The 66,378-nt window shown below is 41.9% G+C and overlaps 1 protein-coding gene across 7 annotated transcripts; it reads right to left on the minus strand.

Moving 5' to 3' along the window:
• Positions 1 to 21,921: 21,921 nt before the first annotated feature.
• MAPK9 (mitogen-activated protein kinase 9) lies at positions 21,922 to 60,378 on the minus strand (the record flags this gene model as incomplete). 7 transcript variants are annotated; one of them, XM_084243631.1, is made up of 11 exons in its annotated part: positions 21,922 to 22,064; positions 23,438 to 23,509; positions 25,370 to 25,433; positions 26,425 to 26,549; positions 27,848 to 28,030; positions 32,198 to 32,269; positions 33,678 to 33,843; positions 42,278 to 42,416; positions 45,727 to 45,785; positions 48,342 to 48,471; positions 60,257 to 60,378. In XM_084243631.1, 11 exons carry the CDS (start codon positions 60,376 to 60,378, stop codon positions 21,922 to 21,924), a joined length of 1,275 nt encoding a protein of 424 aa, XP_084099757.1. The 7 variants fall into 7 exon arrangements, with proteins under 7 accessions (XP_084099757.1, XP_084099755.1, XP_084099758.1 ...); XM_084243629.1 differs by having other exon boundaries at positions 21,922 to 22,069; positions 23,434 to 23,509; XM_084243632.1 differs by lacking the exon at positions 32,198 to 32,269 and adding an exon at positions 32,612 to 32,683.
• Positions 60,379 to 66,378: the final 6,000 nt, after the last annotated feature.

Consider the following 66,378-nt stretch of genomic DNA (forward strand, 5'->3'; position numbering starts at 1 on the left):
TTGGGCAATATATATGACAGGCAATTCATAGAAAAAAGATAATTAAACAACTTATAAACAGTTGAAAAGGTACTTGGTTTCACTCATATAACAGTAATATAAACTGAAATACTATTTCTCCACTCTCAGATTGGTGAGGCTGTGGGGGCAACAGTATTTTACATCACTGGTGGCAGTGCAAAATTTGGGGAAGGGAGAATTTGGGAATGGTCCTGAAATAAATACAGGCACATGCAATGTACACCTTGCGGCCATTACCCTACATGCCACAGTGGGCTCGCCCTAGGCTGGGTGTGTAGTGGGCTATACCACTCAGAGCTATGTGACTACACCTGTCACATTTTGTGCAATCACAAAATCACCCAAGGGTATATTTCTCAGAATGTACCCCCATTGCTAAGTGATTCATGACTACTTTTGCAAATGAATGAAAGACCTCCACAAATACACAGAAATAGAGGGTCCATTACTCCATTATTTTTAATTAAAGAAAGGCTTGCGAAAAAAATCAGTGTCCATTTATAGGACAAATGGTGACACGAGCATGGCCACACGCTGGAGGGCCAGGTGGCTACACGAAAGAGCAAGTGTGGGATCTCCAGGCCCCTTGTTCTAGGGATATGGTCTTGGTGGCCAGAGCTCCTACTTGTCAGCTATGGGCAGGGTCATGCAGGGGGCCTCTCACCAAGGGGAAAAGTCCTGGTATGAGGCTCATACTGGGAAATGAGTATCTGCTTAAAAGAGCAGGGAGGTAGTCAAAGGAGATAATATACTTTGACCAGCCGGAACCCTAACCTTAACCACTACCACCCCCCAGACCCCCGCCCCAGGCAGTAGCCCCTGGCCACTTCACCCTAGCTCATATCCTCAATAACTGCTTCCCCCACAGGTGGACACTCCCCACTTACTTGCCCCACCGTTGTACTTGATGCTAACAAAAATGCAACTGCCTTTGGATGAGGGCTGCACGTTACTTCCCCTGTAGCCCCTCTAGGCTTCTCACTGCTCCGCAAGGACTTTTCTAAACTCTCTTGTCACGCCACTCCCAAAGCTGCTGCCCCGTGAGTCAACAAACAAGGAAGGTCCTATGAATTGCTAAGGGAATATTTTTAATTTAAAAATGCAAGGTGCAAAGGACATGCTTATGCTAATTTTTATGAAAATGCATAAATAACTTGTTCCACAGAATGCATAAATGACTTGTTCTACAAAAAAGAAACCCAGGAAAGATAAACCAGAAGTGATTTCTAAAGATTACTTACAGTGTGGGGAAAAGGAGGGAAAGACACTGATGGGATTATGAATTTTAAGAAGAGCTTCTTAATAATTTAGATCTTTGAACCATATAACCAGTTTCCAAAAAGACAAAAAGAAAAATACCAAAAGTGCATGCAAGCAGGAACAGATGAAGCTAATGGAACATAAACTTGGTAATATACCCAAAACTGAGTCTATCCGCCAAGAAATCCAGAACCTCACCTAGAAGGTTTTGGCCAGCAGTGGTTTGGATGCAGTGGCTGAAAAATTATTTTGGATTATTATAGGATTAAGCAAATGATTACATATACAGAACCTGTTGACTCCTCCTGGAAAATTTCTCCTTTTCCTCATTGCCACCTGGTCCAAGACTACAGCTCTACCTGGGCACTCCAGCGTGCTCTTCCCTACTCCCTTCCCTGACCCCTGAGACCTTCTCCACCTGCCTCAGGGCTATCCTTTTAACACTCAAACCCTATACCCTCCAGGGACTGTCCACTGCACCCAGAGGAACATCTGATCCCATAGCCCCCCTCTTGGCTCTATTCCAAATACTCTCACCTGCCACATGTGTCTGCCTCAGGGACCTTGCATCTGTTGTTCCTGGCCTGGGTTCCTCCCTTCCAGTTACATCACAGCCAGCGGTCACTGCTCAGGGACACTATCCCTGACTAGGCAAAGGTTCTGCCCCTACCCCCTTTTCTCTCTACCTCAGTGACTCTGTTTTACTTTCTTCTTCACACTGATCCTCTGCCCTGACCTGGGTTTTTTCCTTACTTGTTCAGCATCCTACTTTTCACATCTGCTGGTAAGCACACACTGGGGCAGGAAGCAGAAAGCACATAGTAGCTGCTCAGTGAATGCTTCGAGTCACTGGGTGGACAACCCCTAGACATCCCCTGGTCACTTGGTACAGCAGCTGGAGCCTGGCTTTGGAGGCAGTCCTACCACAGCTGGAGGCCCAGTTTTGCCACTTCATGGTCCTGAGACCTGGAGCAAGTCCTGTCCCTTCTCTAAGCTGCAGTTACTTCTACTCTAAGATGGGGACACAGCCCCTGACAGGCAGGTGACTCTTCCCAGAAGCTTCTCTGGTCCCTGAGCCTCAGCTGGACATCTGCCTAGCTGCCCCAGGAGGCAGGAGAGAGGGCCTGGGTGAGTCCCTCATCACCCCTAGCTGCTCCCCATGATGAGCAGGGGACAGGGTCAGACATACCCTTCCAGTCTTTCCTCAGGCTTTCCTCTCCCCATCTGAACACAGAAAGGAGGAAAGTAGGGGTCCCCTGGCCGTCCCTGCTGTCAGAGTGAGGGACACACCCAGAATCTCACGCACACCCCACCAGTCCCTGCGGGCTCTCTCATAGTGGCGCCAATGCTTCCCCCAATCCCATCCCAGCCTCGCCGACACCACCGCCTCTTCCCTGTGACGACGCGGGTTCTCTTCCCGAGGCCCTCTCACCCTCCCGCCCGCAGGCCAGCCCGGCTGTTCCCATTTCATAGACCGGGAAACTGAGACTCAGCACGAGGTGGAGGCTTCAGGTCCAGGCTGCGTTTCCAGTCGCCCGAGCGGCTGAAAGGCTTGCTCCTCGCGCAACCGGAGTGGCGGGGTGCGCACTGCAGAACTGATCTTCCGCAACGGTGGCCCTGGGTGTGCCCTTCACCGGTGCCCCCACCCGCACCGCCGGGGCGCACGCACCGGTCGGCCACAGTCGCCGGTGCCCAGCTCCCGCCGCGCCGCCAGGCCGGCCGCGCGCAGCCCCAGGCGCGCACCTGTGCGCGGTCGGGCCCGCGAGTCCCCGCACAACGACCCGGACGCCCGTGCTTCGCGCCGGGTCTCCAGGCGGTAACTACGCGTCCCCACCTCGCTGCCCCTGCACCCCGTCACCCCCGCCCCTCCCCAACGCCCCATCCCCGCGCCTGCGCCCGCTGGGCGGGTGTCCTGCCCGGCCGCACCCCCACTCACCGGCTCCCGGCTTGCCTGCACTCTCGGCCGTGCCCATGGGCAGCGCCCGCCACGCCCGCAGTGCTCCCGGGGCGCTGCCGGCAGCTGGCGCGGGTCGCCCGCAGCTCGCGCGGTGCGCGGGTGCAGCCCCCCTCGCGCTCGCGGCCAGCCCCGGAGCAGCGCGGCGCTGCGCCCCCTCGCGGCCGCGCGGAGGAGCGCGGGTGGAGGCGCGGGCGCCTGCCGGGAGGTCCTCTTCCCGCCCGCCCGCGCCGCCGCCGCCCCGCGCCCCGCGCCCCGCGCCCCGGGCGGCCTTGTCCGCCCGCCCCCCTCCGCTCACAGCCTCAGGGTCAAGGACGAATGCCCAGCCCTGCGTTCGGGGCGCTCTGCTGCGACTCACCTCCCGCCCCAGAGGCGGGGTCTTACTCCAAGCATCACGTGATGCCCTCCTAGAGCCTGTCTCCTGCCCCCAGCTGCCCCTCTCCTGCCACCAACTCCGTCATCTGGCAACTCCCTGACACCCTAAGATCAGCTTTCCCCTCACCACACCCCTTTCCTCAAGCCTGGGCCCGGGCCGCTTCTCTGGACTCTCCTGTGTCATGGCTACTGAACTGGGGTTTGTCTCTTTCCCTGAGTCCTGTTGGGTACAGGGTGGGCAATGGGTGGGGAGACTGCACATAAGTCCCCCCGCTTAGCCCTCTGTGGGGAGGGAGAGAGAGCGGGCCCAGTGTAGCGGTGGATGGTCACAGGGCTGGTTCTTTATGATTCGGGCAGGCGGGTAAAGGAGAGTGCTGGAGCCCTCGGTGGCTTTCTCAGGCTTTTATTGCGCTGGTACACGTAGTGCAGCAACCAGGTACACGGCAGACGGGGGTGGCCGGGAGGCCGCCTACCGCCCAGCAAGTCTTCACCCTGGGCTTCTCTGGCGGTCTTTCTCCCCTTCTCTCTCCTGTCTCTGCTTTCCTTTGGCGAACATCTCAATACTGCTGCCATGGCCCATAGACGTAAACAACATAACATAACAATGTAACAAAATGCAGGTGCCTCATCAGGCAGGGCAATCCTAATGGCAGGAGGGCAGAAAAGCCTGAAAATCACTTACCCTACAGCCAGGAACTGGCCAACAGGGAGGGTCTGTCACCACTCTGCAGATCCTGTGGTGCTTCAAGAATGACAGTGTCCTATTTCACTTGTAGAATAGGAAGGGGGCCTGAGTAGGGTCCAGTGATCTTCCTCAGCTGACTCTACTTGGATCTTAAAAGATTCCTGGTGAGGGCCTCCCTGGTGGTGCAAGGGGTTAAGCACCACATTATGAAGCAATCTGCAGCCTCTGCAACACAAGTTCGATCCCCAGCCGGCCAGAGAGAAACCCACATGGCGCAGCAGACCTCTCCTGTCGCGCCTGTTGCTCCCTTCAGCAGTGTATTTCATCAGTCTGCCTGTTCTGTTCCCTGCTCTGTCTCTGGTGAATGAATCCTCTCATCCTCTGCATCTCTAGTCTGTATCCCAGCTCTTGTATGCATAAATAAACAAATCTTAAAAAAAAAAAATAAAGGTTCCTGGTGCGTCCCAGCACAGAGGTCAGGACGTTTGTCCTCTGCTTCAGTCAGAGCCTGACTGGTGAGATGTGGCAGGAAACCCAACCTAACCAGCTTATGTAAAAATGGTATTTTGGCCTATGAAGTATTAAAAGTCAAGATAGCTGCTTTCAGGAATAATTTGATCCAGGTCCTTAAACCATATAAGCAGGAACCCATCACGTAGCTCCCAGTCAGTGTGTGGCAAAAGGGCACAGAGCAAACCTGGGTTGCTGACACCCTCAGAAACAGCTGCTGGCTAGTTCCAAGAGAGCCCAGGGCTGCGGTGCTCAGGTTGTCTCCTTGGGCCAGGAGACTGAGGATGGCTCTGGCCTGAGGATTGTGTAGGGTAAATGGTTTTTCAGGCTTTTCTGCCCTCCCACCATTAGAATTGCCCTGCCTGATGGGGGCACCTACAGGTGTTGCATTGTTGCAAGCTATCTTACTTCTGTGGGCCACCGGGGGATTATTGAGATAGTCACCAGGAGAAGCAGCAGCAGGAGAGAGAAGGGGAGAAAAGAAGCCAGAAAGCCAGACAAACTCAGAGTAAAGAAATGCGGGGGGGGGGGGTTCCTGGTGGCCTCCTTGCCACCCCCCCCAACCCCTGCTTGCCGGGTACCTGGTTGCTGCTCTATATGTAACAGCTCAATGAAAACCTGAGAAACCCACCGAGGTCTCCAGGACTCTCCTTTACCCATCTGCTGGATCAGAAAACCTGCTCAGAGGCCATCCTGCCACCACAATGGCCTCCCTGGAGCGGAGGTCAAACTGGCCCATGCTAGCCCTGAGGCTGTAATAGGATGCTGCTCCAAGCATACCCCTGAAGTCTGTTTCCAGAAAGCCAGACAAATTATAAACAGAATCCAGCAAATGTTCTGCACAGTTGGGGAAACTGAGGCCTGTGGAGAGTAGGCACCTGCCTGGGGCACACAGATGATGCTTAGGACCAATGCCACGGGCCAGGTGGTAGTGAAGGGGAGGGGAAACAGAGGCAGGCAGAGGGGACATCACAGCACATGGATGAGCATTAGAGTGTGCTGGGACAGTCCTGAGGTTGACGCGTGTTCTCAGTTCTTGCCCCTGGCCCTCCGGTCAAGCCTGGGCCCCTCTTGGAGGAGCAGCACTGTGGGGCCTCCTGACCTAGTGTAGCTTGATGGAGCAGGGGCAGTCTCACCCCACTGATCCCTCTCTGTAAGCAAAGCCTAGGAGGCAACTAATGCATAGTTGCCTGCTGGGTGCAGGGTGTGATGTGGGCAGTGCTGGCAGGACACCTGAAACCTAAGGGTAGACTTACCCTTGACCACAGCTCCTGTGGGTGAGGTAGGGCTATGCCCCACGATGAAGGGAGAAGGCCCTGCCCCCTGAAGGCACTGTGTCCCCTTCTGTCACGCAGGCTCTCATCAGGGCTCTGATGAGGGTGCCCGTCAGGGAAACCATGACCGGCAACTCCTCAGTCGAGCATGGAGTTCCGCTCCCAGCCACGACAGAACTCTTTGGGGGACACTGCCTGTGGGTGCTACAGTTGGGCCCTGGCACTTCCCTGACCCCCTTCTCAAATCACCTGGGAGCATGCTGTCCGGCAAGTTCCCACCCCAGGCCTCCCTTTTGTTCCAGAACATGGCCAGGAGCTAATTCCTGGAGTGCCGTGGGCTGGGACAGAGGGGGTGCTGACCCTCATGCAACCCCATCCTGAGCCACCTGTCTGCTGGGTATATCCCAAGAGCCTCCGCTTACTGGCCGTAAGCAGCAGGCCACACACAGGGTTCTGCCCTTTGCAGCCCTTTGCAGCCCTTTGCAGCCCTTTGCAGCCTGTGTTTAGAGAGGGGAAACTGAAAACTAAGCATGCAAACAAAAGAATAATAAAAAACAACCATTTTAGAGCGTGCTAAATGCCATAAAGTAACCAATGCAGAGGTGACTGAATGTGGCCAGGGCTGCTTTAGGTGGGAGGGCTTGGGAGAAGTTGAGATCTGAATGCTGAGGAATCAGCCTCGCAGGTCTGTGGGAAGAGCACTCTGGCAGCAATGAGAGCAGAAACAAAGGTCCTGTGGCCAGTATGGCTTCAGACCTTTGTGAGAAAGCAAAGAGGCCAGCATGCCTGGAGAGGAGGAGGGGAAGGGAGGGTGGCAAGGAGACAGGAGCAGGTCTCTGGGGAACTTCTGGGGGATGAGCAACTGCGACTCTTTGCTGGAATATGGCCCAGTGGCAGGCTCAGCCCCAACTCTGTCAGCAGCACCCCAGTAAGACTCTACACTGGTCTTGGCACCCCCAGGCCTTTCCCAGCACCCCGGTCCCTGCCTTGATTGTCCATGGCCCAGATGGGACCTCCCTCATCTATAAGACTCTGGGATGGCCAAGCTTGCTACCCCACAACTCAGCGCTGGGCTGGTGGGGCTGGGGCCTTGTTCTCAGAGAAGGCAGCCCCTGAGCTGTTGCACTGAAGGTGAATTTGAGGGAGGGGTGTCAGGCTGAAGACAGACCTCTGGCAGTGATAGGACTGCTGATGGAAAAGGAGAATGTGTGAGGAAGCAGAGGTGGCTGCAGGCCGGCCCGGGTGGCTGGGGGTGTGCTGAGATACCTGGATGTGGCTGCAGTGTCTAGTGTGGTAAAGAAAAACCTCAACTCTGCCCGACTGGAGCAGGTAGTTCAGGAAGGATCCTGACACCAACAGGGCTGCCGAGTACCATTACCTCACTGTTAGGGACTGTTTGTGTCCCCACAAATTCGCATGTTGAAACCTAACCCCCAAGGTGATGGTATTAGGATGGGGCGAGGGGGACCCCTGATGATGGGAATAGTGTCTGTAGCTTGGAAGAAGGGCCTCACATATCCCGCCATGCCGGAGCCTCCAGGACAGTGAGGGGAAAGTTCTGTCATTTCTAAGCTGGGCCGTCTGTGCCCGAAAGACGAAGACAGTTAGGTTTAATGGTTGTGTATAGACCAAGACTCTACCACACCCAGTCTGGGCAGGGTTAGGGAGGCACAGTGTGTGTGTGTGTGTGTGCGTGCATGTGTTCCACTTAGGTGCATGGCACGTGTGTGGCACCTGTGTGTGTCGTGTGTGACCTGTGTGCTATGTGTGTGGGAGGAGTTGAGCTTGAGTCTGATCCCCATCTGGGGCCCCCATCACAAGGCTCCAAGTGGGGCTAGCCTGAGGACAAAGGAAGAGAGGCTTGACTGGCGGAGTCTCCTGAAAGCACAGCCTGAGGCGGGGGTGCAGATGCGTTATGCCGGAGCCAGGGAGGACCAGGGAGTGAATGGGGAAGAAGGGACAGTTCATAACGGGTGCACTGTTGGGACGGTTACCATGGAGGCCAATAAAGACCCTGGGGAGCTGTGCAGAAAGTGTCTCCACATCCTCTGGCTGGGCAGACAACTTATCCTTGGCCCCCTATACTGCCAGACTGTGTGAAGGGTGAGCAGACTTCACAACTCAGGAAAGACTGCTAGTACCCAGAAGACAGGAGAGACCAGGACAGCAGTTTAAGAAACAACCCTGTGGTCCCCTGGAACCCACTGAGGCAGTGACACAGTCACAGCTGCATCCTGGGACATTCGTTCTGGGGTAGAAAGGAGGGTAGACAAGAGTGGAGGGCAGGAGACCCGTTGGGCACTGTCCCCACATGTGGGGATTGGTTTGCAGACAAGGAGATGATGGAGATGGAGAGAAGGGAGCAGAACTGGGCTATCTTCTGGTGGCAAAGTCAACTGGATTAGTTCCTTCTTCACTCTGGGAACTTCTTTTCCTTAGTTGTCAACTCAGTTGCATTGTGACTGTAGTCATACAGGAAGATCTCCAGAGGCAGGGACCGAGTGTCTTATCAAGCTGCATTTGTCAAAAATGAATGAATGAATGAATGAATGGCTGTTGGGTGAGAGGGTCCTGGAAGTGGGGTGCCTGGGGAAGCATTGCTGCCCAGCTGAGGCATCCCCAGGGTCCTGCTGAAGGATGCCTTCAGGACTGCATAGCGGCCGGACTTTCTGCTGGGCTGCCAGCTGTTCCTATGCCTGGGGGTTGGCAGTCTCCAAAGGGCTCTGCCTTGGTCCCTATGCCCACAGAGTGTGAGGGCCCATGTCTCTCCCCCATGTGTCTCTCTGCCCTCTGGGTGCTGGGCACACTGCTCTTCTTGTGCTTGTTGCCCACCTCGATGGGCTGCCCTTTCTGTGAGTCACATGGTCCAATCCTTCAGTCTCTTTTTTATGCCTCAGCTGACACACTGCACACAGACACACGCGTTTGCGCGCGCACACACACACACACACACACACACACACAGTGGCCTAACCTAATTGGGTCTCTACCTGGAAGTGGCTCCCAAACATATGATATTGGCTGTCTCCTCCTGGTCTTCCACTAGTAAGCCCAGTCCTTCCTCCTCCTTTTTTATTCAGAGTTTTCTGAGCATTAAAATAATAATAATAATAATAATAATAATAATAATAAGGCTATTTATTGAAACGTTGAGTTGCTTCTGGAATAAGCCAAGCAATGTTGGATATAGTTAGAATTTATGAAAAGGATATGTAATCTGTCTTTATCCAATTTTGGAATCAAATTATACTCGCCTCCTAAGCTGAGCTGTGAGCTGGGTGGCTTTGAAAATCTTAGATAAGACAGGGTTTGTCCATTTTTTGAAAGTTCAGTGAAAACTGACTTGTGCTACTGATGTGTGCTGTGTTTGGGGTGGGAGTGGCCTTTGATGATCATTTCACTTTCTCTGATGGTCTCTGGCCCCCTCAAGTTTTGGGAGGCCATAGAGAACACAGAATAGCTAAAGGCATGGGGCCTGGCACCTGTGACCACGGGTTCTAGCATTGCTCACAGGCTGTGGAAACTCATGTTTTCCTCCTGCTTCTGTTTCCCCAGTTTTTAATTTTTTTTTTAGATTTATTTATTTTTATACAAGAGCTGGGGTACAGGCCAGAGGCACAGGAGGGTGAGAGGATTCACCCTCCTGTGGGGAACAGAACAGGCAGACTAAGGAAATACACTGCTGAGGGGAGCAGTGGGTGAGACAGGAGAGGTCTGCTGCACCATGTGGTAGTCTCGCCGGCCAGCCGGGAATTGAACCCTCGCTGCAGAGGCTGCAGACAGCTTCACAGTGTGGCGCCCCAATCTCCTGTTCCCCAGTTTTAACATGGAAATGATAATACTGACCTCATAGGAACTGCTGAGAAGACTAAATAAGTTTCCATGTGTGATGTCCTCATCATTCTTGAGTAGCTCTAGGTCCTTTATATTTTCATAAATTTATATGCTTCTTGTAGATTATCATGTTAGTAGGAATATCAAAATTTTTTTCAACTTGCAAGTTATTTGTGTACTCTTTTTCTTTCTTAATCACCATTACCAGAGGTATATCTTACCATCTTTTGGTTTTGCTAATTTTCTTGCGCATTTTTATTTTCTAGTTTCTTGTCTCTGCCCTTATATAGATTATCTTTCTTTTATTATTTTATTTGGATTTGCCCTGTTGCTGTTTTGTCTGCTGAACTGAGCAATGAACTCATTTAGAAAGCTCTGTCTTGTTATTAATAAATGTATTTGAGCCTCTGCTGGGTCCTACCAAATTTGGCACGTACTGTGTATTTTCTTGAGGTCACACACTTTAAGGAATTTAGTCATTTCCCTTATGATTTCCTCTTCCCCTAGATTGCTTATATTGTTTAACCCTCAGAAGCATGAGATCTTTTCAAATTTATTTTGAATTTTATTGCATTATCATAGAGAAAGATTGAATATTATTAACTTTGGGATTTACTCAGGCATTTACTCTGTGGCCTGGTACATAGTCAATTTCCCTTTAAGTTTTATGTGTGATCAAAAGGAATGTGCCTATTGGGTATTATATTGTCTATGAGCCCAAATTAAGTAACTGTAGTGCTCCAAACATCTCCATCCTTGCTCATTTTTCACTTGCTTGCATGTCAGTTTCTGGGAGGAGTGCATTCAAATTTCTACTGTACTTTTTGTTTCTCCGTATGGTACTATCAATCATACCTTCTCTCTCTCTCTCTCTCTCTCTCTCTCTCTCTCTCTCTCACACACACACACACACACACACACACACCCTCTCACACACAGATTCTTTTTAATTTTTAACATTTACCAATTTTTTTTACTTCTTTTTTAGACAATATTTGCTTCCCTCCACCCCCTCAGATTGAGTCCCCATAGAATTTCCTTCCCCAAGGCACCCGGGCACCATCACCACAGTCCCCTGTGCTCCTCCCTCCCTCCCTCTCACTCCTCTCCTGCCTCCTCCCCTGCGGTCTGTCTCTGGTTTATAATTGTCTGTTTTGCTTTGTTGTGTTTTGTACTGTTGTTATTTTTACACTGATGTCTTATTTGGTTTCCCTATATTCCTGTTATAAGCGAAACCCTCCAATATTTTTCTTTTTCCTTCTGGCTTATTTCAGAGCATAATTCCTTTTAGCTCCATCCATGAGTGGATGCGAATGGCATGAGTTTATCTTTTTTGATTGATGAGTAATATTCCATTGTGTATATGTACCACATCTTTTTGATCCAGTCATCTATTTTTGGGCATTTGGGTTGCTTCCAGGTTTCACCTATTGTAAATAGTGCTGCAATAAACATAGGTGTACAGGTGCTCTTTTTTTTTTCTTCTTTTTTTTTGTGGGACCCTCGCTGGTGGCCGGGGATCGAACTGGCACTGCTGAGGCTGCGGGCAGCCTTGCAACCTAGCGCTCAACCACTGCACCACCAGGGGAGGCCCAGGTGCTCTTTTGAATCACTGTTTTTGTGTCCTTTGGGTAGATCCCTAGTAGTGGAATTGCCAGATCATATGATAGCTCCATTTTTAATAGACTGAGGAACCTCCAGACAGCTTTCCACAGTGGTTGGACCAGTTTGCACTCCCACCAGCAATGTAGGAGAGTTCCTTTTTCACTGCATCCTCGCCAACATTTGTTGTTGCTTGTTTTTTGATATGTGCCATTCTTGCTGGTGTATGGTGGTATCTCAGTGTGGTTTTGATTTGCATTTCCCTGATTATCAGGGATGTTGAACATTTTTTTCATATGCCTGTTGGCCATTTGCATTTCCTCTTTGGAGTAATGTCTTTTGAGTTCTTTTGCCCATTTCTTGACTGGATTGTTTATTTTGCCTTTGTTGAATCCTGTGAGTTCTTTGTATATCTTTTTTTTTTTTTAAGATTTATTTATTTATACAAGCAGTGGGTACAGTAAGAAGTGTGGGGGGGTGAGAGAATTCACCAGAGCCAGAAGCGGGGAACAGAACAGGCAGACCGACGAAATACACTGCTGAGGGGAGCAGCGGGCATGGCAGGAGAGGTCTGTCACGCCATGTGGGACCCTCGCCGGTGGCCAGGGATCAAACCGGTGCTGCAGAGGCTGCAGGCAGCTTCGCAGCCCAGTGCTCAACCACTGCACCATCAGGGGAGGCCCTGTATATCTTTGTGATCAGTCCTTATCAGTTGAATGGAGTGCAAAGATTTTTTTTCCCAATCAGTGGGGTGTTTCTCTGTTTTGGTTAATGTCTCTTTGGCTGTACAGAAGCTTTCCAGTTTTTCAGGTTTTATCTTTGCCTTCACTATCACTGCTTTGGGTGATGAGTCTTTAAAGATGTTTTTGAGATGTATGTCTTGTAGTGTTTTACCTATATTTTCTCCTATATATTTTATGGTTTCAGGACTTACATCCAATTCTTTTATCCATTTTGAGTTGATTTTTGTGCATTGTGAGAGGTAGTGGTCTAGTTTCATTTTTCTTGCATGTGGAGGTCCAGTTTTGCCAACACCACTTATTGAACAAACTGTCCATGTTCCATTGCATATTCTTTGCTCCTTTGTCAAAGACTAGTTGTTCATATAATTTCACACACACAAGATTTTTTTTTTTTTTGTGGCACCCTCGCCGGCAGCCAGGGAACCAACCGGCACTGCAGAGGCTGCGGGCAGCCTGGCAGCCCAGTGCTCAACTGCCGCGCCACCAGGGGAGGCCCACACACACAAGATTCTTTAGTAGGTTTTTCTAAAGCCATGTAACATATTTACCCACATGAATGGTACTTATTATCCTCACTACTAAAATGCCCCCACTTGATAATTTTTATGCGTCTATGCATACTTGCATTTCTGTTTCATGAATGAGTTTACATTGAAAAACTGGTTGCTACTGGTCCAACCACTATGGAGAGCTGTGTGGAGATTTCTGGACCTACTAAACATAGAGCTTCCATATGATCCAGCAATTCCACTCCTAGGTATTTACCCAAAGGACACAGAAACATCAATTCCAAAGAACACCTGCACCCCTATGTTTATAGCAGCACTATTTACAATAGCTAAGCTTTGGAAACAGCCCAAATGCCCAAAAATAGATGACTGGATCAAGAAGATGTGGTACATATATACCATGGAATATTATTCAGCATTCAAAAAAGATAAACACATGCAATTTGCAGCAACATGGATGGCGCTGGAAGGGATCATGCTCAGCGAAATAAGCCAAAAAGAAAAATACCGGATGGTCTCACTCATAGCAGGAATCTAGAAAACTTAAATAAGGGATCAGGAAAATGAATAACTATAAGAAAGTGAAAATCAAAATCAACAAAAAACTATGAACCAGAGACACTTTTTGGGGGGTGGGGGGCGGGAGGGGAGGGATTGGGGTCAGAATGGGGCATGTGCAGTTGTATGGGGGAATATAAAAATAAAATTTATTATTTAAAAAAAAAAAAACCTTAAAAAAAAAAGAGAAAAACTGGTTGCTTATTAAAAAAACTGGGAATCCACATACACATATGCACCTACTTATACACCTGATAAAATTTAAAACAGGGAGCACATGGGAGGAGGTGGAGAAAGCGAATATAGACTGCTCTTGATGTCTGTTGTGAAGGGATTGCACACGTATGTGTGTGGGCGCCACATGTGTGTGCAGAGATAAAGGAGGCAAAGCACAGGTGGTAAAATATTAACATTTGGGGAATCAGGAAGAAAGGCATATAAGAATTTTTGTAACTTTCCTGACAGCCTGTAATTTTTCCAAAATATGTTAAAAAACTTAATGAAATCAGTAAAAAGGACTGGTAGGAATTAGCTTGAAGGTGGTTCCCTGGTCACAGTTACGGCAACTTAAGTCTCAAAGAGAATGATTTGAAATACTCAAAGGAAGTGAAAGCCCAGAAAGTAAACTTTCTGTGCTACCCTTTGAGGCAAGTATTAAGCCAGCACCCGAGCTGACCTTGAGTACTGGTTGCTGAAGGCGAAGGAGGACAGAGCCTGCCTTTCAGCTGGAGCTTGCCGGGGCCGCCTGGCTGATGCCCGAATGATAGCAATGATGACTATTAAGAACACCAGTCTTCCCTAAGCCCTTGTGAAATTCTTGCTCATGCCAAGGGTGATCACTTGGGGTTAGCAGTTGGAAGGGGCAAGCCCATGTAGATAACTTTCTAGTCACATGGAGAGAAACAGGACTGACAGAACATTGGGCCTGCACCACCTGAAGCCACAGTCAGTTTTCGCATCACCGACAGTGGTCAAAATGATGTCTCCTGGATGTAAAGGACATGGTACGCTTAAATGTGTTGTAACCACGTTACAACCTATCCAGAAAACTGGATGCAGAGTCCAGTGGGTGCAACCCTGGGGAAGCAGCCCCAGAGCAAGGAGCGCAGACTCAGAACCTCCTGCCTGCCTCACACAGTGGTGTCACAGTGGGCTGGAAGGGACCCAGTGGCAGGAATCAGACACTAGGAATGCAGTTCCAACCTGGTCCTGGCTGGATATAGTAGGAAAGGACTTTGAGACATGGAGATCCCAAGAACCTGGGTAATAAATCAGATGAAAACTTACAGGCAGGGACGTTAGAGTAAGAAAAAAAAATGTTAAAAAAATATAAAGTATGGCCTCACTCGGACAAAAAAATTAAAGAGCGGTATGTGTATATATGTCCATTGAAAACGATGTGAAAGACAGACAATAATGGAGTAACAGTGACCATCTCTGGGTGGGGATGTGGCATGTTTAGCTTATTATTCCTGGTGTGTGTGTGTAGAGAGCAGCATTTTCTTTTTAACCTGGATGACATAAATGTATAGAGTGATGGGGCTGAAGAGGTGGGAGAGGTGGATGACATGGGATAGAGATGCAATTGTTCCCAGAGGGGCCGGAGGATGGCCGCTGAGCCTGAGCGGGGCAGGTGGCTTCCCTTATCACCAGGGTAGCAGGCAGTGGGGGGTTCTGAGAGCTGGGTGGTGGCTGAAGAGGGAGACGGAGCAGCTTTGATTCCTCGAGCACTGTTCCTCTATCAAGTGCATCTTTAAGATTACTTGAGTATGCACATGCAATTGAATGTTGCTGCTCAAGTATTTATTTTAATAGCATCTTTAGCATAATTTGCTGCTTAAAAATACTTAAGAAATCCACTTTGAAATGAAGAACGGTCCAAACTTATTACCAACATTTTGTGTGGTGCTATAGCTAGATTAAAATAAAATAAAATAAAATAAAAACAAAGTAGCGGGACTATTATTTGTTGAAGCAAAAAAAAAAATGTAGGGTATGCTCACAGTGATAAACTTCTGAAGTTACAGACTACAGTTCTGTAGTCAGGTCACAGGACAGCTGTTTGGTGTTAGGTGGTCTGGACCTTTATAGAATCACAGCCACATGGACTTCAAAACACACCACTTCTTTATTCACACAAACAACATTAAGGCCAATGTACTTCCACCTGTGACACCCCTTCCACTCACCAGCCTATGGACGCTTGGACAAGCACTGCTAAGGACAATCCTCCTTAGCAGCCACAGCATATCCTAAGTGTTGACAGGGAAGGAAGCTCTGCTCGCTGTCTGCTCCTCCCAAGAGAAAGTAAAGAAATGAAATCTGAGAACCAGAACACAGCGCCAAACCTTTCTTCCCAAAAATGTGACTAGACAGTAGGTAAGGGGATGCTGCTGAAGTACGTTCCTAATTTGTGGTGTCTGTCCTGTCCGTCAAGACCCTTCTTCCTCCCAGCAATTCTACTCCTAGGGATCTACCCAAAGGACACAAAAACAGTGATTCAAAAGAGCACCTGTACACCTATGTTTATTGCAGCACTATTTACAATGGGTAAAACGTGGAAACAACCCAAATGCCCAAAAATAGATGACTGGATCAAGAAGATGTGGTACATATACACAATGGAATATTATTCAGCAATCAAAAAAGACAAACTCTTGCCATGCACAACAACGTGGATGGAGCTAGAAGGAATCATGATCAGTGAAATAAGCCAGAAGGAAAAAGAAAAATATCGGATGGGTTCACTTATAGCAGGAATATAGAGGAAACAAGTAAGACATCAGTGTAAAAAAAATAACAGTACAAAACACAGCAAAGCAAAAACAGAAAATTATAAGTCAGAGACATCCTGCAGGGGAGGAGGAGGGAAAGGGATAACTAGGAGGGAGCGAGGAGCACAGGGGACCGAGGTGATGGTGCATGGGTGAATTGGTGCATTGATGAAGGACACTCTATGGGGACTACACCTGAGGGGTGGGGGGAAGCAAATATTGTTTAAAAATGAACAATAATGTAAAAAAATAAAAAATAATTAATTAAAAAATTTTGTTAGTTAAAAAAAAAAGATCCTTCTTCCTGATCTTGTGGAGAGGTAACATTCTGTTGGAACTGAATGCTGCTGCTGTCGAGCTGAGAGGCCCTACTGATGTGGGGACAAAGTGCTGGTCACCTGGACTCTGTCACTAAGACTGCTGGGGTCTGCCTGAGGGTTCTGTCCTGCAGGTCAAGGTTGTTGCTCACCACCTGGATGGATTTTCAAAAAGCACATTCGTGCTCATAAAATGACAGATGTCACAATTTTACAGAGAAAATGCTCATGAAAGATGATAGGATTAATTACAACATCACAAAACCCAGTAATATTGATGGACTCCAGGCTCTGAGTACAATGCGGCTGTTAAGGCCACCTGAGTATACACTGATTACTGCGGGGCTTGTTTGGAGGTGTGCTGTTCAGGCTGTATATGGAACATCCTGTTCACTTCTGCACCAAGGTGGTGAGGCTCTTGGATGGGAGAGGGGGTTCATGTGAGAGAAGATGGGAAGAATTTGAGTTTAACCTGAAGAACACTCCATGCTTACCTCTCCAACTAATGCTGTAAAGCCTGTTACATATGAATGGGTCATGTTTGCTCCATTTCACCTAAAGGAAAAGCCTGGGACCCATGGGTGGAAGCTGTGGGAGGCAGGTTTAATTCATTTTGAGAAAGTACTCGCTAATGTCAAAGTTGAGAAAGTACACAAAAGCCCGTGCGACGGGCACTCCCTTTATTACAACTATCTGAGCAGGAGCTGGGTGTGCTCTTCAAATGACTCCTGCCCTGGGTGAGGTGGGGATGAACTAGAAACTTCTCCCTCCATTCCCATTCCCATGAAATTTAAATGTGTGAATGAATGAATTTTAAAGCATGCCAAGAAAAATTCTAAGAAAGTCATAGGGAAGTTTTCAGAGAAAATATTAAAGAGTCAATAATTTAAAATAGAGATTTGAGTAAAAGATGAGCGTTCACTTTAAATTTCAGCATGGAACTACTACTTTGAAATGAAGAGAGGCATTTAATTATGCCTGTTTCCATGATGTCTGTATCAGGAGCTGGTAGCTCCTATTTTTCAAACTTGCACCAATTTCCACATGGAAAGGATGAAGAAAATGATCCATTTCATTGGAACTAAGCCTCTATATTCTTTTTTTTTTTTGATAGCAAATAATAATGCTGACCAATGCGGGGGTTCAAAGTGAGGATGACCTACTTTAAACTCAAGATCTGTGTGCAAAAGTGTCAGAGCTGGTAAGAGTAGAAAAGACCAGCAAAACCTCCTATATGCTCTGTTTCCTTTCAAGAACGGGAACCATCTAGAAGCTGCTTTTAGAAAGGGGCTCTTACCATGGTATCCACCAGGGGCTAGGGTTCCTTAGAAAGTTTGGCAGAATCTTATGCTCATGGTATTTTTCTAGGGAGAGGGTCACTGTTTTCATCAGATTCTCAAAGGAGTGTAAGACTACAAGATGAATGAGATCATCATGAATGTACCCCAGCAGGCAGAGGACAAACCTGTTCTCCCTTCCTGGAACAGCCTCCTCAGGAGTTACAGAACCTATTCTGAATTTCCCATCCAATTCTAGAAAGCCAGTCAGCACAGGACTGTAGCAAAGACACCTGCTCGCAAGGACCCGTGGACCCCAAAGCCTTGTTCTTTCAAATTGTGAAACATCATGTGGCCCGAGGCTTTGAGGCCAGAGTAAATGACAAGTTCCTAGTGGGTGAGATCAGGAATTGGCGAAGGTTGGGGTCCCTCTTAAATCATGGTCACATATAGCCTCAAAGAAATGTGGCTGGCCACTCTGTCATCATTATTACTGATTTTGTTACCAACTCTCCATCAAATAGCTGTCTTATTGTCAAAGGCAACCCTAGGCTTAAATTCACATGTGTGGCCGCACTATCTTCAGGACAACATTCCATTATTTTAAAGTATTACCCTTTCTCCCACCAGTAACCTTACCTACTTACAGGTACCACTTCAGTCAATAAATAAAAAAGTATTTCAGTACTGTCTAAATTGACAGTGGGCCAGGAGTGAGACAGAGAAATGGAACCTAAACCAGTATCAAAAGAAATGTTCTCTTTCTTCAGAGATCTTGAAAAATAACTGGATACTCCTCTACCTGGGATGATTCTAGCCCTTTTTTAACAGAGAAATAAGTTAAATAAATAAATAAACAAGCAGAGAAAAAGAAAGCAAGTCATTGAGGGCCCTTTGACTCCTGTGATTTTAAGTAGCAAACATCCTAAAATAACCCCAAATTAGAAGCAAAATGAAAATGGTTCATCTTGTGCACAAAACTGTTTAAGAGCACAAGTCCCAGTGAGGTTTTAATTAGGAATGGTGGACTGGTGGATTCTCCTGACCACACCTTATGAAAAAATAACTATACCAACACTCTGAATTTTCAATACTGTACGCTTTTGAAAATTAGATTTGGGAACTTGCAGAATATTTTTCAGTGGGAAAAGTAACAGAACATTTTGCCTTTCAATTTAAAAACATTTGCTCAGATTGACTGAAATGATGACACACCGACATCTACCCACGTGAATGTTAAATTTGTAATCAGAGATGGTGATGTAGAAATATACAGTCAATTGTCACTTAGGGACACAAAAATTGGACATGCTATACATTTCTCTTTTAAAATGTATCTGTATTATTTTCACCAATCAAAACACACATAATATATTTTATTATAAAACATTAGGCAATGTTACTTTTGAGATATGCAATCTAAAATGTCACACCTGTATTTACTACCAGTATGAAATACCGAGAAATTACATTAGATATTGACCAGATGAACTCATACATCATCACCAGAACTTACATGGTGTCAAGTCTGGATTAAACCAGTATCCCAGTCAATGTTTCAAATATGGACTCTAGGAGTTAGCGAGGGGCCCTGCCAAGGGTTTTCTCCTTTCAGTACTGTGGCTTTTAGTTTCAGGTCCCAAAGAAAAGAACAGAGCCCTTCTTCCACCTCCGTGACTACAGCTGAGAAGCCCTGAGCAGCCCGTGCTCCCAGATTGCTATCCTACTCTGATAGACTCTGTTTGCTCTCTGGAACCTGCACTTGAAATCAAGACTTGACATAGGGAGAGGCAGTCATTTCCTTTTAGACTGGAAACTAAGCCAATAAATAAAACAAACCTAGTCAACTTCCAGGCTACTAATAAATTACCTGGCTTATAAAAATATGTGTCCAAAATAGTTACTTCCAGGGTTGTGTACAATATAAATTACAAAAATAAAATAGAAAAGATGAAAAAGTTGTGTACATTTTTCAGATCTTTATGCGACATCAGCATTTACCATCAAGTGCAGTTTGAAACCATCTGCATTGCACCAGGATCCTGGCATGTCTCGGCTCAGGAAGGAGGACCCTGAAGTGGGGTGAGGTATTTCTATGGAGATTTGCTGTCTGCAGCCCTGAGGCCAGTCTAAGGTGTACCTGATGGGAGGTGGTCTGGGCAGAAAACATGACCACACCATCACGGCAGGGGTCCTCCATAAAAGCACAGAGGAATGAGTAAGCACAAAGCTTATCTGTGGGGCATCAAGCTCCACTAACAAATGCTGTCTGGGGAGGTGGGACTACATGCACCCTCAGCATCCCTGGGCCGCATTCATATAAGCCTAGGACAGATCATGCATTTTTAAAAGTCTCCCCATTCTTCTATTTTCTTTCTAAAGATAGATTTAGTAAAGCCTTTTTAAATTATGTATATTAGAGGGAAGGCCATTTTAAGATGTTTGTCTAGCTATAGTGATAACTTTCTTCACTATACCACCAAGTCTCCAAAACCCAAATAACCCCAAACCGTATAATAGGTGTTTCTGCCTCTATCTAAGTTGGTATTCCCACCTTGTACTTGAATGTGTCTAAACCTCACAATATAAAACTATCATTTCAATATTAATTTTGTTCATCAAGGGTTCCTATTTCCAGTGATAAGACCAACCAGTAAGATACAACTGGTGCAGAGAGAATCAGATATTTTAGATAATATTTATAATAAATTTCCTCAGAAAGTTCCTCCTCAGAATACATTCCATAGAATATTGACCCAGTAACTTCCAAAATAATTAAACACAAGATATGAATCTATAACAGAATAAGCTCAAGGAAAAAGCATTATGAACACAGGTAGCCAAAACATGATCATCACACTCCATTTCTGCAGTGACACTTCAATACTCAGTATCTTAGTGAATTTTGAATAATTTCCATATGCATTAGTCTGAAAGTATCAATTTCAGGTGAGCAGTTTTAAATCAGAAAATATTCAATAGTTAATTATTACTCTTCAGGGCATTTCCCCCATATCTCTCAAGACATTTTCCAAGAATATTTGTGGATTTCCCTTAGGAAAAGAAAAGTCCTCCACAAAGTGGAAAACAAACTTGCTTCCTGAAATAGAACTAAGGGGGATTTATGTGGTTTCTTTTAGTAAAGAACGAAAGTCAATAAAGAAGGTAGTGTTGGAAAAGAGAAAGGTGCCTTGTTGTTAATCATGTAGCTGACCTCAAAAGACTTACTTAAGGTGAGAAAGGACTGACCCAGTCTAGTCTCAGGCAAAGTGCGCACTTAATAAGTGACCGGAGTCATCTTTGGTGATCATTTTGTAGGATTCTGCTCTAATGGTAGATAATGGATTCAAGAACCTATCTGCCATCATATTATTGACACACAGTGTCATGTGGCTAACAAAGAAGGTAAAGTTCAAGGTAGCATTTTAAATAAGTCTAGAAGACCAAGAAAAGAGAGGGAAGATAGGATTTTAAAGTATATATGTCTTCAGCAGCATAAAAACAAAGCTTAAAATTTCACCATGCAGTAACGTTGAAAGGACAGTCATCTCAGACTGAGACAGTTTAGAGAAAACAAAGTGTCTTGATTTTAGCAGTGAAAATTCTCAGCCCAAAACATGACAAATTTAAGAAAGTTATTTATTTATTTATTAAATAGATTTAATTATATTCTTTCTGAAATACAAAAGATAGAATAAATCATTCCATAAAAGAAGGTATGATAATATGGTATTGGCCAATTAATACACACGAATCTATTTTTCTGGACAGACACCAAATTACTAAAGAGGATTAAGAGATAATTCTAGAAGCAGCAGTAGCTGGAAGATTATTTGGCAATTAAATACTGATTTCCAAGTACTAGATGGCATGAGCAAGTACTGTGGTTACATGCATATAAGTTCCAACAGTTACCTAGGATGAGAAATTGTTACACTATTACTGTAACACTTAAAAATAATAATTCCTCTACCTAATTGCTCACCTGAAATGATCTTGAACAAAATCTCTAAAAGTGTGGCTTGCACTTTTTTTCATCAGACATAATCTGCTTCATTTTATAATCTAAGCAGGCAATCCTATTAGAACTGAGTAGGGGGCAAGGCATCGTGTTTCTTACATGCAGAACATGGAGTTTTCTATTTGGTTCCTTCAAAATTCCCAAGCATTTCAGGCCCATGGAAGCAAGAGTTCCTTCACTGATGACAAACTTGTTATTTTTAACTTATCATCGACAACCTTCAAGGGGTCCTGTCGAGGCATCCAGACTGCTGTCTGTGTCTGAGGCCAGTGTCTGCTCAGTGGACATGGATGAAATGTCATTGATAGATGACGACTGGGAAGGAGTGGCGTTGCTACTTACTGCTGCATCTGTGCTAAGAAAACCAAATATAATAAAATCTGAGGCATGACATAGCTGCAAATCCAGGCAGTGACACTTTAAACCATTTCTCCACTCTGTCCTTTTGTAGTTTCCTGTCCTAGCTAGTAGTAGAAATGAGAAGTTAGCTGACCATACATTTCAAACTTTTCCTGGAGTCATTTTTTAGGCTCTAAATCCCACACAGTTTTGGATCTTTCCCTGCAACATTCTCCTTTGCTTCGCAGTGGCTAACCATCACATATATGCTCATGTGTAATCATGTCAGCTACTTAAAAAATACCTGCTGCTTCTAAAAAGATATGATAAGAAAATTGCTAAATTTATCCTAAAACTACCAGTAGCACAAAAAAGGGCTATGCTCAAATAGGAATCAGCTGCATCAGATATTTCGATTATAATCCTAAACACTTAGTCCAAGAAAAACAGCATTAACCTTTGAGGGATTCTTTTCCAATAAAAAACACCTTCTGAAATGAGGACTGTATACAAATAAAAAAAGACAAAAGGAAAAAAAAAAGTAGTGCTTTCTTGTTTATTTATTTTTATAAATCCTGAAAAGTTCATTTTGTCCTTTTAAGGAAAATGAAACTGTCCTATTTTCTACTATGCATATTTACGTCTGGTCTAAGCAGAGATAAAACACTTGCACACTCAGAGGTCAGTGTCTGCAGTCTTAGATTGGCACTTAGCTAACAAACATCTAAAAATTCATGTGGAAGTTATATAAGCTCTAGGCACGTGACACATATGTCATGATGAAAATAAAATTCAAGAAAAAAGTTAGTAGTGCAACCCACATTTGTGGTATGTGAGCAAATGTGTGAGCACCAATAAAGGTGAGTGGGAAAATATACACCAAATATTTCATTTAGTAAACAGGTTGAACCCTACAACATAAGTTAATACCATATGTTATGCCTCAAATAATCAAAAAATTACCAAATTGTTAGTCAGGCTTCTAGATGAAGCAGAAAAATGGGAGAATTATACAATTTTCTCAAAAGAAAATCAAATCCCATTTCACCTAGATACACAATAATTTAAACTAGGTGGGAGGAGTACAAAGGGGCATGCACATTGAAAGGGGTCTCAATTTAATTTCCTCATCTATAAATGAAGCTGACAGCAATTGTTGCAAGGATGAAACAAGAATGGTTATGATGTGGTTAACTTGGTGCTGGCACATCAGTAGAATGTTTCCTGCCACCACCAGAACAAACCAAAAAAGGGACATTTTCCACATGGGCTTTTCAAATTCCTACACTGGTCAAGTTGGGACTGAACATACTACAGCTACTTATGAAAGTTGAAGATAGGAAGAAAAACATTACGCAATTAAGATATTAAAGCAATCACTAACCTGAAGGTTGATCTTTTCCAACACCATTCTTGTTTCTTTCTTCCCAATCCATTACTTCTTTGTAAATTAGCTCTTTAAATAGAAATTCAGGTTAAGATGCTATATCAGTTTCTTTGCATCTCTAAACCCTGCTTCCAAATCAATTGGAACAGTCCAAGAGCAGCAGGATGTGCTAATTTTAGTTGTGAGATAAAGTTAATTCACTAAAAGTCTGCCCACACCCAAATACCCATGTTTTCACTCATTCTCTCTTCAGCTATTTTTAAAAAAGATTTATTTATTATTTATGCATACAAGAACTAGGGTACAGGCCAGAGGTGTGGGGGGTGAGAGGATTCACCATAGACAGAGAGGGGAAGAGAACAGGCAGGCAGACTGAAATACACTGCTGAGGGGAGCAGCGGAGAGATAGGAGAGGTCTGCTTCGCTATGTGGTTTCTCCCTGGCCGGCCTGGGATGGAACTCATGCTGCAGAGGCTGCGGATCGCTTCATAGTACTGGCGCTTAAATCCTTGCACTATCAGGGAGGCCCTCAATTCTACTATTAAGGCAGCCAAAAATGTAGGATAGTTTTGAATCTATAAGGGGGAGGAAAAAAGGGGAGAGAGGGAGAGAACCAACAAGCAGAATGGTTCTCACAGACCATTTTAAAGCAGTAGATGTTCTCACACCCACTGGCATGTTTGTCCCCATCAGGTTCTACAAATGAATCAGCATCCACATGTGTACTAGACACCCCTGCAGACTGGCCAGTAATTAATCCAAGTACCTCAATCTTTGCTTGGCTTCAATCTCAATTTTCATTTGTAAGAAAAACTACCTACTAAGTAAGCTAATTAGGAGTTCCTAAAATTTTGTATTCATGGACAAAAATTAGCACATTGCAAATATTTACTGAAGCCTATGAGAGTGGGAGTGTGGCTGGGTGCAACTGCTTGCTAAGTGTGTGCACACTCAGGCACTGGCCCCCTGAATCCTGAGGGCAGAGCCCTTGGGCAGGACAGATCACTGATTTGACTGCATTGAACATAGTTCTTAATTACTAAAGATTCTACTTTTTAATGAAAAATTATTAGTTCAGCATTGGTTTAGTTTATTGTGGGCTGTTTGGCTAATCTTACAGTAATAATAATAATTACTTGCATATTTTTGATCTGCCATTTTCGCCAAAGTTTATTTAAAAATATACATACAACTGTACAGATTATGAATGCAGCAGAAGCTCAATGACCCCAGATGAGTCCCCCATATCTGCTTTACAGGTGTCTCTGAGTTGGGGTTACTCAACAATTTGCAAGATGTTATGAAGGTAAGTGTGCTATGATTACTGAATTCAATTTATTTATTTTCCAAAAAGATTTATTTATTTATTTACACAAGCACTGGCTACAGTCAGAAGCACGGGAGGGTGAGAGAATTCACCAGAGCCAGAGCAGAGAGCAGAACAGGCAGACTGATGAAGTACACTGCTGAGGGGAACAGCGGGCCGCAGGAGATGTCTGCGCGCCATGTGGGACCCTCGCCTGGTGGCTGGCGATTGAACCGGCGCTGCAGAGGCTACAGGCAGCCTCGCAACCCAGAGCTCAACTGCTGCGCCACTGGGGAGGCCCTGAATTCAATTTATAAACTAAGATTTGATAATGTAAGATCATGTGGAAAAGTTCTTATTTTTTCTTTCAAAGCAAATGCTATGCAATTCACACATGTTTCTCTCTAATTTTGTTCTTCAAGTTCCTTCTGTACTTTCACTGTGAGGTGGGCGGAGTAGGATAAATAGGCTGCAGGGTCTCTTATCTCTCCCTTAGAAAGAATACAGAAGATGTTGATTTGTAATGATGCAAAGCTAATACTTATATAATACTGTTAGAATGCAGTGTGACTTCAATTTAAAAAAATGTCATAAGTAAGGATCAAAATAAATTTTGTCTTTACCTTTCCATTCTTCAATTGCATGTTCTCTTTCTTCCAACTGGGCATCATAAATCTGAGGTGGTGGCTAAAAATTAAATTACATATAAAGTAAATAATTAAAAAAATAATGAGACATGAAGAAAAAGTAACTTGGGTGGCTTCTATTTATGCTATAGATGTAGGTTCATTCAATACATGGCTTACTAAAGGTATTTTCATAAGTGTGACATATCAGCTTCAGAATCTAATAATTAAGAAAAAAATTAAAAACATGGCTATTATGGTCTTCTTAATTAACACATGACATCAAAACACCCTAAAAACATCTGTTCACAAGTAATTATAAAATTAGCCAGACCTACCTTGGCAACTGAGATACTGAGCTAGGAAATACAGATGGGGCACAAGAGAGTTATGTTGACAGTACTTCCCTTAGGACTCACAAATCAATCCTGATATAAATGGGCTAGTCTAAAGATTTGCTGAAAAATAATATCTTTATGTGACAAATGCTTAAAATCCATATGCCAAGACATAAACGTGTTCTACTGCTGGCATAGGCATAGGCATGCCACTGTGTGGTCACCTTACAGCTAAAGGGCAGCCACACCAATGCTGCTGTGGCAAAATGCACGGGAGACCCAGGCTGATAAGCGTAACTCCCCTAGCAGGTGCCTCTAGAGAAGAAGAAATAAACTTAGGCTTTTCAGCAAGTTTTTCAGCCTCTTGGATTGCGGGGGAGGAGGGAAGGGACTGCATAAATAAGATAATGTAACCAAAGCCCAAGACAGTGTCAGGTACACAATGGATGATTAGAAAAATCATATTATGATTTAATATAAATGTAGACAATTACATCACCACAGCATAAGCATATGACCTCCTAAGGCACTCTGAGCTATAGCCCTAGCTGCAAGTGTCCCCAAAGGAGTTGTGACCCCTGTCACACAGTCTTTTTTAATCTGGAGTCATTTTAAATCTAGTTCTTGCTATCTTTCTGTAGCCATTCCACTGACAGAAGATCCAAGTACATGTAAGCCCTTCCTTGACAGTAAGTCTTTCGAACAGATGCTTACCGCTTCTGCTTCAGCAGGGTCATACCAAACAGTAATATAGGGGTGACGCAAAGCTTCATCTACGGAGATTCGCTTGTCAGGATCTATCACTAACATTTTTGATAACAGATCTCTGGCTTGACTTGCTAGAGTGAAAACAAATATTAGATTAAATAAACTAATGCTGTTCATCTGAAAATCAAACAATAAAGAAATGTGGCAATGCAGATAGATTAACTTTGAGATGTATTAACTTTGAGAAAGTTTTGGTAGGTTCCAGATCAAAAGAACCATTTTCTTTTTTAAAAATTTATTTATTTATTTATTTATTTATTTATTTATTTGTTTGTTTGTTTGTTTATTTATACAAGCACTGGGTACAGTCAGAAGCACAGGAGGGTGAGAGAATTCACCAGAGCCAGAGCGGGGAACAGAGCAGGCAGACTGATGAAGCACACTGCTGAGGGGAGCAGTGGGCGGCAGGAGAGGTCTGCGCGCCATGTGGGATCCTTGCCCGGTGACCGGGGATCGAACCGGCGCTGCAGAGGCTGCGGGCAGCTTCGCAACCCAGCGCTCAACCGCTGCGCCACCGGGGAGGTCCACAAAAGAACCATTTTCTAAGAATAAGTCAAGTAGACACTTTCACTAAAAACGAGGCTTTCAATCAATTTTTCTGGCTCTGGATCTGGGCAGAGAGGAGGAGAAACAGGCCTTGCGCGGAGGGTGGAGAGGGCACTGAGCAGCCTTTGACCTCAGACAGGAGCCTCGAGAGGCCCAGGGCTGCTGTAGCAAAGGGTAGGAGCTGAGGTAAGGGTGGCAGTGCCAAAAGTGAGAGTATACGACACTTCACAGATGCCTCTGCTTGGCCTACCTGTATACAATGTTGGTAATACACACTTAAAATCCGCAGATTAGTTAGAAAATACCCAACAGATACAAGGCTCACCTAGGTTTGGTCAGTTAAAGTTCACATACATAGGTCAAGAAGAGACAGGGTTTTGCTGACTGACACAGTTTACCTTGGTAAGGAGAGAAACAAATTTATTCTTTCCCTTAAACAATTTAGTGCTGGGCATAGAGAAGGGGAGTGTCTTTTTAGTCAACTAAAGTGTGGTTTCTGACTCCTCACTTGGGCTAGGTTCTTCAAGTGTTGTTTTTTTTGTTATTTTTTTATACCACCAAAACTGTTTAGAGCTCCATTGCTGAAATTAACATGAAAGTCTTTAAGAATGATGTGAATATTTTTATTTTGGCCCAAGACTTCAGTTAAACCAAATTATTGAGGACAACACTTCTAGGTCCTTAAGCTTTCTCTTTATGTTATCTTTATTCCAGCTTAGACCTGACTCAAGGCTCCTCAGCGTTCATGGGTTTTACAATGTAAACAAAAAAATGAAAGCTTCACTCAGATTATGAAAACAAATAAGGAAAAACAACATCTTACTTTTTATTTTGTCTCGTTCAGATTCTGATGGGAATATCCAATCTGGAAAGAGTTCTTCAAATTTGATTCCAGGATACTTTGGTCTGTTTTCTACATAATTCCTCACAGTTGGCTGAAGTTTCTTCATGAAATCTGCAGACGGTGTTCCTAGCTGCTCAATAACTTTATTCCACTGATCAATATCTAACGAGTTTCTTGAGGAAAATACAACTGGAATGCCTTGTATTTATACAAACTAACACCATTCAAAGAAAATCTTAAATTATATTTATACTAATTGACACATAACTACCTATGTCACCTCGCTTGGTTAGCAGAAGCATTTTGAAATAATATTGGAAAATACTCGGATTTCTACGTTTAGAGTAATTTAAACAACTCTTACACTGCATCTTTAAAAACTATGATCACAGTTAAATGAACACAATGAGGTCTGTATGCCTTCCTATTCTAGATCAAAATAAGATTATCTTATAACTGAAGAATGAGAGGAATGTATAAACATGAAATTAGAGAAACATTACATAGGGAAATTGAACTATGGTGGTGGACTATGGATGCTTTGGTGGTGGGTGCACTATGGTAACTACACCTGAAGCGGGGGCTCCTACACGTCTAATATAACATCGAGAATGTAACAACTTTACAATTAAAACAAATCACTTTTCATATTAAACCTATATTAGATTCAAAGCTCTTTATTTTTATTTGTTTTTCTAAAAGATTTTATTTATTTATTTTTGTGTAGAAGAGCTGGGGTACAGGCCAGAGGTGTGGGGGGTGAGAGGATTCACCAGGGACAGAGTGGGGAGCAGAACAGGCAGATCTATTGAAATACACTGCTGAGGGGAGCAGCTGGTGAAACATGAGAGGTCTGTTGTGCCGTGTGTGTAGCTCCCTGGCCGGGGATTGGTGGCACTGAGGCCACCTTGGGGGGCCTTCATGGTGGCAGCCAGCGCTGAAACTTAATCCCCAGGCAACCTAGGAGGCCTTCAAAGCTCTTTAAATTACAGCAACTACTCAACTCTTTTAAGTACACAGGTGGGGAGCCAGTGCCCCAGTGATGCAAGGACAGGCGGGTGATGCCGAAAGCAGGAAACAGGGCTCTGGGCTCCCTGAGTTCTCCGCTCGGCCTTTGGCGCAGGATCACACACCTTCCCATAACTGGGCTTAGAACGAGTAGTGACAACTTTGAAGGGCCATTCTGTTTTACTTGGCTTTGACCCCATCACTGCAACACTTAGGATTGTGTTTTATTTTCTTTCAAGGTGCAGGACCTGGGTTTCACACTCCTTTGTGCATTAGACATTCATTGGGTGTTGGGCAATCTCCCTTGGGTCTCAAATCCTTATTTGCAAAATGAAGAAAATACCAGCTTTGTCTCTTTCATGGGGTGCTGGGGGTAACAGGTATGATGAGAACAGAAAGTCACCCTGAAACTGTAACCAAGGATACAAGAGAATGCAGTGCACCTACAATTTCTTTCTCCTTGTTGGTACCATTCTGCCCTCTACTAGAGCTATCATCATTCAAACCTGATTTTTTTCCTCCTTTGCAAAAACCATGCTACTTTCTTTTGGTCCCACATCTGCTGCTCTCACTCAGTTTCTTCACTCCCATTTGTTAACTAACTTAAACAGCTCCCTATATTTGTACAATTCCCAGCCCCTCATTATCTCTTTAACATCTTCTCATCAGGCTTCCCCCATACTTCATGAAAACTGCTATCAAGGTTGCCAGTGACCATACCTTACTCCAGTGGTCAATCCTTGGTTCTCATATTTCTTTTCTTTTTTTTTTTAAATAGAGGCATGTTTTTATTTATTTATTTATTTGTTTTGTTTACACAAGCACTGGGTACAGTCAGAAGCCGGGAGGGTGAGAGAATTCACCAGAGCCAGAGCAGGGAGCAGAGCAGGCAGAAGGACCGAAGGACACTGCTGAGGGGAGCAGCGGGCGGCAGGAGAGGTCTGCGCGCCATGTGGGACCCTCCTCCGGTGGCCGGGGAGCACCCGGGGATCGAACTGGAGCCGCAAAGGCTGCGGGCAGCTTCGCAACCCAGTGCTCTACCGCTGCGCCACTGTGGAGGCCCGGTTCTCACATTTCTAACAGATCTTGGGAACCTCCCTTGGTGCTCTACTTCTTGGCCTGTATGGTGCCTCTTTCTCTAGGAGCAACACTCTGCTTCCTTTTGCTGTTTCTCATTTTCCTACCACCTCAGGCAGCTTCATCTCCTGTCCTTTGCTCTTTTCTCTCTCAGTACTCACCAGTTTCAAGAGGTCTTCTCTATCCCAGACTTCTTTCTTGACACGTGTTCTTGATATTTCCACTAACAGACATCTCAAAATTCTAACAAAGCTCTGTTAAGCAGCAAGCTTCAAAGCAGTTACAGAGTTCAAGCCCTCTCTACCTTCACATCCACCTTCCTGGCACAAGCCGGCATCATCTCCTAGTCAAGACTGCAACAGCCCATGGTCCCTCTGATTCTCCCCTTGTTCTGGGCTGTTTACCTGCAGTTCAGCAGCTCGAGCAATCCTTTTCCAAAAACAGGGTAGGTGCTCAGTATATACTGGATTTGTGGTAAAGAGTCATTTTTACAGACTACAGGAAGGTAGGAAAAGGAAGACAATCCCAACGAGCCTGGCTGATCTGAGCATGTGCATGACTCTTGTCACTTAACCACCACAGGTCTCTTGTTTCTCCCTGACTCCTCAAGGATTTATAGCTGCCATTGGGAGTCAGAACTTGGGCACCAGGTGGTTTGGCTAAAGCTCTCTCTAGAATTCCTTCTACCCTAGGCTATATAATATCTCTGAGAACATCAATCAGTTTTTCGGAATCTTGTTCTATCCAAATAATTTTTCATCTAATACTGGAAAAAGTTGTGAAAACTTTTGGAAAATGTTAAACTTAAAGTGTGCTTTGAGAATGACAAAAGGTAACCTTATATGCAAATCTATTAATTACCGACATTCTAAGCTGTCAATATGTAAGGCAGGAATTTTAAATTAGTAAAGTCTGAATTTTAAATTACTTAATGCACTAAAAAGTACTCACACTTTTTATTTTTGCACTTTCTGAAGAAAACATTTCTTAATTAAAAAAAAAGATTACGGTACAAAATGATTAAGAATTGAGACAAACTGAATGTTACATAGATACTTCTAAAGTATTTACCTTCAGAATATGTCAACTCTCCCCTGCTTAATTTAGTTTATTTGCAAAATAAACACCTCATTTTAATTACAGTTTGAAGCAAGAGAATCTACAGTAAGAGTAGTAAAAGTGTTAGAAAATTGATTCAAATAAAATAAAATGTTCCATATTTAATTCACATTAAAATCTGTGATGCAGAAAATGCAAAAGAAGGTAATTAAAATGATAGGAATAAAAATTTTATTCTAAGTTTATGTTGTGAAGAATTTATATTACAAGAAAACTACTCTCATAAAATAAAAACTAAATTATTTTAATAAAACACTTGACTACACAGCTTTATTTCCTTTAAAAATAACCATCAATTAGCCAACAGAGACCACTTAAAGCTTTCAAAAAAAAAAAAAAGCAAGAGCAAAGACTAATGAAAATATTAAGTGGTTAGAACACAAATGAAAAAGTTTAAATCAAGAACCACATTAGAGTAAAAAATATTAAAGATGGGAGACTATGAGGAATATGAGGAAAGAAAGCTATCATAACTATTATATTATCCTCCTTGATGCTACGTATCATTAATATGATTTACTGATCACAATGTAAGCTAATCTCTTGCATTTTAAATTTATTTAGACTTCCTTGGTCTGTCACAAATAACCTTCCAGATGAATCTTTAAAAAAACTTTCTACAAAATGTCAGCAGTGTAATAAAAAAGAAAATTTAACAGATACTATTCCTCACAAACTTCATTTTAATCTTTTTTACTTAGGTCTTATATAGTGTGTTTCAGTTCTTACTTTGGGGGAAAATATTTTAATGCATTCTGATAACTAACAAAATAGCATATTAATTCAATTACACAAGAACTAGCTTATAAAACTTTCCTAGTTAACTGAATGAACTAAATAAAAAGTATGTTTATTTAAATACCTTAATATATTTGTTAAAGAGTAAATAATTTCTTATAAACTATTTTTGATAAAAGAGCTAACTGCTTTAACTTAACTCCAAGCCTTAATAAAATCATTAAAGTGAAGTAAAAAAGAAAATATAAAACTGAACCATTTTGGTTTATGACACTAATTTAACAAACCCCTCAGATCACAGTCTAGGATGACGAAGTTTTCCTTTGAGTTCCTGCTGCCTTTGGTTTTTAATGGAAAGCATGGCCGGGAAGGTCCCGGGAAGGATACGATCAGTGCCTTGGAATATCACACAACCTTTCACCAGCTCTCCCATGATGCAACCCACTGACCAGATATCAACTGAAAATAAAATGAAATGATAAAATTATGAAGTGCCATGAACAAAACAAAGGTGGGAAAAAGGAATTCTAACAGTGTACTAAACACACAAATATGGAAAAATAAACTGCTAGCTAAAGGTGAACTTTTTACATAGTATGAATGACTGCTGACCTCTGTTTTAACCTTCAGTTTGCAGCAATCGGAGTTTTAGTGGCAAAGATTCCAATATTTGACAGCTTAAAATACAAACAAATCCAGAAACAAGAAGTGCCTTTCTACACAAAGCAATTTGCAGGCCACATGCCCTCTCCACCCCAACCTCCATGGCCAGTGCTAGGTCTCTCTCCCTTTGAAGGATACAGTCTCTTCCTGGAAACAGGACTTTATGGAGGACCATTTCTGCCATGATGCACCCGACAGACCAGATGTCCACTACCAAACACCAGGTGATTAAAACCAGCCAAGACTCCACAAGTCTTTTCTCAAACCCCCTCCCCAACAAAGATGAACCCAGCTTGCTGACGTAGGCATTTGTGAAATACAGATCCCATTTTGATTCTTTTCTAAATTGCCATGTCAGCAGAGCCTCACAAGTGCAGGCTTGCTCCATGGGCTCTGGGTGAAGCCTGGCCAAAATTAACCCAACTTCCTAGCATTCATTCTCTCCTGCAAGGCCCCGTAGAACCCCAGGCCTCAGACAGCCAGGCAGAGGGCCAGTTAATGCTGCTGGTGGTAAGGGCAGGTGGGAAGATAACCAGGGCTCTTATTTTCTCTCACGTCTACAGGGGACAGCAGAACCCACAGAGCTGCATCTCTTTGAGAGGAATCACAGGTTATAAAGGAACTAATGAAACCTGAAGCAAGACTCATGTCAGATGATGTGGGCAAATTTCAGACTTTTTAAGAACACATAAATGTGATTTAGTTCTTTTCGACAATTGGCAAAGAGTTCTAATAGTGCTAGAATAAGCTTTGATGTTAAAAAAAATACCAATTTCACACAAAAAGAGAAATGTATTAATACATTTATAACAAATTAAAAAATAAGTAAAACCAACATATGGTGCTGAAATCAGGGTAATGATTTCCCTTAGGGGCTGAGACCTGGAGGGGCCAGGGAAGCCTTGGATGCTCCTGATTACATGGGGGTGCTCCCACAGAGCTGCATAGTCAGTATTTGTAGACTTTTAATGTTGTATTTCATAAATGCTCACAATTATCTATTTCAAAAGTAAATTTTAAAAAGTGAATGATTTTAACAAATGGAAATGCAAAATTAATTATTTCTTATCTGTGGACTATGATAATCTATGTATAGTCTAGTCCCAGCATTAGAGTTCACATAGTCAGCAGGAAAGAGAAAATTGAACCAGTGATGACCAGTAACAGCACTATCTTTAAACATCTCATTTGCTTTTGTACTCACCATTCTCTTTGTAGCCCATACCCAAGATAACTTCAGGGGCCCGGTAATACCGTGTTACCACATAGGGAGTCATCATGAAGTTGGTGCATGCTGTCCGGGCCAGACCAAAGTCAAGGATCTTAAGGGTGCAGTCTGATTTGACTACAATGTTGCTAGGTTTCAAATCCTAAAACAGAAATGGTTTAAGTTAGGAAAACAAGCCATAGCATGCTAAATAAACACTCTCGCATTGGTAAGGATTTGTGAGGTCAGCCCGTGACCACTGAAATATGCCAGAATGCTAGAGAAGGATAGTGAGAAGTGATTATTGGAACAATTTAGGAAAACCCTACTCCTAAGTTGACACTAATACAAATTAACCTGAAGAGGTAAGGCGGTGGCTCTCATATCATGTGGAAACCTTCATGACACTCCTTTGCTTGAAAACCTTCAGAGTGTCTACACTGCCTGTTCCTCCCTCCACCCCTCTTTTTTTCCCATCGTCCCATCCCACCTGCAGTCCTTAATATGCCAACTCTTTTCCACAATTCAACAAAAATATGTCAACCACATATGTAATTTATGTCTTCTAGTAGCCACTTTAAAAAGAATAAACAGAAACAGGTAAAATTAATAGTGCCATTTTATTTATTTATTTATTTATTTATTTATTTATTTATTTATTTATTTATACAAGCACTGGGTACAGTCAGAAGCGTGGGAGGGTGAGAGAATTCACCAGATTTATTTATTTATTTATTTATTTATTTATTTATACAAGCACTGGGTACAGTCAGAAGCGTGGGAGGGTGAGAGAATTCACCAGAGCCAGAGCGGGGAGCAGACCGGGCAGAAGGACCGAGGTACACTGCTGAGGGGAGCAGCGGGCGGCAGGAGAGGTCTGCGCGCCATGTGGGACCCTCCTCCGGTGGCCGGGAGCAGCTGGGGATCGAACCGGCGCTGTAGAGGCTGCGGGCAGCTTTGCAACCCAGCGCTCAACTGCTGCACCAACGGGGAGGCACCAATAGTGCCATTTTAAAATATAACCAACAACAAAAAAATTGTAGTATCTTGCACTCATTTTTGGTGTTGTCTTTGAGATGCACTGACAGCACATTCTGAGCGCTTACTAGCCTCGTGTGGCTAGTGGGGGCATACTCACAGCACAGGGCCAGAATTTTCTGCCCCTGGAATCTTCCCATAGCTCTCCCTCTCCTTGGAGGAATTTCTTTTTTTTTTTTTTTTTTTTTTTTTTATAGAGGCATGCTTTATTTATTTGTTTGCTGGTTTGTTTGTTTGTTTTTTGTTTATACATGCACTGGGTACAGTCAGAAGCGCGGGAGGGTGAGAGAATTCACCAGAGCCAGAGCGGGGAGCAGAGCAGGCAGAAGGACCGAAGTACACTGCTGAGGGGAGCAGCGGGCGGCAGGAGAGGTCTGCGCGCCATGTGGGACCCTCCTCTGGTGGCCGGGGAGCAGCCGGGGATCGAACCGGCGCCGCAGAGGCCGCAGGCAGCTTCGCAACCCAGCGCTCAACCGCTGCGCCACCGGGGAGGCCCTCCTTGGAGGAATTTCTTGATCAGAAATCCCAATTCCCCCTTCACTTTCTCCCTTCCACCAGCCACACATACCACTGTGACGTTTTCTCCTCCTCCTCTCCTATGCAGGTTTTCTGAGAGGAGGCCCTGGCTGGGCTCTCAGCTCTCAGAACTTAGCCCAACAATGTTTGCTGAGTGGACATCTGCTCCATTATAGTCTCAGTGCTTTCACACAACTTCGGCAGTTGTGCTAGGGTATTTCTTCATGCTGATCCCCCACAATGAACCCCCTTCTTCAGGCCACAGGAATGTGACTTTGCCTGAGAACTTTAATCTGCAAGTAATCCTAAAAACTGTGACTTCTAAACAATCCATATTCATTCTTTTCACAAGAGTATTATTCCACTGCAAAGTCAAAATGCCAAGTCATGCCACACAGTAGGACCTGTGTGTGAAGCTTCAGGTCTCACACTGACTAAAACCTCCTGGCTGACTTGTTACAAATGGGCACAGATTATGACTCGTGACAACGATAGCTGTGAAGCATTATCAGAATAAGCAGAAAATCATTTGACAATCACAAATTAAAATTATGTTATACTACTGGGAAATGGCTTCTTTCTAAACTTCCTGGATTCAGTAAAATATAAATCAGAAGTACATAATGTTTAAAATAACCAATGTTACCTACCTCAGCTAAACACACACACATACACACACACATACACACTTAATTCCTACCAGGCCCTGTGACTCTAGTTGGGTCCAGGGTACTGTGAAGACGCGATTCTCCCCTGGTGTCCTGATGAGATGTTCTGGGCCCAGAGCTACTGCTGAGGGCAGTCCCTGGCCTGTAGCTACTACTCTGCACAAAGTAAAGCTGAGGAAGATCAGCCCACACTCAGACTAGAAACTCTCTCCCCTGCAGAGGTGAGTTACGGCAAACCAATGTGTTTTCAGTTTGCTTATTTAAAACCAAAGAATACAGCAAGAACAGGCATTTTATCTTATTTATTTATTTTACAGATTTATTTATTCACTCATTCTTTCTTTCATTCATTCATTCATTCATTCATTCATTCATTCATTCATTCATTCATTCATTCATTCATTCATTTATACAAGCACTGGGTACAGTCAGAAGCGCGGGAGGGTGAAAGAACTCACCAGAGCCAGAGCGGGGAGCAGAGCAGGCAGAAGAACTGAAGCACACTGCTGAGGGGAGCAGCGGGCGGCAGGAGAGGTCTGCGCGCCATGTGGGACCCTCAACCGGCAGCCGGGGATCGAACCAACGCTGCAGAGGCTGCAGGCAGCTTCGCAGCCCAGCGCTCAACCGCTGCGCCACTGGGGAGGCCCCAGGAACAGGCATTTTAAAATACAAATCACTAACAGATAAAACAATGTTCAACTTCACAAAATTTAAAAAAAAGAGAGAGAGAAGGAACCATTTTAGTCTCTTTGTGAGACTAGCAGGCTGTGTGAAAAAGAATGGTGACATCCATGCTGGGGAGAAGCAGCAACAGATTCCCCTACCTTCCCCCCTACCCACCCATGGTGGGAACATCAACAGATACTTTCTTTTTAGGAGGAGGAATTTTCAAAACTTTAAAAAGGTATAAACTTTACCACCCAGCAGCTCCTGAAATTCAGTCTGGCCTTGGATTTTAGCATAGCCACATGAGCAAGGTTGATTAACATCAACTGAGAGAATTAGAAAACAGGTCCATCTCCAGCTACTTCCATCTATAAGAAAATTGCTCTTAAACCGATTTTATTGGAACAACACACTTTACTGCCATCTAGTGGAAATTATCATAATAAAATGCAAACAGGACCCTCCATTATGTGAACAGCCTTTCAAGCCCAGGAGTGTGGGAGGCTGTCTACCAGCTCAGATGCTTGCCAACTGGGAGGTGCTTACAGAGGCCCTGGGGGCTCCTGAGGGCTTCCTAATTCCCCAACACTTTCCTATCAGCTTCCATAAACAACCAGAGGCTAGGTCTTCAGTTTCAAGATGATAAAGAGCATTCTGCTTCCTCAAACCTTGAAAAACACCCAAACCAAGGGGAAAAAAAGTTAAAATAATGTTTTATTTTCTAATGGGGGGGGCCTTAGAGCATCCCTGGAGTAGCAAACGAGTCCTAAAAATAAGTAACCAAAAAGGGCAAGAGTGAAGGAAATGCGGGGTGAGAGCATCACCCCATAAATCATTCCTGGTTAGTTCTTAGATCAGACCCCTCTGACTGAAAAGGGAGTCCTAGGAGGTAGGATCCTGCACATTGTTACAAGTGTGAACTGCCTTGATTTCCCCATAGCTACCTAGAGCTATTTACTTGGTGTCTGTACCCTGGGATCCGAGTAGACTGAGCAGACATTTGTATTACTACTTAGTTCTTTAAACTGCAAGACTCAAGTATCATCAACTTCACCCACTTAGAGGGGGGCCAGGTAATAAACAGAGAGCTGATTTAGAACTCTTCCAACCATGTTATGGCATAGGCCTAAGACAAAATAGTGAAAGATGACTATTGTTCATCCCTCTAAGTGCGAATGGTTTCTGTTCAGTATGGAGGAATGCATTTACCATGCCAGAGGCCTTACTGACCTGCTTTAGCAACTATATTGCATCCAGCATGGCAGGTGCAGTCAGGACTCTAGTTGGTTAAGTCTCACTGTCTACAGTCTTTGTTTAGGGGCCTTCTAGTTTCTTTAAGCACTGGGCTAGTAAATTAAACTGAGATGTGAGAGGGACCACAATTGTTGCATTCTACAGGTTTTAATGGTGGCACTAATCTTCATTCTTCCCACCCCCTTACAGTGCAGTTTGTTTTTACTAGCTTGAGGGGGCAGTTTCAGTTTCCCATTTGGCCTTTCCCACACACTCTCACCTCACAGGCCAACAACAATGTGCAGGGGGCACTCCAACTGCCAAGTGTATCCACTGGCTGGGTCCAACTGGGCCTTCCAGTGTTTCAGTCTTAAATAGGATTAAATGACAAGGGATCGCCAGATATCCCTTTGGGGAAAGTCTGATGACAGGGCAAGACCAAATGCATTTAAAAAGAAACTCAGGGGAGAGAAAAACAATAGCAAAAGCAATAAAACACTTCACAACAATTTTGCCTCAGAGAGATGATAGTGTATTCATGCAACAAGAACAAATGCAATAAAAATGAAACTTTCAGGATAAAAACAGCTTCAACTCACTGGTATTTCAGAAGAGAGAAAATAAAGCACACAGTAAAGAGGGCATTCTGCAAGAGTACAAATTTCCTAGACTCTATGAACATCCTTCTAGGCTTAAGGGCCCATAAAGTGCCCACCACAGTCAACAAGAGCATTTCCATCATGTTTCAGAATACAAGGAATAAAAAAACAGTTTTAAAAGTTTCCAGAGATAAAAAACAAACCAACCAACCAGCAACAACAAAAACCCCAAATCAGGGCACTTGCAAAGGACCTGTCATAAAGGGGCCTCCCCTGGTGGCGCAGCAGTTGAGCACTGGGCTGCGAAGCTGCCGCAACCTCTGCAGCACCGGTTTGATTCCTGGCTGCCGGCGAGGATCCCACATGGTGCAACAGACCTCTCCTGTCTCGCCTGCTGCTCCCCTCAGCAGTGTATTTCGTCAGTCTGCCTGTTCTGTTCCCCGCTCTGGCTCTGGTGAATTCTCTCACCCTCCCGCACTTCTGACTGTGTCCAGTGCTTGTATAAATAAATAAATAAATCTTAAAAAAAAAGGACCTGTCATTTTGCTGGCATTAAAAGTTGAAAAGTCATACGACAGCGAGGTACTTCATTTATAGCTCTGAAGGTGATTCATTTGTAACTGAAAATTTTATATCCACCAAGCAATTAATCATGTGACAGGGCAGAAAGAAAGAGCTTCATATATTTGAGCCCTCAAAAAATTCACCTCCCATGCATCACTCCTAGAGAAGATTTTAGAGGATATATTCTACCCTACAAAGGAAGTAACCTTAGAAAAAGAGAGATGGGGTCGGGAAACAAGGCCTCCAACACCAGAGTATTGAAGGAAATCTCCCCAAAAATGCCAGGACCACCCCCCGCCCCATATCAGGTATGGGGCAGCCGGTCCATACGTGAGGAGGACTGAAGCTCCCAAGAGATTTCCGGATGCTCTAGGTACCTGAAAGAAGAGTGAGACACGGGCCTCCCCGGTGGCGCAGCGGTTGAGCGCTGGGTTGAGAAACTGCGCGCGGCCTCTGCGGCGCCGGTTTGATCCCCGGCTGCTCCCCGGCCACCGGAGGAGGGTCCCACATGGCGCGCAGACCTCTCCTGCCGCCCGCTGCTCCCCTCAGCAATGTACTTAGGTCCTTCTGCCTGTTCTGCTCCCCGCTCTGGCTCTGGTGAATTCTCTCACCCTCCCTCCCGCACTTCTGACTGTACCCAGTGCATGTATAAACAAAACAAACAAACAAACCAGCAAACAAATAAATAAAGCATGCCTCTATTAAAAAAAAAAATTAAAAAAAAAAAAAAAAGAAGAAGAGTGAGACACCCTGCAGAAAGTTTAGGGTTAAATGAGCAATAAGAACACAGGAAATAACTCACTCCTTAAAAAAACAAAAGAAAACAAAAATGGCCAAACCTCTAACAAAAGACAGGTGTTGTTTAGCTCCAGGGACAAAAAAATTGAAGGGAAAAGAAATACAACCATGGTACAAAATATAAGGTGGAGGTGAAAAATACAGTCATAATGATGAAAATACATATTGATAGTGATGGAAACCTAATTACATTTTAACTATACAGGAGAATAGGGAATAGGAAACTGAGTGGGCAAAGACTGGGAGGGGAGAGAGCATTTAATCAGTACTTCCCACTGATGAAAGATGAACACATAGAGAGCTAATCATACTATTCCCGAACAGAAGTTAACACTAAAATAATCAGCTGAAAGAAGTGAAAAGCTTGCTTCTAGAGAGAGAAATAAGAGGAAAGAGGTAGGAACTCTGTTTTTACATTAAGAATTTGTAAACTGTTTGATCCTTGATAAAAAATAAATAAATCAACCAACTTGTACAGCAAGTTACAGAACAATTATGTACAAGATAAGTTAAAAAAAGACCTAGGTATAAACAGATATGTTGGTGTTAGCATAAGAAAGAAGAGAGCATGAGCATAAAGGAAGGAAGGAAGCCCAGCCAACTGCCATCACAGGCTGGGAAACTTTCACTTCTTTTTTTTTTAAATTTTTTTTTTTATTAAGGCATGTTTTATTTATTTGTTTGTTTGTTTGTTTGTTTTATACATGCACTGGGTACAGTCAGAAGCGCGGGAGGGTGAGAGAATTCACCAGAGCCAGAGCGGGGAGCAGAGCAGGCAGAAGGACCAAAGTACACTGCTGAGGGGAGCAGCGGGCGGCAGGAGAGGTCTGCGCGCCATGTGGGACCCTCCTCCGGTGGCCGGGGAGCAGCCGGGGATCGAACCGGCGCCCCGAAGGCCGCGGGCAGCTTCGCAACCCAGCGCTCAACCGCTGCGCCACCGGGGAGGCCCAAAACTTTCACTTCTTTTAAATTTTCGAATTATATAAAATAAAAAGTGGTGGGACTATGGGTGTTTTTCAAATAATAAATTTTATATTTAGTATGAAATCATTTTAATAAGCAAAACTGACAGTGTGTATCTATGTTGAAGTCATACTAAAGAAGATGGACTGGGGTGGACAGTTGACATAAGACTAAAGGTTTTAAGCTTTACTAAAGGTTTCATGCAGTTCATCATCTCTTGGGACCTGGATTGGAGGGTTGGAGTTGGGGTATCGGAAGAACAAGGTCTTTCATTATTTGCTTCATCTACCTTCCCACAACAGGCATGGGATACCTTCACAGCAAACACAAAGCCTAGCTGGCAGGCCCAAGAATGCTCGGAACAGGAGCGTACAAGATAAGAGGGAGTGGTGAAACCCAGTGGGGTGATGAAAAGGATGGACAGCTGGCTCAGGGAGTTATTTACTGTGCTGGGTAAACAAAACACTTCTGAGGACCCCCTTTAAGGGGGCACAAGCTGCAGGGACTGAATATTCTACCACAGACCCTGCTCTATTCCCTCCAGGAACAGGAGGGCATCATGTCCCCAAGAGTCTCTGGGCCCAAGAGGGGAGAAACAAATAAGGCAAATGTTTCCTGTCATAGAATTATTCAGGACTAGCATAATAAGGCCTAATAATCTGGGAACTTACTCTGGAACATGAATATAACACAAAACATATTTAAGAGCTACTAAAAATGCTTTAATTTATATGAAGGTCTATGAAAATTTTAGGAAGAAAAATAGAATGGTAAGTTGGTCTTTAGTTTTAATTTAAGAAAGCAGTAGTATCAATATTTTAGCACAAATTTGCCAACAGAATTTCTATTATTTTAACTAAACACTTGGTGGCAGCAAAGCCTGCATTTTAAATAACAGCACATTGGTCAGGAATCAGGTGTCAGTGAGCCAGGCCCTGGACTTAAAAGCAATTCCTTAGCAGTGTTATACTGAGCAGCTGGAGCACATGTGGTTCCAGCATGTGCACAGGCCCAGTTAAACCAGGGGCACCACAAGTCTTTTTTTTTTTTTTTTTTTTAAAGCATTAGAGACCTCTTAGACTCTCTCTCTCTCTCTCTCTCTCTCTCTCTCTCTCTCTCTCTCTTAAAGATTTATTTATTCATTTACACAAGAACCGGGGTACAGGCCAGATGCACGGTAGGGTGAGAGGATTCACCAGAGACAGAGAGGGGAACAGAAAAGGCAGACTGAGGAAATACACTGCTGAGGGGAGGAGTGGGCGAGACAGGAGAGGTCTGCTGTGCCATTTGGGTATTGCCCTGGCTGGCCGGGTATCGAACCCGTGCTGCAGAGGCTGTGGACAGCTTCACAGCACTGTGCTTCACAGCACTTGTGGGGGAGGCCCCACAAGTGTTTTCTAGTCTCAACATTATTTGGAAACATAACATGGTCTCATAGTTTACTCAACTCTGAAAAGTTTTTTTTTTTTTAATGTTAAGTTCTTTTGCATCTGGAGAATTAGCACAACAAAATGACTGTGATTTTAAAAATAGATATGGTGTCACTACTTACTCTATGAATTATGCCAGCTGAATGCAAATGTTTAATACCACAAAGCATCTGGTAAAGAAGGTAGGACATTCTTTCATGGTCCAACTCCATATGGATAACCTGACATAAGTTAGCATCCATTAACTCCATAACCAAATACCTGAGGAGAAAAAAAATCAGCCATGTACCACATAAAAATTATCCAAAATCCCTTTATGATTACTAAACCAGAACTTTTATGAAACTATTAACTCCCTATCTGATAATCAGTGTACTGGCTAATGTAAAAACATAACTTGCTTTCTCTAAATATTTATAGAGTATCTTGGGAAAAAAAAACAAATACAATGGAACTTTGTGAAAATTTTCCAAAGAATATAAAAACAATTTAAAGAATGTTTTTCAAGTGAAAACGAAAGTACTATTTGTATCATAGTGAATAGAATCTCATACATTTAATTTCTCCTACATCTTAAATTGTTGTTATTGGATCATTCTTACCAGTATATAATACTATTTCTCTTATCTTAAGAAAACCTTTCACCACATTCTTCCCACCAGCTACCAGCCCATTTTTACTGCTTTTGCAAGCAAAACTCCCAAAGAGGTATCTATACTCATCCCCCATTCTCTAGTTTTATTTTTCTCACCACCATTCTTTATACTCCTTTGACTCTTTCTTTTTCCCCCTTAATCTCAGAAACCTTTTGTTTAGTGTATTAGTGTCTGTTAGTTTTTATAAATATTGTGCTTTATTGAATTGTTCATTATGTAAATATCTAGTATCTGTTTTTCTAACTTGTTTTACTGAATATAATTCCCTTGAATGCCTTCTATTTTGCTGTAAATTGCAATATTTCATCTTTTCTATTTTTTCCTATTTATTTACTTTAAAGATTTATTTATTTATTTGTTTATGCATACAAGAACTGGGGTACAGGCCAGAGGTGTGGGGGGGGGGGTGAGAGGATTCACCGGAGACAGAGTGGGGATCAGAACAGGCATATTGACTGAAATACACTGCTAAGGGGAGCAGCGGGTGAGTCAGGAGAGGTCTGCTGCGCCATGTGGGTAGCTCATGGGGAACTCATGCTGCAGCGGCTGCAGACCGCTTCATAGGTTGCACCTTAACCCCTTGTGCCATCTGGGAGGCCCCTTTCCCATTTTCTCTTTTTTTTTTAAATTTATTTTTATTTATTTATACAAGCACTGGGTACAGTCAGAAGCGCAGGAGGGTGAGAGAATTCACCAGAGCCAGAGCGGGGAGCAGAGCAGGCAGAAGGACCGAAGTACACTGCTGAGGGGAGCAGCGGGCGGCAGGAGAGGTCTGCGCGCCATGTGGGACCCTCCTCCGGTGGCCGGGGAGCAGCCGGGGATTGAACCAGCGCTGCAGAGGCTGCAGGCAGCTTCGCAACCCAGCGCTCAACTGCTGCGCCACCGAGGAGGCCCTCCCATTTTCTCTCTCTCTTTTTTTTTTTTTTTTTAATAGAGGCATGCTTTTATTTGTTTGCTGGTTTGTTTGTTTGTTTTGTTCACACATGCACTGGGCACAGTCAGAAGCGCGGGAGGGTGAGAGAATTCACCAGAGCCAGAGCGGGGAGCAGAGCAGGCAGAAGGACCGAAGTACACTGCTGAGGGGAGCAGCGGGCGGCAGGAGAGGTCTGCACGCCATGCGGGACCCTCCTCTGGTGGCCGGGGAGCAGCCGGGGATCGAACCGGCGCCGCAGAGGCCGCGCGCAGCCTCGCAACCCAGCGCTCAACCGCTGCGCCACCGGGGAGGCCCCTCCCATTTTCTCTTAACCCCATTTTGATTAGGCTTTCGCCACCACCACTATTGTTGAAACCGTCCTCTTATCTTCCTGGCTGATTATGCCCTTTTCCTCTCCCCAACATTTTGATATTGGACCACAGAGCACCTGGTCCTTGGCTTACTCTTCTTTCACTACACTCACATTCTTGGTGACAGTCTCTTGTCTCAAGGCTTTAAATATCACTCATAACATCTCCTAAACGTGTAGCTTTAAATTTCTCTCCTGAACCCCAGGATCATTTACTTAATTGTCCACTTCACAGTTCCACATGGATATTCAACAGGCATCTTGAAGTTCAGACCTAAAGACCACACTCCTCATTCCATCCCACCTCCAAAAATTGAAAGCACTTTTATCCTCTAGACACTCAGGGCAGAATTCCAGCTGACTTTCTCAATGCCTCTCATTCTCTCACTATATGTCCTCTGTAACAGCAAGAACTGCGTCTCTACCTTCAAAACAGTTTTAGCATCCCATCTCCCGCCTTCACCCTATTATTACCTCTCTGTCTAAACAGAGCCAACTAAATTTCTCATCTGTATTGTTTTAATAGCTTCCCAACCAGCCTCCTGTGCCCCCAACCCTTATAGTGGGCTCTTAACACAGAAACCAGGTATCCATTAAAAATATAAGTTGGGTAAACTCACTCCTGTTGAATGTATTCAGGAAATCCTTACAAAGGCTCAGAGGTCCAACAGCGTTTGGCTCCTCTGAGCCCACCCTGTTCCGCTCCCCTTTGCCAGCCTCATATTGTTCTTAGGACACATCAGGCAGGTTTCCACTCCCACTTCCTCCCACAGCCTGTTCTTTCTATCTTGATTCTCTTCCCCCAAATATCTGTAGCGTTAACCCCCTTAGTTCCTTCAAGGATTTTTTCAAATGTCACCAATCCAGTAAGGTCTCTCCCCAACCACCCTACAAACACAACCTGACTTCTAATTCCCAGGACTCTGAGCCTCTCAACAACTCACTCTCTCAACAACTCATTCACCTTAGTGAATGATCTCATTTTCCTTGATTATCTATCTTTCCTGGCTGTCCTGGCAGGATCTAGGAGGGAGCATTACCACCTACTACTCTTATGTAATAAAAGGGATTTTACCTGTTTCAGTCAAGAAGGAAACCAAGTCCAAGAATGCCTAGCACATGGTTACCAATGAAATATTTGTTGAAAGAATGAATACAGCAAATAAATTTAGGATGGAGTTGGGCACTGTATCTCAACATTATAAATTAATATTTGATCTCACAATTAGTTAGATAATTGTATTTAGTATTCTCAAGACACAAAATAGTTAATGGATTAACCATTTCAAATAATTAGAGATACCTGCATCCTACAACCCTGACTTTCAGAGTACTGGAGAAAAAACATTTTATATTTCAGTAAAGCAGATCATGTCATTAATGGTCAATGTCTACTCTGAAGAGTTATGTTCATTTATCTTTCATCTGTTATGGAAATGATAAATAGGCACAAAGAGTTGAATATGGAGTATCCATTTTCCTTAACATTTATCTTCCACAGGAAAAAAATGGCTAAGAATATCATTAAAAATGTACTACTACCTACATTTTAGGAAATAAAAAGCAATTACTTTCTTTTCTAAATTTTCAGTCTTTGGTGAAAGTGCATTACTGAATAAAAATGATACTTACACATCTTGAAATTCTTCTAGAGTTTTTTGTGGTGTAAACACATTTAACAAACTAATTATCTGAAAAGAGAAAAGTAATTATATCTAGGCATGTCAGATGACTCTATTTGATTATATAAAGTAATTGTAACATTAACAATGTATTAAAACTGGAAAAAAATCACAACAGTGCTCATATTGATTATTATTGCTTTTTCCAAAACATTCCATTACATGTCTCTGAAAAAATTTAAATTAGGATTCTCAACTTGGAAATAAGTGCACTTATAATCAAATCACTTTGTTAAGGTCCCTAGGATTTTAACAAATAATGTCTTTCCTGCTCTGAACATAAGAAACAAATTATGGGTGGAAAAAGACAAAATAAAGCAACATGTTAACTCTGAAAACTTAAATATTATTATTATGTACAAATTTATAAAAGACTTTTGAAATATGAAGACTAAGTTTATATTTCTGATATGATAAAGAGGAAAGGCCTCATAGCATTATAAATTTACTTCAAAAGGGTTTTAGAACTAACCCCAACCCAGGCCTCCATCCTGGCTACTTGTGGTTCAACGAGCTCCACTGCTTGAACATCAAACACACACTATTAATCATTTCAAATGACCCAGATTAAGATGAATTATTCAGTATACAGGGTTGGGGTGGTTGGCTTGTCAAGGAAAAAAGAAAATTGAATCCATACTTCAATCTTTTATACCAAGATAAACTCAAAATGGAACAAAGGTTTAAATACAAAACAAGAAACCATAAAACATTAAAACATGGATGAACATTTTTATAATCCTGGTATAGAAAGATCTCTTCTAAGTATGACAAGAAAACTAGGATTACATTGAACCAAAACCTACCAAACAAAAGAAATCATTATGGAAAAAAACACGTAAATAAGGTCAAATGAAAAAGAAGTGAGGGTTGATAGATTTAATAGACAAAGCTCTTCTCTAAATAAAGCAGAGGCCAATAGTTCAAAAGGAAAACAGACTAAGGCTATGCCAAACAAATTCTCAAAAAATAAAAATAATTGGCTAATAAATGTATGGAACGAATTCAAGCTACCATCTATCAGATTGGTAAAAGTAAAACAAAAAATCACCAATATGTTGTGTGGGGAGATTTTGAAGTAAAAGACATTCTTAAAGACCCTGAGTGAAAGTGCAAAATTAATAGTGTTCCTCGCGGATCAACTTGTTAGCATATACTTGTCAGCCTGCATACCATTTGACCCAGCAAAGGGTCTACTCATTAGTGGTTAAAAGCTGCATGAGACCACTTGAGAACCTAAGAATCATTTAAATTATTCTTGCTAAGAAATTCACCTGGGCAAATGTAAAGATGAATGTTATAAGGATGTTCATCACAGTATAGTGGCAAACATTATAGGATGTTCATTGCTTATGGTGGCAAAAAACTGGAAATAATCTAAACACCCAACAGTAGGTGATTGACTAAATAAATTATTATGCAAATACTATACTATATAGTGATTTAAAAAAGATTTATATTTATACACATTTATGTATGAGATCTAGTGAATATTCTATGATAGAAAAAAACATGCTGCATAATTACATAAATGATCTTGTTTATGTGTGTATATTTAGGCATAGGAATGTGGACCAATCTGTGGATAGCATAATTCAGGGAATTTTGCTTTCATGTTTATATTGTTTGAATTAAAACAATTTTTTTCTCACATAAATTAAAAATGCACTGGACTGGACAAACTAAAACAAACTCACACTACAGACTCAAAAGAATGAATCTATCTTTTTTTTATATTTAATGTCCCTACAGTAGATTCAGCATAAATGTTAAAATTAAGGGAGCCATACAGAGTTGAGTGTAATCTTAAAAACTCATCCTCTCCCAACAGAAACGGGTCACATGGCGTTATCTCTAAAGTCCCTTCCAGACTGACATTTATGATTTTATAACATGGCAAAGTTGTCAAAATCTTGCTCAAAATAATGGTCAGAGATCAGTAGGCTATCCGCTGTGCCTGAGTACCCCATTTTCTAGAGACATGCTGTTAAATCTCTTAAATACCTTAAAATTTACAGTGCTTTGATATCTGTGGAGATGCCAGGTACAGCTTTTTTTTTTTTTTTTTTTTTTTTGGTAGGATCCTCACTGGCGACTGGGGAAAGAACCAGGGCTGGGGAGGCTGTGGGCAGCCTCCGCAGCCCAGCGCTCAACCGCTGCACAACCAGGTACAGCTATTTCAACATAACATCATCTAATAACACTTATTTAAAATTGTAAGGTTCATATTACAAGTTCATATTAAAAAGCTACTTATAGAACGTTTTTCAAAAAAAAATTAATTTATTTCCTAATTTGTTAAGTCAACTTTTTATATAATCAGAAATAGTGAAAACCAAATGGGCTCTGGGTCATTTGACATTCCTATCTCTGTTAAGTGACCTAAAATGCCCCATGTTGACTTCTATTTCCCCAATGAAGAATTTTATCAATAAAATGTAACTAGGGATCTGTTTTAATCACTAGTTTACCCTAGGTATAAATTCATTGTATCTCCAAATACCCAGATTATCACATCATTGACAATATTAAAGTATGCAGAGGAGAAACATGGATACAACTTACATTTTTATGATTGACACATTTTAAGAGGACAAGTTCACGATAAGCTCTCTTTGCATGAGTTTGGTTCTGAAATGGTCGGCTTAGTTTCTTGACAGCAACATTTATCCCAAGTACTGTATCAAAAGCAGCACTATAATTAGGAAATATAAGCAGTCTATTAGAATGGCTTTGGAAGATATAGCAGTACAAAGTGTCTATTTAGTGTATAATCTTAATGAGTAACAAATAAAGAAGTCTTTCTGCTTGTTTCCACTCAAGGTACTTCTGCACATGAAGAGCAAGGCTAAGGGTTGAATTCCCCCACAGAGGCATGGACACAGCAGCTGTGGTGAAGATTCAGCAATTCTTTGTATGTTGACTTCTCATTTATATTAGTTGAGATTATTAGGTTCAGAACCAAATAATTTATTACAGAGCATGTAAAGACCATTCAAGAAATTAAATTTTCAGTTTATATATGTCAGTAAGTTTTAAAAAAAAAGTCATTGGCTATTATAGAATAAAACATAAGCATATTTTGGAATATCAGTGAAGGATATAGTTGATGAGAAATGAGCTCATGAGAAGAATATAATAAATCTAAGTTTTGATTGATAGCGTTTCCCCCCCCCAAGACTCTAAAAAGAAAAGAGCAGCCAACATCTTAGCGCAAGTAAATCCCTAAGATACAAAATTCCTCATGTAAGCAAACATGAATATATTGTCTACCAGAACTGTATCTTCATGAACAAAATCTTCTAGAGACTGTGATTAGAAATGACATCCAAGTTCCCAGTTGAAATGTATGGTTCATTTTCCTCCCAATAAGAGACATGAAAATTTAGTAACCTGATAGTATATTTTCAGATTCCAAAATAGTGCTAATAGTACCACTGGTGTCACTATTATCTTTTTTGGCTACTCATTAGTGGTTAAAAGCTGCATGAGAACACTTGAGAACCTAAGAGTTATATATAAATTATTGATTGTATTTATTCTATTCTTTTTCTAACACTATTAACACTTACTTACTCCTAATAAGAATTCTAGTTAAATAATCCCAACTTAATTCAACCTTTTTTAAGTTGAAGGCTGTCCACTGTGACATTTGCTTAAGAACTATTAGAAACTTCATGTTACTTTAGAAGTATTTTTTCTTTAATTCAGTTTACATTATGTATACATGTATACTCTTATGTACATTTACATGCCTATATGAAATGCACCATTCATATGAGTTATAAAATGTTAAAGGTAAATCCATTTGTGAAACAAAACAAATTAATGCACATGTACACAAATATGTATTTTTACCTACAAATATTTCTCAGTCTCAAGAATTTGAAAACAGAACCACTTTTTGGACTCAAAAGTTTTTGTCCAAAATGAACCAAGTGGACCTATTCTGAGCAAATGAGCAGAGATCTGCTTCCCTTTTCCTAACTCTAATTCCAGGAGCAAACACTTTCAGTTATTTTGACTTTACTTCTAGTGGTCACTTCTTAACTTCAAGTAACTTTTATCACTACTTCAATTATCAATTTTAGAAATTATTTACTCACTCTCCATTATGAAAACTGAGGATTAGTCACTTCCCTGAAATCTCCAACTCCTTCCAATTTTTTGTTCTCATATTATTTTTAGTTTTCTTCCTTGTCTACCCTTGCTTAAACTTCTTGTTCCATCAACTTTCAAAGGAACCTCCTGACTCCCTCCCCATTATGTGAAATGAGAAGATTACATTCCACTTCTTTTCTTTTCAGCTTTCTACTCTCCCCCTTCGTTTTCCCTCCGGACTGTGGAGAATGGTCGAGTTTGCTAACATCTTATTCAATCCCTATAATTAAGTCTTCTGAGTTTCTCCCTTTGGATATGTCTAAAAGTTGAAAATTAATATCTAGAGTGTAAATATTACTAATTGCAGAGCTGGGATTATAATTCATTTACTTAAGATCACATGATCCTTGCTGGCACTCCTAAGAGAATGAGAGTGTTTCCAGCCTCAAGGTCAAATGGATTCACTTTTCTTACATTCCATCAACTGCTCAATCATGTCCTTTGAAATGTGTTTTATATTTAGACCATTACTTTTTCTAACTTCTCTCCAACAAGTTTCTAATAAACTTATTTTTCTTAAGAAAAATATACCCTTAAAAAGTCTATCACCAGTACACCATATCACCTAGCTTCTTACATTATTGTTTGTTTAGAATCTATTTCATTATTTGTGGAGACATTTTTCTTGGTGTTTCTTAAAGGCCTGCTGCACAGCTATCATCCTAGGATTCTTTCTGGCCTCTACTATTTCTTGTGTTAAACATGTTCCTATTGGAGTACATCCGCAAGGAATTTCCTCAGAAAAGTGCAATGAAGATAAATGATTTTACTCTGCCCTCACATTTGATTGAGAGTTTTTCTTCTAAGTACAAAATCAATTTTCTCTTGTAATGTCACTGATTTCCAATGCTGAATCTTGCTGGTGAGGTGGCTTACATCTGTCTAACAGACACTTCTTGCTTCCTTTTTTGTTCATTGGTGCAACTGTTTGTCACAAAAAGTCATGTTCTGTCAGCATCCCAAAAGTCTCCCTCACACCTCCTCTTAGTGATCACTAGCCTTTTTTGTCCCTCAAAGGTTAACTACTTTTGACTTTTTCTGTAATCACTTCCTGGCTTCTTACCAGTTAAACATCCATCTTTAAGATCCCCTGCCCCATGGTTTACTGCCTGGTTTGTGAAACTGTCTCTACCAACTTATGATAATCATTCACCATATAAGTTATTCTGTGTCACTGCTATATTCCTTTGCATGAAGATACAATGTTGTTATTCAATTATTTTCAGTAGGCAAGCAATTATAAAAAAAAATGTTCATAAACATTCTTGCATATGACTCTGGTCCCCTATGCATGCATTTCTGATGATAAATAGCTAAGAATCAGATATCATATAATCCCTTGTCGTAGACAGTGTCAAACTGGTTCATTCTACTAGTTTCTAGGCCCACAAGCAGTGGCTGAAAAGTCCTTATCCAAAAGCTATATGAGAACCCTCCACATCCTCATCAATAACTGACATTATCAACAGTTTAACTTTTAACCATCCTAAAGTGTACAATATTTCATTATGGATTCAATATTTCATTATGCATTTCCCTGATAAACAATGACATTGAGTATCTTTACCAATATATTTTAGTCACTGGATAGCCTCTTCACAACAACAAATTTTCTATTTGGTTTTGTCTTTATCTTATTGATTGGAGTTCTTCATGTATTCTCAATAAGAACCTTTTTCTTTTTCTTTTTTTTTTTTTTAAGATTTATTTATTTATACAAGAACCAGGGTACAGGCCAGATGTGCGGGAGGGTGAGAAGATTCAGAGACAGAGCGGGGAACAGAACAGGCAGATTGATGGAAAACACTGCTGAGAGGAGCAGCAGGCGAGTCAGAGGTCTGCCCTGTCTTGTGGGTTGCTCCGTGGCCAGCGGGGATCGAACAGGCACTGCAGAGACTGTGGACAGCTTCACAGCACTGCGCTCAACTGCCTGCACCACCAGGGAGGCCCTACCTTTCTACACTCTATGAATATTTTGACAGTTTCTTGGTAATTTTAACAAACAGAAGTTCTTAAACTTTGATATAAATTTATTAATATTTTCTTTTATGGTGAATGATTTTTTGTCTCTTTAAAAGAAGTCTTCCCCTACTTCAAAGACAATGAATTCTGTATTTTATTCAAAAAGCTTTATTGTTTTACTTTACACATTTAGAGCAATGTAATTGAGGTTGATATTTTTGTATATAATGTGAGATTGGGTCAAATTTCATTTTTTCTATAGGAATTGTCATATGTTCATTCATTTCAAAGACTGTCCTTTCCCAGTGCTCTGTAAGGCCACCACTGTCATAAGCTAGAAGCCCCTATCTATATAGTTCCATCTCCAGGCTATTTATTACATTATCTATCTCTTCTTGCATCAACACCATGCCATCTTAATTATCAATTTCACAGAACATCTCACGTTTGGCAGAGTGCATCTTCCTCCCTTTTTTCTTTAAGGGTATTTTAACCATTTTTTAACTTTTATGGTTATACCTAAATTTTAGAATTGTTTGTTACTATCATTTTTAAAAGACTGCTGAGATTTATATTGCAATCAATCTATAGATTAAGTTTGAAAATTGAGATTTTTTCATAATAGTAATATAATTCATAACCAGATATAGCCAACTATAATTTTCCTTCATTGTTTTTCTGATAGCTTTTTTGCACAGGTCTTTCAGTTTGTTTTATATAGACACACATATATACTAAAACATGTGCTGGGCTTTATTTTACATAAAATGGTAGCCTTTTAAAATTTGCATTTTCCATATGCTGCTAGTAATTAAACACGCAATTGATTCTTTTGAATACTGACCCTGAGTTCTGCAACTCAGGTAAACATATCATTCATTTAACAAAAGGGGGGAGTTTGTTCTGACTGGTAGGAAGAGGGGGAAGTCAGATAATTTCAATTCTGAAAAGGACTGGACATGCCATTGTTTCCTAAGATGGAGGAGGTAACACAAGAAGGAATGAGTGGCCCCTGGCTGACAGAGAGCAAGGAAAGGGGACCTCAGGCCTACAGCTGCAATGACTTGGGATCGGTAATGACCTGAATATGTTTGGAAGCAGATTCTTTCCCATGAGCCTCCAGTTAAGAGCTTCAGTCTTGGGGGCCTCCCCGGTGGCGCAGCGGTTGAGCACTGGGTTGCGAAGCTGCCTGCAGCCTCTGCAGTGCCGGTTCTATCCCCGGACCCTGGGTGAGGGTCCCACATGGCGCGCAGACCTCTCCTGCCACCCGCTGCTCCCCTCAGCAGTGTACTTCGGTCCTTCTGCCTGCTCTGCTCCCCGCTCTGGCTCTGGTGAATTCTCTCACCCTCCCGCGCTTCTGACTGTACCCAGTGCTTGTATAAATAAATAAATAAATAAATAAATAAATAAATAAATAAATAAATAAATCTTTGAAAAAAAAAAAGAGCTTCAGTCTTGGGAGATGCTGAGCATGTAGGCAAGCCCATCAGATTTCTGACTTATTAAACTGTGAGATTATAGTAAATGGATGTTGTTTTAAAGAACTAAGTTTGTGATAATTTGTTATGCAGCAATAGAAAATTAAAATCTTTATTCCAAATTTTTATTTTTTTAAAATTTATTTATTTATACAAGCACTGGGTACAGTCAGAAGCGCAGGAAGGTGAGAGAATTCACCAGAGCCAAAGCAGGGAGCAGAGCAGGTAGAAGGACCAAAGTACACTGCTGAGGGGAGCAGCGGGCGGCAGGAGAGGTCTGCGCGCCATGTGGGACCCTCACCGGGCGGCCGGGGATCGAACTGGCACTGCAGAGGCTGCGGGCAGCTTCGCAACCCAGTGCTCAACCACTGCACCACCGGGGAGGCCCTTCCAAATTTTTCTACCCTTTTGTTTCTTCTGGCTTTCTTCTGGATAATTTTTCTGACCTTTTACACCACTAACTCCCTCTTTATATCTTAATGCTGTTAAACCCATCTGTTAATACATAATCCAAGTGCTGTATTTTTTAGCTCTAGACTTTCTGTTTCTGTTTTTATTTTTTTAGTTTTCATCTCTCCATCAATATCAACCTGTGGCTGTCTTGTTTATGCTGGACTTGTGCATGCTGGCTAGTTTTATGTGCCAAGCTATTTCTGATTATGTGCTGGACCTTGTACTTGCAAAACTATTTTCTATCTAGAAATTGATATCCAGTATTTACTCCGGGGAAATTTACATTTATGCCTGCTGAGTACATGGGGGCGCTAGCAATTTGAAGTCAACAAATGAGATGATTTGAATGAAGTTGAGTAGCAGAGCCTGCGAAGGCCTGTCTCTTTCTGGCTCATCCTTACTTCTAGGATGCAGCCCTTTACTGGTCCCAGTTCAAAGCAAGGAAGTTCACTTGGTCACTTGGGAGGGCTCTGGATTCCAATCTATCTCCTAACCCCACAAGACAGTTCAAAGCACTATTCAACCTCTCACCTGCTCACTCCAGATGTTTTAAATGCCTTCAAGGGAAAGAGAGCTCCAAATCCTGGATTTCCCTCACTAGCCTTCAGCTGTTCCTTGGATCCTGACTTGATAATTCTTCTCTCACCTATTCATTCTCAAGGGCAAGTGCTGAGCACAGGAGTGGGGTGGGAATGTTGGAAATCAACTAGCACAGTTTTTTCTTTCATAGACATACTTTAATATTCCTGTTTCTAGCCACCTGTCTTATCTTCATTTTCTGTATTTGTTATCTCAATATCCATTGCCCCTCTGGTGTTCTACTGTTGACAGGTTCTTTTCCTTGTTGCAAATGTTTCATCTATTTATTCTCACTTCCGCTGCTGTTTTACCTGCATTGTTCCAATTACTTATTATTCATAAACTTGTTAAATTTGCTCATCCACTGAATTCTGTGCTCCTGTTCTTTATTTGATCTACCATTTTAAAATAGAAGTTCCACATCACTCACTTTAGGAGTGACAATATGAAAGTCCACAAGGACACAAAGATTTGCACAAGATCATAAACAACTACTGAGGAACAGAGTTGAACTTAAACATCTATTCTCCTTTCTGTGTCTTTTACCACATTATCTACTTTACCATAGAAATTTTGTTTTGGACACTTTCTATTTATTTATATTAATAGAGAGAAAATAAAACAATGTAAGAAAAGGCCAGTGCTCCTGCATATATAGAACTAGAGGAAGCAAAAAGAAATAAGAGCTCTACCAACTATTTTATTTTATGCTACAGCTGTAACTATTACACCTAAGACCTAATATAAGGTCTTATATTAGGTACTCTTTTTTAAAGTTAAACACTTAATAGGACTATTCATAAAACCAACAGTCTTTATTGTTTGGTTGAACAATTACAGATTTTAAAAAGAAAAAACCTAAATATATAGATGACATACATTCATATATAGATATATATTCATACATAATAAAGATATATGAAAGAAATGTATGCACATTTTTCTCATTAGAGCTTCAAAATCTTGAATTACTTAATTTTACTATATAACTTAGTCAATACTTATGAGTACTTCAAAATGATAAAACAGTTCAAAAAAGTTACTTCCTAATAAATTTTACTGACATTTTTAATGAATAACACAAACAGAAACAAATAAATCAAAGATAATTGTAAAAATAATTGCGAGGAAGAATATTTTATTCCAATCCCAGCTCTTCCATTTAATCCTGTAAGAGTCACTGGTTCTACCTGCACTTTCATTTACCTGCACATCTGTCCCTGTGTCTTTATAAAGCTTTAGTTTAAATAGATGATTAATTGGTTTTATAAACAACGCATTATTGCTACTAGGGCATTTCATATATCAAAAATGTAAACACACACATGCCCCTTGTAGTAGTTTACTATAGTTGCTATACCAAATTACCACAAATTTATTGGTTTGAAACACAAATTTATCATTTTACATTTCTGGAGTGTGGGTATATATGTATATCAATCAGGATTTAAAAAGAGAGAAGGCTCTACTCCAAGCATATTTAGAGATTATCTGGGTGGGGAGGTTTCATAAACAATATAAGACTTTAAAGACCACAGACACTGTCTGGACATACTGGGGGGTTTCAGGAGAGAATCCAACCAGGAGATACAGCTGGTGATGGAAGAGGACCACTGGAGAGAACAGATATGGAAATCACTGCTCGATGATGGGGATGCTTAGGTTCTTCAATACTGCTGGGGAAGAAAGGGGTCTGATTGGTAGGTACCCTTAATAAATTTCTTCCTCTAACCAAACAGCAAGATGAGTTAAAAGACTTCTCTTTGTGCCTATGTACAGAATACTTTTCTAGTAAGGATCTTAGCATAATGTCAATATCCAAGATGCTGTGCAAAATAGAGTCAGGAAAAAATTGTCAGAAGACATTCGGGGGAATTATCTTGGGAAAAGTTTCTTTCCTGTAAATTTCAGAACTATCACAGCATAACCACCCCTGTAACTCAGTGGGCCCACAAAGCCTCAAGTTCAGAAGGAAAGCAGGAAGCAGTAATCCATCTCCCCAGCTAAGAAGCCAATTCCGTGAGAAAGTAGCAATAAATAATGCAAAACAGCTCTCCAACCATCTAGGCTCAACTCTTTTGACTTGCAGCCAGTAAAACTGACCCAATTTTTATTTGTTAATGGATGACTGGCTTGGGTTACAAAGGTAAGAGAACTAAAGGACAATAAATGTCATGAAATAAACTATCAGCTATGTGGTGTGGATTCATTAAGAGCTGCCTTAACAAGTTCAAGCTAATCACATCTTTCTTAAGCAGAAAAAAGCAAACTACAGTTTTGATCTTTCCTTAGACTCAAAACCCAGACAGTGAAAATGGGGATTTGTAAGAAATGATATTTAGAATCACATTAGCCTTTACCCAATTTTTTCTTCATACCTTTCTATAAGTGAAATGAAAGCGACTTCTACAAATAATATTATTGTCATAAAATCATTTAAATAAAAATAGTAAGAGTTAGTGAAATTACAGTTCAGGTTCCGTTATGCTCAAGCTACTATGAGAAAATTACAGCACACTCTATGTACTACATGAAAATACTGCATTTTTATAGTATTTACAATACAGGAATTAAATATTCAACAAAAATGACAAATATCCTTAGCTTAAGGCATTTTGCAATGTTCTTTTTCAAAATATTTTTTATTGGGGTGAGTTTCACACAACAAAAAGTTAACCACTTAAAAGTGAACTATTTAGAGCATTTAGTACATTCACAGTGTTGTGTAGTCAACATATCTATATAATGCCCAAAGATTTTTACCACCCCAGAAGGAAATCCATATCCATTAAACAGCTGCTCTCCTTACCCTCCTTTTCCTTGATCCAGTTTACCTGCGATCTTCATCTGTCTCTATGGATTTACATACTTGGGATATTTTATATAAATGGAATCATATAATATTTGACCATTTGTGAATGGCTTTTTTCACTTAGCATGTTTTTGAGTATCATCCATGTTAAAGTACATATCAGTGCTTCATTCTTTAACAGTGAATAATATTACAGGTACGAATACAGTACGATTTGTGTATCCATTCATGTGCTAATGGATATTTGGGCTGTTTTATCTTCAGCTACTATAAGCAGTACATTTACTTACAAGGCTGTGTTTTGACAACTGTTCTTAATTCTTTGGGGTTATACTTAAGTGTAGTCACTGGGTCATACAGTAACTTTATGTTTAACTTGTTGCGGAATCATCAAACTGTTTCCCAATGGCTACACCATTTTAAGTTCTCACCAGAAGCATGTAAGAATTCTATTTTTTCACATCCTTGCCAACATTTGCTATTTTCCATTTTGTTGATTATGGTTATCCCAGTGGGTGTGAAGGGATAACTTATTGTGGTTTTGATTTGCATTTCCCAAATGATTAGCACTGAGCATCTTTCATGCATGCATTGTCCGCATGTATACTTCTTTGGGGAAATATCTATTCAAGCCTTTTTTAAAAACCGTCTTTTTGAAAAACTGTCTTTTTGCTGTGAGTTATAAGCATTCTTTACATACTCTGGATACTGAACTCTTAACAGATATGCAAATCTTTTCATATTTTGTGGGTTGTTTTTTCATTCTCTTGATAGTGTCCTTGGCAAACAAAGGTTTTTAATTTTGATGAAGTCCAACTTATCTATTCTTTTGTGTTCATGCTTCTGGTGTTATTTCTAAGAATCCAATGTCATGAATAAATTTACCCCTATGTTTTCTTCTAAGAGCTTTATGTATTTTTTTTTAAGATTTATTTTATTTATACAAGAACCGGGGTACAGGCCAGAGGCGCGGGAGGATGAGAGGATTCACCAGACACAGAGCGGGGAACAGAACAGGCAGACTGACAAAATATACTGCTGAGGGGAGCAGCAGGTGAGACAGGAGAGGTCTGCTCGCCACGTGGGTTGCTCCAAAGCCAGCGGGGATCGAACTGGCACTGCAGAGGCTGCCGACAGCTTCACAGCGCTGTGCCCAACAACTGCCTGTGCCACCAGGGAAGCCCACTTTCTGTGGTTTTAGTTCTCATATTTGAGTAATTTTTCCATTCTGAATTAATTTTTTACATTACTTGAGGTAGGAGTCCAAGTTCATTCTTTTTCATGTGGCTATTGTCTTAGCACCACCTGCTGAAGAGACTATTCTTTCCCTATTGAATAATCTTGGTACCCTTTTCAAAAATCAGCTGACGATAGATATATGGGCTTGTTTCTAAACTCTTGGTTTTTAAAATTTTTTTTAAATTCTGAAATTTACATCTTACAATTTTACCACAACTTTTGCCAGAGGTCGTTTAGCTTATAATGGCATATATTAGGAATTTTTTTCCAAATCCGGAATTTTTAAATGAAAAATACATATAATGAATAAATTCACTGTCAAACATTTCTTTAAAAAACAGAATGAAGAGTAGTATATGCAAACTGGAAACCAAATCTAATCTCTGCAAAACCAAATCTAATCTCTGCAAAACACTCTTATTTACCACCCTGTAATGAAACCACTGATTTTAACTGCCTACCTCTTACAAAGTCTTTTGTTTTGCAATTATTACTTCAAGCAGGCCCCTTTATGTGGTTATTACATTATACATCCTTGATCTCAGTCTTGCCAAATTATCTAATTAGCATCCAATTCCAGAAAAAAAAAAAAAAGTAGGACTTTTTATTAGCATCAAAATTTCCTATTTGAACCACTCATTGACTTTAAAACTTCTCTTGGATCACTGAATTGAAGTACCAGTGTAGTGTGCTATCATTTGGAAGTTGAGTTCACTGTGTTTTAGACACAAGACACTCCTTCCAAACAGTTGTTTCTTTCTCATTAGCTTTCCTGGGAAACTCTAAAGTGTAATTTCCTCTTCACAACTAAGGCCTCCAAACCACCTAAGCCAAGAAAACAACTCACTTCCCTGATGTCACGTCTCTACAACAGAGAATCAGTTACAAACTATTGGCAAAGATTCCCTAAAGTCACATCTCTAACAAAAACAACTTCCCAATCAGAACATCCAAAAGAGTTCTCCTTTATCTGAGTTCTCCTCTGCCTAGAAGCTGTAAACATTGGATAATTAGCTTCACCAGTTTCTTTTAGATGCAATGACAATCTTGTTTTTATTAATCCAAAAAATAAAAAAGATAAAGAAAAAAGTTCTGCCCAGAAAAATAAGGGATAAAAAGTTTGGGAAGTGCTGATAACTATAATCTAGAAAACATGTGAAAAACTTTACCTTGAGCTGGCCAGTGATGTCGCGGCAGCTGACTGTCTTACCATGCAAGAGACTAAGGTTCAGGGTCAGACCAACGGTTCTGACGTCCTGGGCTGGACACATGGTTGAAGTGAGACACCAAGGAAGAGACGGCCAGCCCAACCCCTCACACAGCATCCCTTCCTGGTTAATCCATGGGGTGATAATGACACTGACTGGCCTCATCCTGCCAATGAAGGGTAAGACACTGCAATGACGGCGCCTAGAAATGAATAGGAGTGATTGGGAGTAAAAGGGGGAGGGGGAAAGGTGGCCAGGATGAAGAAATGAATAAAACTCCAAATTTCTGTTACAACTCACTGTCATACTTATTATCACTCTGCTATCATAATGACGGGGGGGGGGGGAGGGCAGGGGGAATGGAAAAGAGAAGAAAAAACAAAGAAAAGTAAAAAAAAAAAAAAACTACCTATTTAAATTTTGGGCTTGTAACTATAATCTGACTACATATAACTAAAGCAAGAGGTTGATTCAGTTTAGCTCATAAACCTATTGTAAAGAAGAATATTTTTATCAAGCTTCTAAATTCTGATTACTTTTAATTACAAAGGAAACTCAGTTCAAACTATTGAAACAGACCATACTTACCAAACAATTCCTTGGGCCCCAGAGCCAATTGGTTTCAACTGTTGGTAACGTTTTAAGACAGTGAAAGTTGAGTCTGCCACTTGCACACAGTAAAACTGACTATCACATTTACTGTCACTCATGATGTAGTGTCATACAATACTCCAGAGAGCTGGTTACAATCCTCAGATTCCTGAAAAGAAAAACAGAATGAACATACATTCTTATTGAAATTATACAAGCAAAACTTAATAGTGTTTCAAATTTATATTTCACTTAATAGTATTTCCAATATATAAGACAAAGAGGCTCTCAGTTGATAAACTCAGTTTGACCAAGTTCTAAACTTAAGCAACATACCAAAAATACAAAGACATTTCAGTGGTATAAGACCACTACGAAAGAAACAGACTTTGAGCCCCTGCCTTTAAGTGACCACATTTCAAGAGACTGGAATAAAAGTAACAAACTTTGGAGAAAATAATTTATACATTTTTATTAGCCATGACAACACTACGTCTGTATATACGATTCTCGTAAGCTTAATTCCTATGGAACCAGATCATACTATATTGTGTCAACCAGACAGGGAGGCACTGTTTCAAAATTATCATGTCTATAATTCCTGTGGAAAAACAAATGGACCAGTCTTCTGGCAAGTATACAAACTCAGGTTAAAGTGATGAGCCAGAAGCTAAATCCTAAGTGAAAGTGATTGAAAAGGGGAAAGATTAAAGAAGAGTCTGCACTGTTTCATGCTGTATATATTCACAGTGGAGTTCCCATCTCCTCAGAGTGGGTCCAGAGCTGACCTGCATCCCTTTATCACTAGTGGACTTCAAAACAGATATTGCAGACACAGAACTCTGTCATTATCTACAGCATGGAGATTCACCATGCTTATCCACAAGGAATGAGTAAAACTGGCAGCACCCAGAGCCCTTTCTGTAACTTAGGCAGAAGGCTGAGATTCCTGCTCTCAGAAACCTGCATGATTTTAAAACAGAAAACAAATTGGCAGGAAACAATATTTACTTGGTTCCCTGGCTTGTCTGATTAAAAAAATTATTGAAACACTATTTGTTTTGGCCTTAAAAAACAAACTTAAAATGCAAACAATAAAATCATAAAGGTAAACATTTCATACGTTTAAAAACATAGAATTTAGGGTTTATTCCACAGCTCCAGAAAATTACTGCTTGTTTGTTCCATCATCTAATATTTAATGTCTATCCAATGAGTTTTTATGGGTGAAGATTTGTATTTCAACACAATGATGTCTAGGATTTTCATTAAATAAAGGAAAATTAACAAGCCTAAAAAAGAATTTAAGTCAAATGAAGTTTCTCCACCTGACCCCTGATTCATGCTTTGTAATCATTTTCAGGGCAGTGGCCATTACAAGAATGCTAGAAGAGGCTCTGGAAGGCCAGTTCTGCACTAGCTGCACCAACACACTATTCACTAAGACCCACACAGTACGATCAGCAGCCCCATGTTACACTATGAGCTCAATAGCCTGGCCAAGCCATGCTGCTCTGAGCTGCGATGAGGGTGACAGGCCTTCAGGAGGTTGTCGGCAGGTCTGTTTTGTTTGGCGTGGCACCCTGAACTGCTATGACAGGACAATAGCATGAGAATTCAATAATGCTTTGCATAATAATACAGCATCTAAGGAGTCCCTCACAATGATGCTGCTCCATTTTACTGACATCTGAAGGAACAGGTAAAGGTTAATTTATTTATAGACAATTCAAACCAACATTTACAAAATACCTTTGTACAAGAAAGTGGAGAGCCTTATAGGAGATATAGCAAGATCAGCTAGAACCAGTTTTGAAGTAGCGCATAATTCACCATTTGGGGGAGAAGTATGAGGAATATGTCTGTTATCTCTATTGTACTACAAGTTACAATGAGATAAGGGCCATAAGCAAAATGGAAAAAAAAAAAAAAAGTCCTATCCACTAGCAGGGTCGCAGAAGACAAGAAGAGCTTCAAGGAGGAGATGGCCTCCACCATGGACTCTTTTGCCAAAGACAGACAGTAGAGGCAAGGAGCTCAAACATGTGTTCAGACATGTGAACTTCTCAGCTTGACTAGCAGGGTGTAAGCACAAAGAATCACAGGCTCTGTATAAAGGCAGGTATTTGTTACAACCTACTGTTTCTTATCGCTATTATAATACACCAGTAATGCCCATCTTTCACACATTTCCTGAACATCACTGTGGACAAGGGTCTGTGTCAGGACAGGCAGAGCACCTACCTTCAGAAAGCTTACAAGAGCATACCCTTAGGGAGAGACCCAATGCAAGGAGAGTTTTAACCCAGAAGGATGGAGAAATTTTGGGGTTGGTGAAGAGAAACAGTGTGTGAGAGAGGCATAGGTGCCTTCCAAAGTCATATGAGATTTAGTTTCGCCAATAGTGGGGGAAAGCAGTTGGAGAGAGAAAAAAAGGCCAGATCACCACGGTCCTGCAAGGCTACTTGGAGCCATCTGGACCTGAATCTGAGGGCTGTGGAGCCATCAAAGCACAAGTAGCAAATGCTGTGACTTGCTTGGCAGAGAGTTCATGCAAGACGTTCAGAAAGGGATGGATTCCAGTGGGTGAGGCTGGAGAAGGGGAGATCTGGCCAAAAAGTGGCATGTGACACCTGGGGAGAAAAATGCACGGCTTGGCTGCTTTGATCAATGTTTGATGAATGAAATGCTTTAATCTAAAATCTCTTTCTCCAAGAATGGAGGTTCTTATAGAATTCCTCTCTTCCTCCCCACCCCATACTGGAGTAAAATCTACATGTTCTATAAGTAAATACTGGGCAGGAGAAACAGTCCCACAGTTCAGAAAAGTCTAAAAATTTTTTTCTCTACCTCTTGTATTTTTCTGGGTATAAGCATTTCAGGAACTGGAAATATAATATTAAATTCTGATTAACTTTCTAAATAAAAAAGTTTTAACTACAGCTTTATATGGTTATAAAATTTTAAAGTGGGAAAGAACAGTGGAGAGGGTATATAGTCTGAGCACTGTGGGGACATCGATACCATTGACTTAGTTCTCCCAGTAAACATTTCCTGAGAGCCTCCAGTGTTCCCAGCATGGGGTAGATGCTACTGACAAAATGCTAACCAGGCAAACCCTTCCCTCAAACACCAACAGAATTCTTATCACACCAAAGAGAGTGTCCTACGGTATGCAAAGGTTGCTGGCAGGAGCCCAGCAGAGTGTGTCCAGGAGAGGAAAGAAGCAAGTGGAGGGAGTGTGTGAGAGATGGAGCTAAAGGAAGCAAGAACTAAGTACAAATCAAGTACCAACCGGTTGCAAGGAAACAGGTACTTTCATACATGCCACGGAGGATTGTAAATTGATAAAATCTTTTTTGAAAAGAAAACAGATAATATCTACAGAATTTTTTTTTAAGATTTTATTTTTTAAAATATTTATTTATTTATACAAGCACTGGGTACAGTCAGAAGCGCGGGAGGGTGAAAGAACTCACCAGAGCCAGAGCGGGGAGCAGAGCAGGCAGAAGAACTGAAGCACACTGCTGAGGGGAGCAGCGGGCGGCAGGAGAGGTCTGCGCGCCATGTGGGACCCTCCTCTGGTGGCCGGGGAGCAGCCGGGGATCGAACCGGCGATGAGGCAGCCTCGCAACCCGGCGCTCAACCGCTGCGCCACCGGGGAGGCCCTGGAATTTTTTTTTTCTAATGAAAACATTTAAATGCATCTTACTCCTAACTTGGTAACTACAATTCTATAAATATGTCAAAATATTTGTACAAGGACGTTTGTTGAATTTCTAACTGGCAAGGTTATTTCTATAACATAAAATGTACATTGTACATTGATTGAACAAATTATGGCATAAAAGTACAATAATGCCACTTAAAAAAGTGCAGAGCTTTTGTACTAATATAGGAAGATATGTACAATATGTAAAGGAAACAGCAAGTTAGAGCATAGTGCACACAGTATATGGCAATCTATGGAAACAAGCACACACCATATGCTAGCAAGTGCAGACAGTGGGAAAAGAAACATTCACTCTTGCCATTATTACTTTCTATTTTGTGTATTTTATTTATTTATTTATTTGTTTGTTTATTTATTTATTTGTACAAGCACCGGGCACAGTCACAAGCGCCGGAGGGCGAGAGAACCTACGAGAGCCAGAGCGGGGAGCAGAGCAGGCAGAAGGACCAAAGCACACTGCTGAGGGGAGCAGAGGGTGGCAGGAGAGGTCTGCGCGCCATGTGGGACCCTCCTCCGGTGGCCGGGGAGCAGCCGGGGATTGAAACGGCGCTGCAAAGGCTGCGGGCAGCTTCGCAACCCAGCGCTCAACCGCTGTGCCACCGGGGAGGCCCTCTATTTTGTGTTTTTTAAGTAACATTACAAAAGTTTTTTAAAAAAATCACCTTTTTAAAAAAAGATTTATTTATTTATGCATACAAGAGCTGGGGTACAGGCCAGAAGTGCAGGGGGTGAGAGGATTGACCAGAGACAAAGCGGGGAAAAGAACAGGCAGACCAACTGAAATACACTGCTGAGGGGAGCAGTAGGCGAGTCAGGAGAGGTCTGCTCCGCCATGTGGGTAGCTCCCTGGCCGGGGACTGAACTCATGCTGCAGAGGTTGCAGACAGCTTCATAATGTTGTGCTTAATCCCTTTCGCCTCCAGGGAGGCCCTAAAAAAAAATCACTTTTAGGTGAAAAGCTGCAGAATGGTCAATCTGACACCCATATGGAGGACGGGTCTCTGTCAGATGGACTTGGGCAGGAGAGTGGGCCAGGCCCTCAGCTGTGTGGTTGTGAAAGCTCTCCTGACAACCCACAGGTGTGCAGCACTGTGCCCACTCTGTAAAATGAGGAAGCAGCTTGGACACAGTAAGGTAGCTGCCCACATTCCCTCTGGGAAGTGGCAAGGACCAGATTTAAATTTTGGTGTTTCACTGAAATATTCATGTTCTTCCCAATACAACACTTGAATATCTCTCCATTTTATTTAGAAAGTGAAGTACAGATGACCAGGACCAGCCAGTAAAAGACAAAGGCCTTTTCATTTCACCCTGCTAGCTCAGCCCTACCAAGACACTTTTTCTTCTTCTGATGGACCTATAGACTCAAACCTTTAATCACACTAATGCTTCAGAATATACAGGACATGCAATATTTGAATTAAACATTGGGATTAAAAGCAGATTTTCAATTACCTTCTTTGTTTCAATACTTGCTGAAAATTTTAATCAAATTATTCTTTCCCCCCTTTAATTCTTATTAAAAATAGCATAGCACAAAAACTTAATCTTCATAGATAATCAGGAACCTCATAGCATTTCAGGGCTATCCTTCTGAACATCAGTTCTTAAACTACAGGATATACAATACATAGTAACAACTGGTATTTGGTGATCATATCACCCACCAATGGATCCTGAGGAGCTAGCAGGGATTCTTCCCACCCCTATCTTGCAGGCACTTAGACCTGTCCATTCTCCCCTTCTCCAGCCCTGAGGCCCAGTGCGCTAGATATGACAACCTTTTTATCATTCCTTGGCCACACTGACACCCAAAGTGCTCTCCTAGCCTGTTCCTGTACCTCCAAACTACTGCACAAATGACACTTCAGAAAATGATCTGTACACATGAAAACATGTACCTAAATGATCACAGTGGTTATATTTTTAATAGCTCAAAACTGGGAACAATCCAGATGTTGATGTACATCCATACCACGGAACAACACCCAATCATAAAATGACTTAACTATTGATACATGCAACTGGGATGGATCTTAAAGTTGCTATGAAATTTTAGTGAACAACAGTCAATCTCCAAAGATCCATACTATATAATTCCACCTATATACATGCTTGAAATGACAAAATTATAGAGATGCAGAGCCATTACTAAAGGTTCTACATGTAGCCAGGAAGTGTGAAAGGTGGCTATAGGACAAGTGAGTTCTTTGCGGTGATGAAATTGCTTCTTATCTTTATTGTGGTGGTGGTTATACCAACCTCCCCATGTGGTGGGAACATACATATTACCAACACCTGGTTTTGATGTACTAGAATCATGTAAATATATAATCACTGGGGGAAACTGGGTAAAGTATGCATGGGATTGATGTGAATCTACAAT

Source organism: Talpa europaea (genome assembly GCF_964194135.1).
Source record: "Talpa europaea genome assembly, chromosome: 9".
Classification (NCBI taxonomy): Eukaryota; Metazoa; Chordata; class Mammalia; order Eulipotyphla; family Talpidae; genus Talpa; species Talpa europaea.